At 45.7% G+C, this 72,089-nt stretch overlaps 1 protein-coding gene and 1 pseudogene across 1 annotated transcript; one reads left to right on the top strand and one right to left on the bottom strand.

Moving 5' to 3' along the window:
• Positions 1-19,817: 19,817 nt before the first annotated feature.
• LOC141041132 (uncharacterized) lies at positions 19,818-25,557 on the bottom strand. The gene is made up of 8 exons (XM_073507243.1): positions 24,789-25,557; positions 23,261-23,498; positions 23,073-23,171; positions 22,836-22,981; positions 21,968-22,343; positions 20,770-20,995; positions 20,201-20,323; positions 19,818-19,928 (listed from the first exon to the last, which is right to left on the bottom strand). The coding sequence occupies exons 1-8, from the start codon at positions 25,555-25,557 to the stop codon at positions 19,818-19,820; spliced, it is 2,088 nt and encodes a 695-aa protein (XP_073363344.1).
• Positions 25,558-40,185: 14,628 nt separating this feature from the next.
• LOC109749371 (26S proteasome non-ATPase regulatory subunit 2 homolog A-like) lies at positions 40,186-48,044 on the top strand (annotated as a pseudogene).
• Positions 48,045-72,089: the final 24,045 nt, after the last annotated feature.

The raw sequence follows: 72,089 nt of genomic DNA, 5'->3' as shown, positions 1-72,089 counted from the left end.
CAATAGAGCGAACAACTAGCAAGCAAAGATAGAAGTGATTTCGAGGGTATGGTCATCTTGCCTGAGATCCCGCAAGGAAGAAGAACGAGTCCATGAAGAAGACAAACGGACGAAGTCGAACAAATCCTCACAAACGCGACGTTATCGGAACTAACCCGAAGAAGCAACACCGGAAAGAAGCAAACAACATGGTAAACAACCATCACAGAAACATGGCATGATGCACAATCAAGTATGATGCATGTCTGGTTTAAAGAGGCATGGCATGGCAAAGTGCACAAACAATACTACAAATTAAGTGGAGCTCAATATGCAACGAGTTGCATATTGACGAAACACCACATGACTCATTTAGTTCTCTCTCGGTTATGTACCCAACAATATTAAATGTTGTTAAACATGGCAAGAGGTGAAACATAACAAAACTACCTATCTAGGCAATTTAAATGAGGCCGGAAACAACAAACAACAATTCCGGAAAATCCCCATAAGCATATTTTTGATTTGGTACTGTTCTGCCCTAAACACAATTTTATTGTTGTTAAACAGCAAAATAAAGTGTACCAAGTTATTCTATGCATTTTTCTACCCCATTTACATATAAAGTTTATTAAATTCCGAGTTACGGTTAATTAGTTATGAAATAAATCATTTAGCATGGCATTTGAGAAAAATTAAACAAACAGCAAGGTTAAACATTTTAAACATGGATGAAAGTGGCATTTTATGAAACTAGACGAAATTCTAAGCACTTTATATGTTTACATCATTTTAATATGATGCATGGTTCATGAGTTATTAAATGCATGATGTTGAGGGTTTTTCTGCAAAACTGCCAACTCTGGATAATTAGCTAAATTCGCAGACGCTGAAAAAAACATAAGCGGGCCGAAACTGGCTGGTCCAATGGTGTACAGGAGAGTGGCTGGAGGGGCGGCTCACCCATGGGCTAGGCCCAGTTGAGGAAGAGGAGGCCGGGCAGGCCAGCGGTGCGGGAGGTTGGGCCAGGAGGCGCGGACGAGGCCGCATCCCACGATGCAGAGGGGTGCGGTCAACGAAAGCGGGCGCTCGGGTCTTGGCGATTGGCGCGGTCAACGCGGCAGCGGCGGCGCGCTCGTCCTCCTGCTCGAAGCAGAGGATGCAGGGGGCGACGGCCGCGGCCGGACTTGGCGACGGCGGTGGACTTGGCGCGCTCTCCGGCGAGGACGGACGAAGGGGCCGGATCTAGGCGGCGAAGGAGGAACGGCGATGGCTCCACGGCTTGGCGACATCCTCGCGGCGAACAGAGGGGGCTTGAGCGAGTCGCGGAGGCCATGGCTCGGCTGGTAAACGAGTATACAAGAGAGAGAAGGTCAGAGGAGAAAGGGAGTCAGGGAAAAAGAAGGGAAGAAGGGGCGCGAGACAGGGACCTGCTGGTCCGGCGGCTCTGCTCGGAGAGGTGGCCGACGACGTGCTGGACGCGGGGGAGGCCGAGAACGGGCAGCGGAGCATGCTCCCGTTCAGGTCCAGCCGGAACCGAGGCGGGGCTGGAGGCACCGACGGTGGTGGACTCGAGCTTTGGCGGTGGCGCTGGTTCACTGCGAAGAGGAGCGAGAGAGGGATGAGATGAGGAAGAGGTCAGAGAAGGGGAGAAACGAGAAGAAGAGGAGGACAGGGAGAAGGAGCGGGCGGCCTGGCCTGGTGGATGCTCGTCGGCGGAGGGAGCTCCGGTGGTGCTACGGCTTGCCGCGCTCGAAGGACGGGCGAGGACGGAGGGGAACGAGGCAGGAGCTCGAGCTCCTGGCTAACGAGGGGAGCGAGGAGGTGGCGCACGAGGTCGGGCTCCAGGCGGTGCTCGGGCGCCGCAGGAGGCGAGAAAGGGAGTGGAGCGATGTGTTCCTGGAGCTGCTGATGCGGCTTGGTGCGGTGGTGGATTGGGCAGGCGTGCCGATCGAGGAAGGTGGGTGGCGGCGCTGGGTTGGCTCAGGAAGGAATGAGGGGATCCCAAGGCAGGGGCGGCGGCAGAGGGATCGGACTGATGGGACAAGCCTCCTGAAGATTAGGGTTCGTCTAGTTTATATAGTGAGTGAGTTAGGCTAGAGGCTATCGGATCCCTCCGATCGAAATCGGGTGGTTGAGAATAAAATGCTTAGGGGAGTCCAATAAAGGACCGAAGATATTTTAGGGATGATCCGAATCCAGCGGTGATGACTGAGCGGGTCGGGTACGGGGGAGCTTTCGGACGTGCACGAGGGGTCGATGCACTGTGCAAAGGGGGTTAGGCGAACGAGGTCAAGTGTGTGGTTGGATTGAGAATGGTCAAGGAAGACAAACGGTCTGACGACATGCCATGGAGACAAGGAGAAGCGGCAACTACGAACGACTACGAGTTTTATGAAAACATGCGGATGCAATGCGGATGATGCGATGATCAATGCAACAAACAAATAAATAACAGAGCTGACACGTAAAACATGGAACGCATCTGGAGCGTCGGTCTTGGGGCGTCACAACACTCCACCACTACAAGAGGATCTCGTCCCAAGATCTAGGAATGGCACCGGAGAAAAACGGAAGGGGAAGAGATAAAACAAAGTTGCTTCTTTGACAAAAGAGTGAAACCAACGAACCTTGAGAGGTTAAACAATTTTAAGAAAAGAATACAACAGAGATGAACGAGATTACAAACACTCCGTTAGAAAAGGGGAACTAGGAACATTATGAGAACCTTGTGGGTTGAAAGACATGAAACAAGGGGTTAACGAACCAAAAGAATATGAAACCACACTGGTATAACGAGATAGCCAAGGAACAAGAATGACATAATTTTGACAGCACTCCGGTTGAAAAAAGAGAAGGAAAACTTGATAAGATGACACAACGCTCCGGTTAAATGGATAAGCAAGGAAAGAAGATGATCTTGACAAAACAAGAAGATGGGTCGAAGAGAGCAATATCACAATGCCTCCGGTAGAAATGAAAGAATGCAATGAAAAGAACGGAGAAGAAAACAACATGTTCTACCTTAAGTGAATTTGAGAGAGCATCCTTAAAAGAAGGATAAAACGGAGTTGTTGAAAAATCAACAAAGAAAGGATATGATCTTTGTGGGCTTATGGAGACATCCCAAAACTTGAGGTGAAATTCTTCCACTAACGAAAACAATAGATTGGATGGATATGAACAAGGAGACGAGAAATTTATTTCACCAAGAGGATAAATGAAGAACTTGGGTCATTTATAAGCACCATAATTAGCAACAAACCTTCGAGAAGGCTTTAAGTGAAATCTAAACCAAGATAACATCAATGAATAAATTGTTGGGTTGACAAGATATCATGAACAAAGAAAATATGATGGATTTAAATATCTCATTCTTGATAACTTGTGAATCATGAAACATGAAAAGAAATTGTCAAGAATGACATATCACCATCTCAAAATAAGGTAGAAAGAATTGCACTTCGGAATGCAAGATGAAGAATGCTTGAACTCCTCCAAACAAAACATGTATTAAGCACCCTGTTTAATTTTGAGTATAGCTTGGCGGGTCATAACTTCGAGAGAAATCTTAAAATAATAATTGAAGAATGAAAGGAATCCTTGACGAACCACCATGTAGAGCCTCCATGAAGAACTCCGGTAAACAAAAGGATGATAGAAAGAAAGAGAAGTTGACAACACAAGGTGAAGCCTTGCGATGATTTAGATGGAGCTTCGCGACGAGATAATGCAGAAAGCTTGGAACTCCGGAAAAGAAAAAGATGAAGCCTCTCGAACCGATAAATGTGACATGATGAACAACTCTGGAAAAAAGAAACTAGATCACTTGGATGAAACCATAATAAGAATTACGTTATGCATATCCTTCACCAATTTAAATTGATGACAAGCAACGGATTTGGCATACTACTTATTCTTGTAGAAAGGATTAAGAGAGATATAGCGCAAACTTGGGAAGGTCTTCATCGAACCACCGGTAGGATTGAAACGACGAATAAATCTATATGATAACGAAGGAAGAGAACTCTTGAACGAACCATCGTAAGAATTGGAAATGAACGAAGAAAAGATAAAGAAACACCGGGAAGAATTAGAAAAGGAACGAAGATACTTGAAAGAATTTAGATACAAGTGAAATGAAGATATCATGAACTGATTAGAGGATATTTGAACGATGCACCGGAAGAATAAGGAGATGAACGAAGAGACATCAATTTAGAATAATTGGAGAATGAGGCTGAAAACTTAGAATGAAGAAATCTTCTGAAATGATGGCCTTTGGATGATTAAGAAATGAAAACAACTCTGAAATGCTCCGGATGGGTATGAGAAGAATTCTCACAATCGAAAACAATTATGAGAGGATGGCATAAGCTAGAACTATGAATCTTCAAGAGAATGGACAAGATTTAGGAGAAATCCTTCTTCGGTCTTCAAATGTTGAGAATGATGATGAGAAACACCACCATGAATTGTTGAGGCAATCTGGAATGACAATTAGAAAGATTGAACGAACAATGAAAAGAATTTGAAAGATCTTGGAGAAATACATTTGACTGATGATAATTCATTCTTACGTCAAACTTTGCAACGAATTTGAGAATAACTCCGAAAAATTAGAAGAGTCGGGTAAGATCCTGGAAAAAGACTTGTGGGTTAGGGCCCACTCAAAAGAAAACACAGTTGAACGATTGCTTGAAAAGGAGATTTCACCGGTTGAATTAAATGGCTTGAATGAAATAACAACCTCAAAATAACATGAACGGATTGAGAATGGAAACACGAATCTTCCAAGATATCTTCAACACTCCGGATATGAACTGGGCAAGGTGAATAAATAAGAGAGTCTTGGATAAGAAATTCACATGGGAAGATATGTGAAACAAAAGGAAGAGATATAATCAACATCGAAGCTTGAAATTAATCCACCAGAGAAAAAAAAAAGAACGAAGAATGATGAACTTGAAGCTTCGTTAGTATCTTCCTGAGAATCACCGGATAAGAACATTGACGGAAAAGAATGGAGAGACTTCCCATCAATAAAAATGATACTTGATTAAGAAATCTGAGTCCTTGAAGAAAAAGGTGGGAGGGTGGGAAAACAAATGCAACTTGGGTCGGATGAAACGAACACCGTTGAGAAAAACTTATAATTGATCTTCCGGATGGGGAGAATGATGGGATCATCTCAAAGAGAAACGCACCGGTTGGAAATAGAATTAAGATGGCAATCTCGATGGTCAAGAAGGATTAGTATCCCCATAGAAATATGAGAACACCACCTAGAATAAGGTAGGGAATCAACACTTGACACCGAAGCAACTCGAATACCACAAATTAAAACAAAACAAAGGATTTGTCTTGCAGAATAAGCCGGAACAAACATATGATAGAGATTTCGTCCGAAGTTTTCGTGGTGGGGCCCACACGGGCTCGATCGTACAGCACCATCATGTACAAGGCAGTGCACATGACATACGAAGCGTCCCCGAGTCGGCATAGCCAAGGACTCTTTAAGACACTACGAGACCACTATAAAACCAACCGTGGAAAGGCGGACCACTAGACGTCGAACCCCAATCTCATATCATGCATCTGTCGGAAAGATATCCTAGGAGCTACTTGAATTCCCACTTATAAACTCCCGAAACTTTCTGGTTATGCAATCAGGTGTTGGGGATACAGGGGACACAATATATCTCACCCAAACTAACAATACCTAGATCCAGCTGTATCCATCCTTCAACACATAACCAAGAAACCTTCGGAAATCATTTACCTCAACCTTCGAAAAGCATCCGTTATACGAGTTATGGCAATACTCCCGAACTCCCGCCCCAGTACTGGGTGGCGTCGAGGTGATCTCACCAACAACTGCATAAAAGAGATTTTCGATGTCGGCGAAACTCAGGTATTCCAGAACTGCAACGATAAAATTGTGACGACAACACCTCGGAGCTCAACTCCCGGGACACTGCCACAACTCCTAAATGTCAGGAGGCACCAAGAACAATGTTCTCGTCACAAAACCATCGGAACGATTCCAAGATACCCGCGTGATCCTAAAAAATTTTCTAGTGAAATTTGAGGAGAGAAGAGTCAAAACTTCTACGTCAGGAGGCCTCACCAGAGCGACGAAGGGACTGAGGAGTAAAAAGAATCCTACTCTCCGATATATATAATCCTAAGACTCAAAACAATTTTTTGTTCTAGACTCAACAACGCCAGCGATTCGATCAAGCAGGGGGCTCCTAAGTCGGGGATGGCTCTGATTACCAACTTGTAACGCCCAGTTGAGGAAGAGGAGGCCGGGCAGGCCAGCGGTGCGGGAGGTTGGGCCAGGAGGCGGGGACGAGGCCGCGTCCCACGATGCAGAGGGGTGCGGCCAACGAAAGCGGGCGCTCGGGTCTTGGCGATTGGCGCGGTCAACGCGGCAGCGACGGCGCGCTCGTCCTCCTGCTCGAAGCAGAGGATGCAGGGGGCGACGGCCGCGGCCGGACTTGTCGACGGCGGTGGACTTGGCGCGCTCTCCGCCGAGGACGGACGAAGGGGCCGGATCCAGGCGGCGAAGGAGGAACGACGATGGCTCCACGGCTTGGCGGCGTCCAAGCGGCGAACAAAGGGGGCTTGAGCGAGTCGCAGAGGCCATGGCTCGGCTGGTAAACGAGTATACAAGAGAGAGAAGGTCAGAGGAGAAAGGGAGTCAGGGAAAAAGAAGGGAAGAAGGGGCGCGAGACGGGGACCTGCTGGTCCGGCGGCTCTGCTCGGAGAGGTGGCCGAGGACATGCTGGACGCGGGAGAGGCCGGGAACAGGCAGCGGAGCATGCTCCCGTTCAGGTCCAGCCGGAACCGAGGCGAGGCTGGAGGCAATGACGGTGGTGGACTCGAGCTTCGGCGGTGGCGCTGGTTCACTGCGAAGAGGAGCGAGAGAGGGATGAGATGAGGAAGAGGTCAGAGAAGGGGATAAACAAGAAGAAGAGGAGGACAGGGAGAAGGAGCGGGCGGCCTGGCCTGGTGGATCCTCGTCGGTGGAGGGAGCTCCGGTGGTGCTGCGGCTTGCCGCGCGTGAAGGACGGGCGAGGACGGAGGGGAATGAGGCAGGAGCTCGAGCTCCTGGCTGACGAGGGGAGCGAGGAGGTGGCGCACGAGGTCGGGCTCCAGGCGGTGCTCGGGCGCTGCGGGAGGCGAGAAAGGGACTGGAGCGATGGGTGCCTGGAGCTGCTGATGCGGCTTGGTGCGGTGGTGGATCGGGCAGGTGTGCCGATCGAGGAAGGTGGGTGGCGGCGCTGGGTTGGCTCGGGAAGGAATGAGGGGATCCCAAGGCAGGGGCGGCGGCAGAGGGATCGGACTGATGGGACAAGCCTCCTGAAGATTAGGGTTCGTCTAGTTTATATTGTGAGTGAGTTAGGCTAGAGGCTATCGGATCCCTCCGATCGAAGTCGGGTGGTTGAGAATAAAATGCTTAGGGGAGTCCAATAAAGAACCGAAGATATTTTAGGGATGATCCGAATCCAGCGGTGATGACTGAGCGGGTCGGGTACAGGGGAGCTTTCGGACGCGCACGAGGGGTCGATGCACTGTGCAAAGGGGGTTAGGCGAACGAGGTCAAGTGTGTGGTTGGATTGAGAATGGTCAAGGAAGACAAACGGTCTGACGACATGCCACGGAGACAAGGAGAAGCGGCAACTACGAACGACTACGAGTTTTATGAAAACATGCGGATGCAATGTGGATAATGCGATGATGAATGCAACAAACAAATAAATAACAGAGCTGACACGTAAAACATGGAACGCATCTGGAGCGTCAGTCTTGGGGCGTCACAAACTCGCAGGCAAATCATTACATTGGGTGATTTCAGTAGAACTGCACAAAAGGATCAGATGGGCAGGTACTTATGCTGCTGCTAGGTACTCCAAAGTTCACTCTGACAAGCATCGATGTTGACAAGAAGAAGCGCCTATATTCATTCGAGAATCAACCGGCGTCAAACAGTTGTCAAACTCCAAGTATTAGGAGAGTGAACGCCAAAAATATTGCTTGGCGCATAGCCCAGAAAAACGCAGTCCAGCCTTTGGTCCCAACTTGTGTCGTTCGGTTATCGGCACATATGGTACCGAACTGTATGGCATGGAGTCTAAAGATTCCAGACAAGTTGGTTGACGCGTATATTCATCTGGCACTTAATCAGTCTGCATGCCAGGGATGCTCCATTTTAGTTGAACTGCACAAAAAATTTGGGTGGTTCATTTTCTGAACCGCCTCCTTTCTTGTCTGCAATGTAGAATTTTGGCGAGCTACAGGACCAAGATGAGCGAGTAAACTAGTTGGATGAAAGTAGTGGCGAGTTGTTCAAACCCCCCTCGGCACGAGACCACTATTTGAGGATAAACCTACAAGCAAAGTTCAGATTGTCTGTGCTGCCTCTTATTACTCGAAAGTTTACTCATACAAGCATTAATTTTAGCAACAAGTGCCTCCGACTGAACACCATTTACCAGTCTGTACCCTAGGTAATTAAAGTTCGTCCATTGATGATATTGGCTGTGATCTCAATCACTTGGTTGCATAAACATACTGAACATGTGTATATCTGAATCTTTTTGTGAATTATCTATGAATATTGTTGTGTGATCTATCAATCATTTGGATGCATAGACATGCTGAACTTGTGTATATATATGAATCTTTTGAGTTGTTGATTGTGAATGTTGGCTATGAATATGAACGTGTCCTTTGAACCTGAGTTTGATACAAATGTTTACCTGTTCTGTTGTACTTGCGTGTGAACTTGTTAGTATGTCTACTGTGGGATTTGTGACATGTGGGTGTCGACGGCACACCTTCTTCCCGACAAGAATTGCACCTGCTTTGTTAGGGTAGCAATGGCGCATCAGCTCTTTTTAATATTTTTGCTCTGTCTTCCCCCCTCCCCCGATCAACCCCTGCCGTAATGTTTTCGGCCTCAAAACAAGCATAGTACTGCGTTGTTTTTGGGGCTTGATGAAAAATCGAGTGCTGGTTTCTATAGGTTGGCCCGCCCAGCAAATGGGCTGCTGGCCTACCACGGACTGGGAGGCTAAAAATACAAGTTGTATGGTGCAGAGGCAAGTAAAAAACGCCATCGAGAGCCATCCACTGAAGAAAAAAAACCGCGTGTGATGTGCTTCTTTAGTCGCGCCGCCGGCCCCCTCTTTAATCCAGTTCGCTCGGGGATCTAGCTGATACTCCTTTCCGGTTTATAAGGCTCAATTCAAAAATCTCACCAACCAAGGTAGATGGCGAGTGGTGGGATACTTTTTGTAGTTTGCAAAAGCACCCAATTAATGCTCTTGTTTTCCTCAAAAAAGTATGTTTACCAATGCAATAATTGCAATGCATGCATGCATAAATTATATGCATTGGTCAATTTTCTCTTAATACTTGCATGCAATGATTTAATGCACCTTGAAATCTGAACATGTGATGGGGAACAACCAAATTGAGCCTTACAAAATGGGAAAACTAAAATTTTGAGATAAGCCCTATAAACCGGAAAGGAGGGAGTATCATTTTTTTCCAGAGCGCGAACAAGTATCAGCTAGGCCTAGGTATACGTAGCCCACGACATACGGAGACAGTGGTTTCATCTTATTTTTTGAGGTCCATACCGGCCTATGGGCCTCTCAACGTAGGTTTTACTTTTTTTTAAGATCGGCAGCCCATGTATTTTCTTAATAAAATGTAGATCTCTATTCTATTTATCTATATATAAGAATAATAATGTTGTGTCCAATTTATGTTTGCCCTTCTAACCACATTATATATATTTATATTATTACTATTATCATATATTTTATAGAGACATATATACATTATAAAAACATCCCACGTGTTATTAACTTATAAAAGTAAATGTTTAACAGAAGTTGGCAAGGAAAATCCTGGTTGTTTTTGACTCACAGGTAGGAAAATCCTGATGATTGCGTACAAAAGCTTGTGAAGATTTTAATGACCAATGTAATAATAACGCGCTCATTTTTATTTAGAGCAATAACTCGCTAATTTGTTAATCTTATATATAAAAATGTGTCGCAACGGTTTATTTTTTTATATTAATTGCTCCTTCTAACCTAACATTATATATAGAACGAGCCCAGCTAATTAGTGTATTTCAAGAAAGTGCAAATGGGCTGGTATTTTTTAGAAAATATTAAATGGCCCGCATTGACGCGAAATTATTTGTTCATCCAGCCCAGCAAATGGACTGTACATTCTAGAAAACATGGGTTAAATATATGCCACATTTTTGCAGGCTGGCATGTGGGCCAATAGGTCGAAGCCTACGCAGGACGTTGTCAACTTGGTCAACAAATGATTATGACATCCATAGCCATTGGATTTATATCCAACGACCGGCATGCACCTTCAATCTCTCGTCTTCTTCCTCCAGCGTCGCCGGGACCTCTTGGTCTGGCCTCCGGCGGCTAGCCGCTCTGCTTAGCACGCATCACTGCGAAGCGCTACCCCACCGCTGACCAGGCTATCCCTCCACCCCTCCACACCTCCTGTTATTCTCCATCGACTGCAGCTCCATGCCGCACCAGAACCAGTTATAACCCTTGTACTCCTCTCAGTCTCCGACTCCACTGCCGCGTCTTCCCATCTCCGGGTCGTTCTCGTTCGGGGCCTCGCCGTCGTCCACCGCCTCGCTGCACTCGGCGCGACATGGTCAACAAACGAGAGTCATCGGAAGAGGACTATACGTGGAGAGCCTGACGGCTGGGACCCACAAGGTCCATGGTCGCACGCAAGGAAAGTTCCTCCTTATTAAGCTGAAAAAAATGTTTCCTCCCCCTGACAGCTGGGACCCACCAGATGTATCTTCGCACGGAAGGAAGTGTCTCCTTGTTATGCGAAAAAACTATACCTCCCGTTGACAGCTGGGACTCGTCAGATTTGGTGGCTGACTTGTGGGCCTACTAAGCGGACGTGTATGCAGGGCTTTGTCAACTTAATCAACAAATGATTCTAGCAGCTAGACCGTTGGATGTTAATCCAACAGCCGTGCTCCTTCTTCAACCTCTGTTCTTGCTCCTATCTCCCGTGGGCGGGAGTGCTGCCGCGCACCCGAACCAGTCAAGTTTCCCACTCCTCTCCATCTGCGACTCCACTACCGCGTCTTCCCCATCTCCGGGTCGTTCCAGTCTGGGGCCTCGCCGTCGTCCACCGGCCTTGGTGTGCTCGACACGGTGTGGTCAACATGGTCAACAAACGAGAGTCATCGGAAGATGACTGTACGTGAGAGGCTGACAGTGGGGACGCACCACGCCCATGGACGCATGCATGCAACTGCATCCTTTTTACCCTGAAAAATAATGTTTTCTCCCCCTGACTACTGGGACCCACCACCTACATCTTCGCACGCGAGGAAGTGCATCCATATTACGGGCAAAAAAATTGATTCACCCCCCCGACTGCTGGGACCCACTAGCTACATCTTTGCACGCAAGGAAGTGCCTGACAGTCGGGACCCACCTGGTCGAAGCATACGTAGCGTTGTCATTCTGGTCGCAAACGTGTACGTACATACGATCGGTCTGTCTGCAGGCTACAGCGATGAACCGTGGCCATGTTAGGAAGGGCACGTGTCGTAGTAGAGGCGCGCACATAGCATGTACGCGTACGTACAGCGGCCAGGGTGCAAGAAAGAAAATACGGCCACGTACGTACATACGAGAGGGGTCTTGAACGCCTACTCGCGCATACGTACGGCAAGGGCTCGTGTACATGGCTGTGTCGGAACGGAGAAACTGCATCGTTGTCGTGTTCATGGGGAGGCAACGAAATGCGTCGTGTTCATCGGGAGGCAATGAAACGCGTGCTGTTCATCGGGAGCCAACCGGCTTGGACGGAACAACCGATGGAAACAAGGCCTGGCGTACCGCAGAACGTAGGAAACGGCCTTGTGTTCGACTGGCCACGGTGGAAACGGGATCCTGTTCATCGGGAGGGGTCTGGCGTACCGCAAAATGAAGGAAACGGACCTCCTACGATGGAAACGGGGTCCTGTTGATCGGGAGGGGTGTGGTGTACCGCAAAACGGAGGAAACTGACTTGTGTTGGAGCGCTACGGTCGAAACGGGGGTCCTGTTCATCGGGAGGGGTGTGGCGTACCGCAAAATGGGACTCCACGGGATACTGTTCATCCACCGTCGACCTCCTCCAGCCTCCACGGGCTATTGTTCATCCACCGTCGACCTCCTTCAGCCTCCACCTGCGACTGTTCATCCATGGACTCCTGTTCATCCAGCCTCCACCGCGCGCTCCTCCACCGGCTACTGTTCAACCAGCCCTCTCCACGTGGTCCTGTTCAACCACCCCTCCACGGGCTACTGTTCATCCTGCCCTCCACCGGCTACTGTTCAACCAGCCCTCCAAGGGGTCCTATTCATCCAGCCCTCCACGGGGTCTTGTTCATCCAGACCTCCACGGGATCCTGTTCATCCAGCCCTCCACGGGGTCCTGTTCATCCACCGGCTCAATCGATCGGGGTACTGTTCATCCAACGGCAACGGCCTCTACTACCACGGGGTCCTATTCATCCAACCCCCCACCGGAAACTGCTCATCCAAACCCCCCAACAACGCTCACTGTTCATCAAGAGGCAGCATCGATCAGCTTCAGTTAGTAGCAGTAGCGAAGGAACCACTCGGGTTCAGTTAACAACAAGGTATCGACCGGTCGCTCGGGTTCAGTAACGCGTAGCCTGCAGTGCAATCGCTCGGTTTCAGTTAGACGAACGCCTCGCTCGGGTTCAGCTAGAGCCCAACGCCTCGCACCCACGCGCGTACGTGTATGAGAGAAACGCGCATCGCTCGGCCCCCGACCACCCACCGTACCGGGAACTCCCCGATATTTTCCGCGCCCTCGCTTCTACCACGGTTTTTTCCATCATGGACAGCCCAAAGAATGTCATGCAGCTGCGTCTCCGGCCCGCCCAGGACGAAAAGCCCATTTTCTGTCATGATTTTTTGTCATAGAAGTAGGAGCCCACCACATCTATGAAGATACCGGTTTTTGTCACAATTATCGTCATAGAAGTGTCATAAGCATGACATAATTTTTTTTCGTTCGGCCCAAAATGTCACGGATGTGTCTTTTTTTTGTAGTGGTGAAGATGTCTCTTGTCATGTCCGTGGCCTTCATCCCTGCAGGTACCCAGGATCATGGAGATCGAGCACCGGTGAGGCTAGGAGTAAGGAGACCGTGAAGTGTTATACCAAACACCGGTGATAGTAAGGTTTAGCAGGGTAACATGGATCATATCCTTGGGGAGAAATGAGGTGTAGTCATTAAACGCATGAACCTCTTGTCCGATTTGATTGTCTTAACTATCAAGGTAACCCCGCGCGATGGATAGGGCATGCGGTAGGACAACTAATTCTTGATGTAGGACTCGTGCCGGTCAAGATGTTATTTGGACACATCCCCCACTTCGATCCATAACAAGCACATCTCGACAGGTGACTTCTAACGCAGAAACTAATATCTTATTTGATCCCATTGCAAATACAAGGTTGTAAGCATAAGACCTCATACACGTACCTCTTTTTATTATAAGTGTTTGAATACTATTTCTTGTTGATCAGGTCAAAAGCAAGATTTAACACTTTGACGAAAGCTTGCTAGAGACCATCGCTTCAAGGGAATCTCCCTCTCGTGGGTTCGATAACTCAGGGTCGCGTCTGGAAAAATAGGTGTGGGATACTCTTTTCTGTTCCAATACCAGTTCAATAAAAAGGAGGTATCAAGCCCTTTCTATGGCGTCGTTGCCAAGGAGGAGTTTAGTATTCCTCATCTTTGTGTTTAGAGTTTTTATTAAAGTTAATTTTCAGTTTTTGTCATTACTTTTCAGTTTTTAGCTTAAGTTTCAATTTTTAGTTGCAAGTCTTGTCAGTCGAAAAACCAAACTATGGCTCGTCATCTTGGGAGTTTTGCTACTCCCAGCAACAACTTCATGCGTGAACCTATAACACAACCTAAGGTAGCAGTCATTGGGTATGAGATTAAACCAAACTTAGTTTCCATGGTTCAACATGACCAATTTGGAGGCTCTGCTTCTGAGGATGCAGGTATGCACCTACACAATTTCACTGAATTATGCAACATGACACGCATAAAGGATTATGCTCCTGACACACTGAAATTGCATCTATTTCCTCTTCCTTAAGAGGAAAAGCTAAGGAATGGCTTCTTGCACTACCCAAGGGCAGTATTACTTCTTGGGCTGATTGTTGTAGTAAATTTTTATCTAAGTATTGTCCACCTACAAAGATTATGCAATTACATTATCGGATTACAGGTTTCAAGTAAGAGGAACGTGAGCCACTAGTGCTTGCGTGTGATAGAATGAAGGAAGCTATTAGAAACTGTCCCAACCATGAAATGGAGGAATGGTTAATCCTCCCTATGTTTTATAATGGTTTGAATCATATGTCAAAAACTATGCTTGATACAGCTGCAGGAGGAACGATCATGGGAAAGCCCATGGAAGATGTCAAGAAATTATTGGATAATATGCAAGAACTATGCCCAATGGCATGTTGAAAGAACCACTACTAAAAGGGTGAATGCCATGGAAGAAAGTAGCACAGAGTTAACAACCAAGGTTGATGAACTTATCTCCGCGATAAAAGGTAAAGAAGAGGTAAACGTGATCTATCACTAGTGGAGAAACTAGTGATGTGAATTTTATCGCTCATAATAGCTACAATCCTAATTGGAAAAATAATGGATATGCTCCTAGACTTCCTTGTCCTAGTAATGGAGGGGCATCGAATGATGCTAGAAACAGAGATACTCTTGAATAAACTCTTAATTTTTTTTTTTGCTAGTCAGACTGAGCAGAATGAAAACTTCAAGTATATTTTGAAGAACCATGATAGCTTACTTTGTGAATTAACCAGTAAGGTTGTATGACTAACGAATGATGTGCAGATACTTGAAGGAAGATCCAAGAATATGGAAGCACAAGTGGCTAAAATAGCAGAGAGCCAAACACTAATTTTGGCTAAGTTTGCAGGTAAACCGGAGCCTAATCCAATTGAAGAAGTTAAAATGGTAAGAAGGAACGAACAGAAAGTTGAAGTACTTGACACAAGTCATGTGTCAGAGTACAATTATACCGTTGTAGATTTTGTGAAGATGATATCCATGAACTATCCACTACCGGAGGTAACTAACAATGAAGCATATCATGTTTTTGTTGAACAAGTTGCAGCCAGGTACGTGAACTTGATGATGAAAGGAAGAAGCTCTACGGAAATTTACCAGCTAAGTAGGAGGATGCTTTTGAACCTACCATAGAAATTGAGGTATGATTGAATAAATTCAGTGCTTTATGTGATCTTGGGGCAAGTGTTTCCACAATCCCCAAATCAGTTTAAGATAGTATTAATTTTGGTCCTTATGTTAATACCGAGATCCTTTTGAATATGGCTACTTCTACTTTTACGCAAGCAGTAGGCATTAAGCATGGTGTTATAGCTCAAATTAATGATTGCCCTGTCATGGTTGATATCGTTATAGTAGATATGCGTTAAGATCCAATTGCTCCTATAATTCTCGGTAGACCATTTCTAAGGAGTATCAAAGCTATGATAAATGTGTTTGAGGGAAATGTCAGATTTGATTTACCCCCTAAAGGTCCTTTTGTGAGACATTTTCCCTAGGAAAAGGAAAACAAATACCTACTCAGGAGAAGGCATCACCGTGGATGCCAAAAGCTACGGTCTCGGTGTGTTTGCACCCCCTTGATCACCACTACAGTCGAGCTAACCAATCAAAAAAAGTGCTTCATGGAAGGCAACCCACGTGAATAAAGTAGACAAGTAAGTTTTTATTTTTGTTTCAATAAGAAGAGTGATTGAAGTTCCAAGTGAAGAAGTAAGTTTGGAAGAGTAGTTCTAACGAAGGCTTTGCGATGTGCAAGTTGAATTATGTGTTGAATCGATGTTTGGATGCCTGAAAAAATAACTATGTATTGTTTTGGAACTAACCTCACAGGAGAGCAAAGGAAAAGAAAAGTTTCACAAGAAACAGATGAAAAGACGGTGCTTTAAATGCCCACGAGCGGTCGCATGAGCGGTCGCATGATCTGCTGGAGGCTCCAATGCAGAACAGCTAGAGACAACAGAAGAGAAAACGACGTTTTAAACGGGCACGAGCGTCCGTTTGAGCGGTCGTTTTGCTCTTTTGCAGAAAACGAAGAAATTCCAGGATGTTCGACGGCGTTGGTGGCTGCCGCGTTGTCCTGGCAGACTGGTGGGTCTTCTTTTCCCGCACCTTGTTCTTGTCGTCATTGCTATTGGAGCCTGTCGCCACGGCGGGCGAAGTAGAGCATGACTCGCCGCTATTGGTGCCTGACACCGCTCGGTTGGAGCGATTTGCCCGACTTCAGATTGATTTCCGTGAGCACCTACCTTGATACTACTCCCTCCGTTTCTAAATATAAACCTTTTTAGATATTTCAATACGGACTACATACCGGAACGGAGGGAGTAGTTGATACATTCGAATTGATTTCTGTGAGCATGAATCTTCATACTACTTGATATTTCTGAATTGGACGACAAGAGCAGCAATCTTGACCTGGCGGGTGAGAGAAGAAATATATTTCTTCGATTCCTCACTTTCTTCCACTCTGCTTGATACTCCCTCCATCCTAAAATAACGTCTTAACTTTATACTAACTTTAATATAAAGTTAATATACTAAAATTAAGACACTTATTTTGGACTAAAAGAGTACTAATAATTATTAGTTGATGCCCCGTTGTTGATGCTCAGTACCATTACTAGTCGATACAAATTTAATAATTGCTAACGGTGTTCATCTCCTATGCTAGCACATGCAAATAATAATTCTTCGTGACATGTATTGTATCTTATTTCTCTGACCAAACGCTAAGCCTGGTCATAGTGAAAGTAACATAGCAAGTAACATAACATATTCCGAGACAAGTTTGCTTATGTGGCAACTAGTTAATGATGAGAGAGGTGTTTGGAGTAACATATTATGTTACCATCATATAGCGTTTCCCAAAAAAAGTTAAGTCTACAAGCTAATAAATGCAACCATATATGTTACTACTTCTACGACACTTTGCATTATAAGGGTAGTAACATAGACTAGTGTCATATGCATGACACTAGTCTAAGTTACTCCCCACTATGACTAGCCTAAGGCGGAACATTCCATCTCATCTCATTAGCTCTACCGAACACTAAGACAAAATCATTATGTCCAGTGGAATGTTACCATGACATTTCATTTCATTTGGTTCTACAACCAAACACACCCTAAAGTCAAGTAGGCCGTCAACATTGTTATGTTGTAAGCATAGGAAACATATCATCATAGAGACGTAGATACGAAATAGGCTTTCGCCCCGCTATATAGATATAGCAACCAGCCGATACAATAAAGAGTCCAATGCTGGGGCAAACAACACAAGCACGCCCAAAAGAAACAAAAAAGAAAGAAGAGAGAAAAAAATGTTGACAGCGTCGGATCGACGAAAATGATGATGACCCGCAACCGCTGCGCCCACCGGAGATTTACCACCTCGCACCTAGCATCTCGAACCTCCGCATACCAAGCAACACCTTCAGGAAGGAACGCGACGACGACGACGCTGCTGCCCGGACAAGTCCTAGGGTTTCCCTCGGTACACGGAGGGGCGTGGGGAAGGGGAATACCCGACGCCCTTCAGGAAGGAACGGTGGCACATACAGGTGTCACCGCGTCGGTGCTGACAAGCCGGCAGGGATTTCTCCCCTCCACCAATCACCCACATCCCCGAATGGTCCGATGCGCTCCACCACTCATGCCACCCACCAACATGCGCCACCACGGTCTTGCCATCATCACCGCCGCCTCACCATGGTCAATGAAGCGAGACCGACGAGGTCGAAAGGGAGCAGCCGGGAACGAGGAGCGGCAGCAACAGCAACCATGCGGGAGGAGACAACCTCCACCGCCATCTGCGGTCACCGACCGGACGCGGCAAGAGGAGCATACCGGGCCCTCGAGGCCCGGCCGAGCCCAAAAGGGGCTCGTGAAGAGCCCGTCGCCGCGCTACAGTAGGCGCACCGCCGTCTCCACAACCCCTCGCACAAGCCGCATCTCCTCTGCCCTCGCCGGAGCCGCCGCAGACGAGATCGAGCCAAGCCCGCCCAGACCCAGATGGGGCCCAAAAAGGGGGCCAGATCTGGGTAGGGAGGGCGTCGCCACCATCCACCGCGCCAGCCCGCCGCCAAGAGGCCGCGTCGCCGTCCCCTGGCCACCCGGAGCGACGCCGCCAGAGCAGCCGCCGCCGCCGCTGCCGGAACCTCTGGAGACCGAGGAGCACCGCCGCGGGTCACCCCACCCTGAGCGAGGGCACCGCGCGCGGGGAAGGACGAGGTCGTTGCCGCTGCTAATACCACGCGGGCAGGGCCCGGTGGCGCAGGCCGGCGGCGGCGGGAGGAGCGCTAGGGGAGGGAGGACACTGGGGGCGGCGAGAGGAGCCCCCCAGTCGCCTCGCTCGGGGAGGCGATGCGGGGGAACGAGGGGAGGGAAGAGATGAGCGGGGGAAGGAGAACCGGATCTGGTCTGCGCGCTAGCGAGGCCCGCCGGAACCGGCCGGGATCGGGCGGGGGAGGTGGCGGCGGCGGCGGCAAGGGTTACGGGGTCGAGAGGGAGCGGGGAGCAGCGTCAAGATCTATCGTCTCACCAACTTGTGCTAGAACACTGTTACCAAGAAGCAACATTTGGATCAACAAAGCGAGGGCTCCCCGTGGATCATGTATCTTCTCTACCAATATGATCCAGCTTAATCAAGTACTAGGGGTTGGGGCGCCACCTTGTGGCACCTCCTGAGAGGAAGCTTGGCGGTGCCAGGTTGGCAGCCGCCCATTCCAATTTGTTTTTTTTTGTAACACATGGACATGACATTTAAGTAAGAAGTTGCACTATACATTTCAAAAGAGCTAAATAAATGACACTCAAATACAAGGAGATTAGGGCATCTGAAACACAAAACACTAGAAAGCATGCTATAGAATCAGACAGAGGGAGAGAGGCCACACATACTCATGAAGTAATGAATTCAGTATTCAATTGTGACATGAAGTGCTACACCAAAACTATAAGAACAAAACGACTGGAAATTTAAAGGGGCTTCAAACTGAATGCTCAAATTGTAAAATCATCAAGAAATGCCACTCAGTTCCATAGTGAAAAATACTTGAGCAAGGTACAAATCTCTTAGGATATCATATTAACGAGTACCTGAAGCAATGAATACAATTCAAAATACTCTTCACAAGGCCCTCGAGAATAAGAGTAACCCCATTATTCTGTAAAAAATATAATCAAAGAATTGATGAACTAAAACATTCAAATGGAGATTGAATTGATCTGGGAGCAGTTGCAATGTCCCACAGCAACACCACCTTACACCACTCGATCTGCTCTGCATTGCAGCTGCCGACACCCACTGCATTTATCAGAAACCTGAGTGACAAATACTTGGAAATAAACAATAACACATAACTGAATCAAATGGAGATTTATCAGAGGTGACAGTCATATGAGGAAGCAGTACAAAGTTTAGTAACGCACCCAAATCAATCAAAGGGACATGTTTTACAAAAAAGAATATTCATCTTATTGGTATCGACATACCTGCACATACGATTACATCATGAGAGAAAGGAACAAATTCAAAACTAACATCTTATATTAATATTAACCCATCTAATAGGAGAAGCATGGGATTCTGACAAGGTCATACTGTTTCGAGAAGCTAATCAATACTCAATACTCGTAAGATCTACAACAGGTATAGATGTTGCGGAAGTTGTACTTTCTAAAGCTTTCCCAAAGATATCATTGCCATTTCCCAGGTCAATCAACATAGCCTATTGAACACATTCAAATGTCTCGTTCAGTATTGATAAATTCAGAATTGTTTATTTTTACAACTCATGCAAAGTACTTTTTCAGTTTTCCTCGTACTGAGAAGGAACAAGAATAACAGATCATGTAATTCCAACAAAAGCTAAGAGAGGAGCATATAGTGTTACGTAAATATTTCAGTTTTTCAAGGAGATCCTTTTCGGTCAGCTATCGAAACATGTTGTTGCATTTCACAGCCGTGAAAATGTGCTACTTTGAATTCGTCTTCCCATACATCGTAATTGTTTGTGAATGGAAGATCAGGGCCAATCAGACCAACAACGAGTCCTTTCTTTGTTGATTCTGTAGCCAGAGATAGCCAGGCTGGAGGACCACAACCATCAGCTATTGGCAACAGCTGCAAAGATTCAGATAACATAATCAACTACCTGAAGAATGCTACTAGACACCAATTTACTTACACAATGACAATTAACTTTAAAACAAAATTAATTTATTCTTTAAGAAAAATAACTAAACAAAATATCAGTAGAAGGACTGAAACATCTTAATACACATTGTATTTATTTATTGTTTGTGCAAAGAGAACCAGGCTGAGAGCTTCGTTTCCTAGTAACAGGCGCACACAACAAACTGAAACTGCCATAAAGGAATGCTTCCAGAAATACATATTCTTTTTTTGTGAAACGATATGGATTGTACTAATCAAGGATGATCATTACAATCCTGTTGGCAGAGATTGCCAATTTCATCAGGTCCATTCCGAAGCCAAACAGCACTACGCGGGATCGAGTGTCCCAGGTATGCTAATGTATGGCTTACTTTATTTCTACTCCTACTCACATGCAGTAGAACATGCTCACGGCCAAGCGAAAGGAGTCTTTTTATCTCACCAATCAGCGCTGCTACTGGTGATCTATTATGGTCAGGCTCGTTGATCATATTGGCAGCAACAAGGCTATCTGTTTCCAGTATGAAGGGTGATGTACTCCAGTCCAGGGTTAAAGCAATGCCCTCCATGTACGCTGCCACCTCCGCTTCAAGCGGGCTTGCGCAGGACATGAGGAACCTGCAGGATGAATAGATAATTGCGCCATCGCAATCTCGGAGGATCATCCCGGCACCTCCTGTTCCGTCCTCGCGCCAAGCACCATCAACGTTCAGCTTGTTCCATCCCACCGGGGGCTTCGTCCATCGTTCCGGCGGCCGTGAGCAGGATGCCGGCGTGGCAGCTGCCTTAGTGTGGCTCCTACGCGGCTCCAGGGAGACCACCATTTTCCCCTTCGTGATGTCGTCATGGGGTGCTGCTCAAAGTTAAGATAGAAAGAATGTGTTTTGCCGTGTATTGCCTCTTGGCATTCCATTCAATATATGGTTAGCATTACAACTTGTACAGCAAGGTAAATCTCTATGGGATCAATCTACAGGATCCTAGAATCACTACAAAGTACAAACGCTATACGATCAGGATATGATACACATACGATCATATGCCATATATACATTAACATTCCCCCTCAATCTCAACCGGCCACAAGGTTGAGATTGCGTCGTAATTTCTCCAACATGGTCTTTGTAGCAGGTTTAGTGAAGGCATCTGCCACTTGATCACCGGAGGACACAAAACGAACATCCAAAGCTCCTTGCGCCACCTTTTCTGTGGAAATCCACCTCAATATGCTTTGTCCTCGCGTGAAATACTGGATTTGCACTCAGATAGGTGGCGCCCAAATTATCACACCATAACACTGGTGGTTGTGGTAGGAACACTCCCAGTTCCCTAAGCACAGTTTGTACCCAAGTGACTTCAGCTGTGCCATTGGCAAGCGCCTTGTACTCTGCCTCGGTACTAGATCGTGAAACGGTGGGTTGCTTTCGAGCACTCCATGAAATCAAATTAGGGCCAAGGAAAACCACAAAACCTCCAGTAGAGCGTCTGTCATCAACACATCCTGCCCAGTCAGCATCCGTAAAGACACTAAGAAGTGTGGAGCTTGACCGGCGAATGGAGAGTCCAGTGGCCAGAGTACCCTTAATATACCTCAATATGCGCTTGACTGCCTCCCAGTGCACATTAGTGGGTTTGGCCAAATATTGGCACACCTTGTTGACAGCAAATGAAATATCCGGACGAGTAAGAGTAAGATACTGCAATCCTCCAACCATACTGCGATAGCGGAAGGCATCATCATCGGTGAGGGGAGTACCAAGATTCGCTGCCAACTTATCGGTGACTGACATGGGAGTAGAGACCTCCTTGCAATTCTCCATATGAGCACGATGAAGAAGATCATTAGCGTACTTTCGCTGAGACAACACCATTCCCCCTGGATTGTAGGTGGCCTCAAGGAAGTACGAAAGACGACCAAGATCTTTGATGGGAAAAGACCCAGCCAAAGTGCGAAGCAAACGATCCACTGCACGGGGGCAAGAGCCAGCAATAACAATATCGTCAACATAGACCAACATGTAAATGACCACAGCTCCTTGCCGAAAAATAAAGAGGGAGGTGTCAGCCTTGGATGAATGAAAACCAAGTTGGTGCAGCCGAGTACTGAGACGGGAGTACCAAGCCCGGGGGGACTGTTTGAGTCCATAAATAGACTTCCGAAGCTTGCAAACATGATGGGGATACCGAGAATCCTCAAACCCCGGGGGTTGCTGCATGTACATATCCTCGTCAAGCAGACCATGAAGGAATGCATTACTGACATCAATCTGACGCAAACACCAGCCCTGTGAAACAGCAAGGGATAGCACAAGCCGAACAGTGGCCGGTTTAACAACCGGACTAAAAGTGGCAACATAATCAACACCATATTGCTGAGTAAACCCACGAGCAACCAGTCGAGCTTTGTACTTATCAAGAGAGCCATCCGACCGTTCCTTGAGTTTAAAAATCCACTTACAGCTGACGACATTGGTGCCGGGGGGTCGAGGCACAAGCGTCCACGTCTCGGTGCGCTGAAGAGCAGAAAACTCCTCGCGCATGGCAGCTGTCCAAGCAGGATCAACGAGGGCTTGCCGATGCGTAGTCGGAACGGAGACAATAGCACTGAAACCGCGTCGATATGGATTGTAGCGGACAGTACCGTCCGTGAGAATCTTGGGACGTCGGATGTTGTTCTGGGAGCGTGTGCGAGTACGCTCCGGCGGTGATGCAGGCGAAGTGGCAGGCGACGACGAAGGAACAGCGGGTGTAGGCGATGACGAAGGAACTGCCGCCGATCCCCCTTCGGTCGTATCTGCATGCACATGCATGCGAGCAGATGCGTCAAGTGAGGGCGCGTCGGATGTGGACGCTTCAGGCGCGTCTGGAGCAGGCGTGACTCGCCCAGCTGCCGCGGGCGCGTCGGCGGTGTCGCGCATCGGTTGGGTTGGCTGGACCACATCCGGCCCATGCAGTGAGGAAGCACCAGCGGACTCAGAAGGCCCAGCAACCGATGGTGACGGAGCGCAGGCTGGGCCATCTGTCTGCCGCGTGGCGCAGGCCGGCTGGGCGCATGGCGGTGTAGCATGCACGTCGTTCACACCGGTCATGCTGGTCGTGGAGGAGGACCGCGCTGCTGCACCTGCAGGATAAGATTCAGGAAACAAAAAACACAGGTTGTAGTTCCTCACATTAGCATCCTGAACTACTGGCTCATCGGAAGGAAAAGTCGTCACAGGAGGATTTAAGAGAGACAAATCAGGACACACGCTAGTCGCAAAAGGAAAAACTTTTTCATCGAAAACAACATCTCGCGAGATATAGATGCGACAAGTGGACTTGTCAAGACACTTATACCCTTTATGAAACGGACTATATCCGAGAAAAACACACATCTTGGAGCGGAACTCAAGTTTCCGGGAATTATATTTGCGAAGACTAGGCCAACATGCACACCCGAAGACACAAAGAAAAGAGTAATCGGGAGTGATGTTAAGGAGGCGTGTGAGTGGTGGCATATTGCGAAGGGTCCGGCTAGGCATGCGATTGATCAAATAACATGCGGTGAGAAAAGCTTCATCCCAATAACGCAAAGGAAGATTGGAGTGAGCTAGGAGAGCAAGCCCGGTTTCAACTAGGTGACGGTGTTTTCGTTCAGCAATACCGTTTTGTTGGGATGTGTGTGGACATGATATGCGATGAGAGATACCAACACGCTGGAAAAATTTATGCAAGCGATGGTATTCGCCTCCCCAATCGGATTGAACCGCACGAATTTTTGTGTTGAGGAGTCATTCGGCATGGGCCTGAAAATTGTAGAAAACTTGTTCGACATCAGATTTATGTTTGAGAAGATAAATCCAGGTAAAACGGCTAAAGTCATCAACGAAGCTAACATAAAATTTAAAACCTCCGGAGGAGGCAAGGGCAGGCCCCCACACGTCGGTATGAATAAGCTCAAGCGGCTTCGAAGAAACACGTGAAGAATTATTGTAAGGTAATTGATGACTTTTGGCGCGTTGACAAGCATCACAAACGAAAGTATCATGACTCGACGAACAAGGGAGTTTATTTGACCGAACGACGGACTCAACTACATTATTTGAAGGGTGACCCAAACGATGATGCCACTGACTCGATGAAGACCGAACTCCAGAAAACGCTTCATGTGGGGATGAGGATGATGGCCTGCCATACGGGATGGGGTAGAGACCATGCCGACTTCTACCGTGAAGAAGGACCCTCCTTGTGATTTTGTCCTTCACACAGAAGAAAAATTTGTGAAATTCCACAAACACTCGGTTATCCGAAACTAGACCATAAACAAAAAGGAGATGTTTGTGAATTTCAGGAACATGCAACACATTATTAAGATGGATGGGATCACGTGAGCCAGCTAGTTTAGTATGACCAATGTGAGAAATTTCCAAACCTCCACCGTTTGCGACTTGAACTTGATCCTTCCCACCGTAGCGCTCGTGCATTGTCAAGCGGTCGAGGACGTTAGTGAGATGGTCGGTGGCACCGGTATCGAGGTACCAGTTGTTGTCGCGGTGACCGTACGTCACCATGTTGCCGCTGCGATGCTCGTCCGACTGGTAGGCGTGATTGTAGCGCTCGCGACAGTCGATGGCATAGTGCCCCTCCATGCGGCATATCTGGCACCGGGGTGGGCGACGGTTCCGGCCGCCATTGTGGCCACCATTGCCGCTGGTGCCACAGCGGCCTCCATTGCCACCATTGTGGCCGCCGTTCCTATTTGCATGATTGTCGTTGCTGTTGCGGCTGCCATCACGGGACCCATTGCCATGGCGCATGGCGTTGTTGGCGGACGGAGAGTAGTTGCCGCTGTTGGCAGCGTGCTGTTCCTGGCGGGCTTCAAAACTGAGAACGTATGAGTAAAACTCAGAGAGGCTCACTTGGCCGGTGAAGACAGAAAGAGCTGTCATGAGTGGGTCGTACTCCTGACCCAGCCCACCGATGATGTGCCCGATGATCTCGTCATCGGACAGTACATCGCCGACGGTGGCCAGCGCATCCGCATAGCCCGTCATCTTGTGGAAGAACTCTGCCGCTGACATGTCGTTCTTCTTTGTGTGCGACAACTGCGTGCGAAGTTGACGCACACTGGCCCGGTTCTGAGCGGCGAACATGGCGCCGAGGGAGGACCAAACGGCCGCCGAGGAGGTCGCTCGCGTCATCTAGGCGAGCACTTCCTCCGTCGTGGAGGACAGGAGCGCGCCGAGCACGGCCTGGTCAGTGCGCCGCCATGGCTCGTACTCGGGGTTGGGCACCGAGTGTGCGGCGTCGCCGGTGCCCTGGACGATCGTCTTCGGTGGCGCAGGGACGGACCCGTCGAGGTAGCTGAAGAGGCCGGCGCCGGTGAGGTTGGGTATAACCTGCGCTTTCCATAGCAGGAAATTGGCGCGGGTGAGCCGGACGGTGATGAGTCCGACGAGCGACGGCATGGTGGTGGTGGGGCCGGAGACGATCGCGCCGGCGGTGGTGGTGACGAGCGCGCCGGCCGTGGTGCCGGTCATGGCGAGAAGATGAGATCGGGCTCTGGTTATCAAGTTAAGATAGAAAGAATGTGTTTTGCCGTGTATTGCCTCTTGGCATTCCATTCAATATATGGTTAGCATTACAACTTGTACAGCAAGGTAAATCTCTATGGGATCAATCTACAGGATCCTAGAATCACTACAAACGCTATACGATCAGGATATGATACACATACGATCATATGCCATATATACATTAACACTCAATGCATCGGAGGCTGTCGATATAGTTGCATAAAATGTCATGAGCACCGGCAGCTGCTGCTCTTCTGGGCAATCATTCAAAAGTAACAACGCCCATTCAGTACCTGAATTGGTGATGTTGTCAAGGCATGGCATGCTGAAGGTGGCCGCCATTTCTTCCCACAACATACGCGCGAGCGGGCACCTACACATTGCGTGGTATGTATCCTCGGATTCCATCCCACATAAAACACATATATTAGTGACTTCAAGTTTTCTCTTAGCCTTATTTTCCATAGTAGTGAGGGAGTTTGTAATTAAACGCCACGCAAAGACGCGTACGGGGGGGGGGGGGGGGGGGGGGGGGCAGGGCACCCCCACACTGCCTTCCAGAAGGCACGAGTGCCGTCCGGTGCCCTGCTAGCGGCGCACATATGAGTGCTGGATATGTCGATGGCGAGACGGTACACGCTTCTGACGGAGAAAATACCTCTAGGATCGGGTGCCCAGGTCAGGACGTCCTCCTGGCGTTGTGGGGATGCTTTAATCCGGAGTATACATGCAGCATCACTTGCATGAAAATGTTGGTGCACGAGCTCTGGGATCCACCGCCTGTGGTCATCCAGCAGCTCGCTGGCTCGGTGAAGACGGCATGTGCCACGCGCCGTAATGGGCTTGTACGATGGCAGTCTAGGCAGCCATGGGTCACGCCAAATACGCACCGTCTCCCTGTTGCCAATGCGCCAGAGGAGTCCTTTCTTGAGCAACTCCAAACCATGCTGGATAGCATGCCACGTAGGTGATGCGTTGCCTGCAAAAATAGTATCCACCAGGGAGCCGTTAGGATAATATCTCGCTTTCAACACCATAGCGCATAGTGAGTCTGCGTTTCGTGAGTAATCTCCATGCTTGACAGGCGAGTAAGGCTTGATTGAAGGTGCGAAAATCACGGAACCCAAGACCTCCTCTTACTTTTGGCTCGATCATTTTCTCCCACGCTTTCCAGTGGGTTTTCCTTTTCCCATTTTTGAGCCCCACCAAAAGTTCTGCACCAACCTTGTTAGATCATCACATACTGAAGCAGGTAACTTAAACACCCCTGTGATATAGGTTGGGATGGCTTGTGCCACAGCCTTGATCATCGCTTCAATGCCTGCTTGGGAAAGACTATCCCCCCGTGCCACGATCCTCTTCGTAAGACTAGCTTGCAACATTTGGAATTTCCCTTTGTGCATCCTACCATCCGGGGTTGGTAGCCCAAGGTACTTCCCCTCAAAATCAGAGTTAACGACCTGAAGCTCCTGTTTGATAGCTTGTTGCACCTCCACATGGCATGCATCCCCAAACTGAACGGAGCATTTTTGTGGATTAATAAGTTGACCTGTGGCCCTCTCATAACTGTTAATTACACCTTTGATGTACTGGGCCTGCTCTAGATTGGCTTTGAAAAATAGTAAAGTGTCATCCGCAAATAAAAGGTGTGAAATACCAGGAGCTCTTGGGCATACCTTTAAAGCTTGGGTACTTTGGTTCTCTATTCCTTGCCTCAATAAGGCAGACAATCCATCTGCAACAAAGAGGAACAAAAACGGCGAGAGGGGATCACCTTGCCGTAGCCCGCGCGATGGTGCAAACCAATCCAAGATGGCTCCATTAAATTTCACAGAGTATCTCACTGAGGTCACACATGTCATGATCCATTGAACCCATTGGTGAGAGAAGCCTAACTTTTGCATCGTTTGCTCCAAGAAGACCCAATCCACACGATCATAAGCTTTTGATAAATCCAACTTATAAGCGCAAAAGCTATTTTCCTTTTTTTTCTCATGTTGCATGAAGTGAAGGCACTCAAAAGCCAAAAGGGCATTATGTGTAATCATCCGTCCTGGTACAAAGGCACTTTGCTGCGGAGATATGATCTCATCCAGGATGGGTCGCAATCTATTAACCAAGCACTTTGCAATAATTTTGTATATGACGTTACATAGACTTATTGGCCTAAACTCAGACACACGGACTGGATCGTTTACTTTTGGTATAAGAACGATTACCGTGTCATTTTTTTCCAGAAATACATATTCAGATCACACTATATAGCTAGTAACTTCATTATTCTAGTAAAATACTTTCAATTCTTGTGCATGCACCCGACGCGGCTTTTTTGCTCCTAGGTGCATATGCACCCATTGTCGAAAACACACATTTTGAAAAGTTGAAAAATTCGGAACAAAAATCCCGCGTGTATATCCGGACATTTTATGTCCGTTCACAAGGTTTCGGTGAAAAACGACGTTTTTTGTGGCTTGTGTAAAAAAGATAAAGAAATGCCTCGTGAATAGTTAGAATGAAGCATCAGAAATTGTCTTTTTACACAAGCCACAAAAAACGTCGTTTTTCACTGAAACCTTGTGAACGGACATAAAATGTCCGGATATACACGCGGGATTTTTGTTCCGAATTTTTCAACTTTTCGAAATGTGTATTTTGACAATGGGTACATATGCACGTAGGAGCAAAAGGGAATATCCCTGCATGCACCTACTTTCAATATACGAAAGGAGTATTCTCAAAATGCCTGTCTAGAAGAAAAGAACAGATCTACCAACGTGGTATTTTCAAAATACATATAGATAATAAATACTACCAGCCGGCAAAGGCACACGTCCAGAAATACATATCTGGGTCACACTATAACTATATAGCCAGTTACTTCATTATTCTAGTAAAATATTGTCCACGCTTGTGCATAACTATTTTCAACTTGCCATACAGAATCTTAAAAGCATCAAACATATCCAAGCCCTGAGGTACTCAATAAGAGGAGGTCAAGGAACAAAACACTTCCAGGAGGGGGGGGGGGGGGGGGGGGGGGTTGGAAATGGAGAAGTAAAGGCTAATTAAACGGGAGGAATTTGTTACCAGCCATTTGACTCGTGCATTGGTGTGTGAAGTGGTCATCAACATGTAAAAGAGTTCGGGAGAGCATATGAGGTGAAGCCTGCTCTAGCAGTCACTGTGGTGTGACCTTGAGCGATTCTCGTAGTACTCCGAACTCCTACAAAGTCATATACATTATTTTTTTTGCTTCAACATATATATGGTCAGTCTAGTTTGATAAGTGTTCACGATTGTTGTGCAAACTCATGCAAGCCTTCCTATAATCCACTGAACTATTAGGAAGTTTCGAGGATCACCACATAGAAATCTTCTCTGTTATTCTCTAGGCTCAACCAAACATTAACTGAAATATCAGTTGACACAGAGACAAAAACAAATTATAATGAGCTCATATTTCAAAAAAAAAAAACTGTCTCAAGTATCTTACCATGATCCAAAATGTCTGAAAAATATATTTCATCGCCATAGACACAAAGTGCTCCAACTGGAATTGGTATGGTACAATCAGTTTCAGCATGCAAAAAAAACACTCATAACATTAGCAACACAGCTATACGGTGATATTCACTTATAGGCATGACATGCAAAAGGGTAACCCACACCTTGATAATGTATTGAAAAAACTACACAGTCCTAACTACCATAGAAAGGGTAAAAGGAAATATATAAAATCCTAGTCAGCTAATTCACATTGTTGGCATGCTATGAATGGAGGTGCATGTACAATAACTTCCAGTACAGACGATCACGGTACTAACTACCATAGAAAGGGTAAAAGGAAATATATAAATCCTAATCAGCTAATTCACATTGTTAGCATACTATGAATGGAGGTGCATGTACAATAACTTCCAGTACAAATGGTCACACATGAAAATATAAGGAAATTCAGAGACATATATGAATCAATCGAACAGAGAACCTTGAATTCCAGCCAATCAACACAAAATTCAGACATATATGAATCAATCGAACAGAGAACCTTGAATTCCAGCCAAATAACACAAAATTCAGATCCAATAAAATGCATTATAGTTGCGAAGGGAGACAGAGCACCGTTAGATACACATAAATAGCTCACATCAAAGACCATCAGTACCTTACACAGCGTCATGCCGCATCCTACACCATGCTGTCGTGGAAGGAGAAACCATAGAGTAAGGTCCGTTTCGGAAGCCACTCAATTGGCCACCCCAATCCATTATATTTATCCAGTGAGTGGCCTCCCATAAGGCTCACAATTATGGTCACCGTCTATAAAAACATAAGCCATCAGTAGAAATAGTTAATAGTCAACTATAAGCATTAATCATAAAACTATTCTTGGCCAGTACAACTAAACACATGTTTTATCAGTGAAAAAACAGAAACACATTTGCGTATATATACACACCATAATCATGAGCTAGTACGTAGTAGTGATGGCTTGTTCCAACGGAGGAGACTCACTGAAACCACACGACAATGGGCAGAGCATAAAGCATAGATAATCAATACCATAGATTTCATGTATGAATAAGAAGCCTCTACCAATTCAGTGCATTTCGTTCTTTTGATGGACTACATGACATGTACACTTACCAAGAAAAATGTCGAACCATCGGATGTTTATTGCCTAAGCTGCTCACAAAGATATGCAAGTGAAGAAACAATAGTTACAAATAAGGAATTACTAAGAGTGAAGTAAAGAACATGAGGGTATCAAATCGAATTAATGCCGTGATGTTCGAAGATGGTGAAAAAGACAGTGGTATTGATAGAGAGATAGCCGATGCATGGTTTCCACAGTGCACCCTTTGGCAAGATGAAAACAAAAACCAAAGCAAGACCACTAAATAAATTTTGAAACATATAATGAGAAGGCGGACAATGGCCAACATATAGATCCCAAATGACCCAAGCAAAAGCTCCGAGAGGACTTTCATTCATGATTAGACAAAATATAAGAACATTTTTAACAAAAAAAAACACTTTCCAGCAGATAAATTTACTTGACACTCTCATTTTAAACAACCTGCGAGGGATATGTACCGCACTAATGCATCATGTGATTTAAATAATAAATGTGGCAGCAAATATTGGCAGCAGCATCTTAAAAAGAGAATGATGACCAGTGAACTAAATAGCAAAGATAATCATAACAAAGGGTCTGCTCTGACCAAAATAGATAGCACATTTTGCAATCTGTTTTAGTGACAACTCTTGGCGGTCCCATGGAGGATCGAAGTTCGTCTTTGAAGAAGCATTTGGCAAAAGCCAACATGTTAACAAGACAACCAGGACGACAATATCTTGTTAACCACAGGAACTAGAAGAACGTCCGTGCGTTGCAACGGGACCACATTAATTTTAAGACACTATTAGGAAAAAGCCTAGCAGCAGCGCGGGTTTTAGGCCTATCAGTAGCGCGAGACGATGCGCTACTGATAAGGCGCTACAATTAATGTGTAGCAGTAGCGCCTGTCGTCCCACGGTACTGCTATACATGGACAACAGTATCGTTCTTTGGTGAAGAGCGCTGCTGATATTATCTGCAGCGCTTCTACAGGGAAGCGCTACTGGTAAGGCGGCGCTACTGCTAACTTTGTTCCCCTCGCTACTACTAGTTTTATTAGTTTTTTTTCTGCATATTTGTTTTGTATTTGAATAGGCTTTATACAATAATCTTTAGCATATCATACACATACAAATGTAATCATAGCATATACATACAACTAGTCTCATCAAATCATGTCATCATCATAATCATCATCCAACACAAAGTGGTCTCTCGTCATCATCTCGAAAATAGCGATACAAGTCACGATTACTTGCAACTACATCGTCATCCATCTAAACAATGATATACGCGAGAAGAGCTATCACTTTGAGTGAGAGCGGAACTATGCAGTACATGAGTTCGTATCCCTCTCTCGCATTAGCGTGAACCTAAACTAACTACTGCCTGTCGCTCGGAAACCGGAAACCGGTACACCTGGGCCTGACACTCCGGCCACTTGTCGTATATATACTCCTAGCGTAGCACTTCTTCGCCATCAATGATCTATGCACCTGCATCGTCACATGAGTCGATGATATGCAACATATATAGTTGAGCAACAGAAAGAGACAGACTTGGCAAAAATAGAAGCAACATATCATAAGCATAAATAACAAAGTTGATCATACCCAAAATGCCCTAACTAGAGTGATCGTCACTAGTCGAGGAGGACGGTTTAATTATATCACAAATAAAGTTTCGTCGTGCATAACTCAAAGTTTCGTCATACAGAAAGTATGGACTAAACGGACACATTGTCATATATCGACAATCACTCCAACATGTCGTGCCATCCATCCATGTCAGGGAGATAGTCCCCGAGCCTAGTGAAAGGCAACAGGTCGAGACGCTGAGAGGCTACCCGTGTTCGGACGTCTTCCCGCGATATTTGTCCTTCTTCGTAGAACATCCCTGTTTTTCTGACGACCTCCTTCGTGATGATTTGGGCAAGTTCGCGCTGGATGTGATAGAACTCAGCTCGAAGTCGATGATCCTCGATATCTCCTACGTTCTTTGCCCATTGCAGAATATGGGCATCGCCGGATGTAGCTGACATGCGAAGGTTCTGGTGATCCCGTCTGTACTCCAGCATGTGTGGTGTAGGACATAGAATCCATCATTAAGAGAATCACTCGGTTGCTGGATGCAGCAGAAGTCGGTCTTATGGCCGAAGGCGAGCCTGCCGCCCCTTCTCTTCTTGTCCATGACCTCTCCACCCCGTGCTTCGTAGTAAAACATAGCACTGTCAAGAACATCCTTGATGTGGGTGTAATCCTTTTTGTGAATGTTCTTCGACGAGTCCAAGTAAAGAGCGTGGGAGTATTGGGGGTAGAGGATGATGAGGACGGCGCGCTCGCCGCTGCGCAAAATAAGTACACCTCAAATTAATTAGCCTCCACCGTGCAAATGAATGATTGAAATCAAAGGAAGGATATCCGCGCGGATGACTTACAGGGGATGATAAGGCACGAGAATCGCCTCCTTGTCCTTATTGGCGAGCATGAAACTGACGATGTATTCCCTCGCGTATTCACGGTGCTTTGCGCAGACTCCCAAGAAGCCCTCGTGCATGAAGTACGGGTCAGCGACACAGATATGAGGTATCTGCTCAACCCCGATGATGTAGTTCAAGTGCAAGGCATAAAGGCGGACAAACGTAAAATCCAGCTTCTTCACGTGAAACATGTCGAATATGTAATCGAATCGAAGGAAGAACTTATCCGCAGGGAAGAAGTCGACGTACGACAATTGCCGCGGAACGTTAACCACGTAGAGTAGGTATCCTGGATCTTTCGAGGCGATGAGGCCTTTCTCTATCCGCAGCACATCGTCATGAAGTCTCCTTAGATCGCCGAATCTGGCCCCTAGCGCTCTTGCAGGTAGGATTGGTTGACCGGGGATATGCCATTTATCCGCACCGGGGATATCTATACGGTCTTGAACCCGAGGCTGCTGAGGCGGCTGGATCATAGAATCAGCTTTTTTGCCTTTCCTCGCTCTCTTCCTATACTTCTTTACTACCGGAAGGTCGTCCATAATGCGTTCAGCCTCCGGAGACGGCAATTCAGGCATCGACTCATGACGCTCAAACCCTGAGTAGGCGCCAGTATAGACATACTATTGAGTGACATCGTCATCCTCATCCTCATCCATGGCGACGTCATCAGCGACTAATGGAGCCTCTTCCTTACCCCGTCCGCTATCACCCAACCCGACACCCGACGCTAATTGGGTAGGTGGGGTGTTGATGTTCATACCTTGCTGAGGCTGCGTGCTCGTGGGTGTGCTCCCGGCCGCCTCCAGACGAAGCAGACTCTTTGGCCACAATAGGACCCACCCATTGCAACAATCACCAAGCCGTCGCGGGGTCTCGTCGTCACCCCCTAGTAGCAGAGGAGGCAAAATCTCGTGGCCCGGTTTGACACTGGCCACGGAAACCTTGAAGACGTTCAGGGGGATCGGCCGGCTGTGGAACAATGGTTCCTTCGGCTTCATTATCGTCGCCTTCCCCACGTCCACCTTTTGGTCACCGATGGTGTACAATATGGTGCACGGGGTTTCGTCGGCCTGCAAAGAAAAGTCTGCGACGTGAGACATCCGAAAGGCAACGAAAACGGGAGATTATACATTTATTGAAGGGGGCCGGTGTGACAGATACCGTGAGGGCGTCGAGCTCAGCCAAAGACGAAGCACCGCCGAGCATGTCCGGTGCGGGAGCCGGTGCGGGAGCAGGTGCTGGTGCAACGATAGTCGAGCTGCTCCCCAAGAAGTCAGCAAGGGGAAAGTCTGCTGCATTTTTTTCTTGATTTTGCCTGGTCCAATTGAAAATGGCCGGAACCAAGGAAGTAGACATATCTACAACCATCTGTTTTGCGGCAGCTACCGCTGTTGCGACTGTCTGAGATGATTTCTTCTCAACCGCAATCTCAACCTTCTTGTCGATGTTTTCTTCGGTTAACCTCCGTCTTTCCTTTCTCTCCTCCGTGGTCTCACTGTAGTACTTCTTCCACGTGGCGCCGTCTCCGATACCGTGCACGCGTCCATACGACGGTCGAGTATCCACCGGGAGACGTTTCAATATGTTCAACGCCCGGTTGAATAGAGTGTCCCACTTGGACCTCGCCAACGCCTCAGACGGCGAGTCGCTTTCGGCCGCAATCCTGTGCTGCTCTCTCTGCAAAAGGCACAAGGATCGTTTACAAATATGCATGACTAACGTGTAGTAGAATTGATCAGAAACTAAAATTACCAGCAGTCTCATGAACTCCATCGTGAGCGCGTTCGTCTCGAAAATCTTCTTCACTTGGTCCCAACGGTGCCGGGCCCTGAGGACGTCACGCTCCTACGGGACGGTGAACTCTGCCAAGGGGTCTGGGATGCCCAGACTCGCGGCTTCCGCGTCCTCCTTGGCCCATATGGACCTCTTCCTGCCGTAACCACGGCTTCTGAGGTGGTGGCACCCAATGTTCCTCTGTTGAAGCCCCTTCATGTACTTCGAATTTTTTTTGGCATCTTCGACCTCGCAAGCTGCCTTGAATATTTCAAATTGCTCTGCCGTGATTGTCGGATTATCCTTTACAATCTCGGAGTAGGGTTCCTTTTTGTCGATCTTTGCTTTCACCCTTGTTTTCCAAGCGGCCAACGCGTCGCTAAACTTGGACATGACGTGTTTGTTTATCTTCTTCATTGCCGGGTCCTTATCTGGATCTTTATAATCCTTTTCATTCCGGCCCGAGAACAAGAATATCTGGTGCAGCTTCTTTAGGAGGGAGGGCCTCATATTATCTATCTTCTGTAGTTTCTCATCGTTGATGGTGGCGGTTGTCCGTACGATGTAGCCTATTTGATTGCCGTAGCACGCACGCGCTTCCTCGGGCGCGGTTGGCTCAAAATTGCCGTCTTCCACCGACGTGACCACCAGTCTAGTAGTCCTGAGTTTGTTAGGAAGCCGTTGGCTCTTTGCTTTTGGTTCTACACCGGCTCCGCTCCCCGAGGCAGCGCCGGCCTCAGTCTCAGCGCCGGTCTCGATGTCGGTCTGAGTCTCAGCGCCGGTCTCAGTCTCAGCACTGGTCTGCGTGTCGGTCTCAGTCCCCGATGCGACCGGTGGGCCCAGCAACAACATCGGTTGATCGTCGGCAAGGCTCAAAAATTCGTCTGCCGCCAGGTAGACGTCGTCGCAATTACCAGAACCCTATGCTTCATTGTTGCTAGCCATGTTTCCTACGATTAAATCTAGTCAATTAATTCTAGACCTAATAAAATGAATAATGACATAAAAAAGGCCTATGTTTTGCAGGAACGTTGACTCCTTCCTGGTGCGGCAAATCCCGGGCACTCAATATGTCCTAGTTTGTAGCACAAGTCATGCCGAAATTCACGGAAAATTTCGGCATGACCTTTGCTAAAAAGTGGACAAATCGAGAACCTGAAATTTGCCGGAACGGAAATGGATCAACATTCCGGCAAACATAGGCCACTCAGCTTCATTCCCTGGAAACAACAAAAGGCTACTTGGGCACAATCGAAACATGGGCAAACACAATTGAGGAATTTGCATATATCCTGACCACTTCAAATTTGCATGTCCTAGCGTTTGACACTTCAAGAAAATCTACACAAATCTCATTTTCTCTCAAACTCAATTCAAAAACCAAATATAGATTATATTTAGTTAACTACTGAACTAAACTTTACTCTAAACTACTGCCCTAATTAACATCTAATTAAACAAAGTCAATTCAAAAACTAAACCCTACTGAACTAATTAACATCTACATTATCTACTACTTAACATCTATTATTACCCTAACTAAAAAACATCAACATTATCTACTACTTAACATTAACATCTATTAACTAAAAGGATGGGTGGGGGGCTTACAGAGAGGGGAGAGACGGTGGCGGGGAGGTGCTCGGCGACGGAGGTAGGGGCGGCAAGGGCGGGCTCAGGATCGGACGCGGCGGTCCTGGCGGGATCGGGGGCGGTGAGGTCGAGGGAGGCGACGGTGAGGTCGAGGGCGGCCCTAGAGGCGGCGGCGGTGAGGCTGGGCGGCCTCGGGCGGCGGCCATGAGGATGAGCGCGGCGTCGACGCCGGCAGAAGACGGCGGCGAAGTGGGGGCGACGGCGAAGTGGGGGAGACGGCGGCGAAGTGGGGCGAGGGATCGATTTGGAGGAGAAGTGGTGGCCGGGGGGAAACCGTTTTTTTGTTAAGTCAAAAGTAACGGTAGCGCGTTACAGAAAACGCGCTATAGCTAAGTTAGATATAGCGCGTTTCCGAGAACGCGCCACTGCTACGTCTTCATCATTTTTTCCTTTTTCATTTTTTTCTTTACATTTTATAATTTTCCTTTCTTCTTTTTCTATTTCTTTCATTTTCATTTACTTTTTTATTCATTTTTCATTTCATTTTCTTTTCGTTAGCAGTAGCGCTTTACGCATAAACGCGCTGCTATAAGTATATTAGCGGTAGCGCGGTTTTCAGAAGATCGCTACTACTATGTGTAGCCCATTGGCTAAGTGATTGGAATTTTACTAGTAGCGAGTTTTAGGTGAGACGCGCTACTAATATATGTGCATATGCAGCGCGCTTATTTTGCACGCGCTACTGCTGTCTAGCAGTAGCGTGCGTTTTTAACAAGCGCTACTGCTAAAGTTCTGTGTATAACGTTTTCTCTAGTAGCTCTGTTGGAAAAGGCAGTGCCTAGGAGGCGCTTAGGCACGCCTAGGCGCTAGGCTATGGCCAAACGCCTCGCCTAGGGCATAAATGGAAGTGTAGGCAGGGCAAGCAAGGAATTGTCTACCCAAATGAAAAATCATGCCATATTGCACTAGTATACCAAACAGACCATATTCCAATGGGAGTGGCTGGAAATTAACTTATTTATTTGCCCTAAATTAATATCTACACACATATAATACTCGCAAATACATCATGATAGTAAAACTATATTACTGCCTAGGCCGCGCCTAGTGGCTTAAGCACCGCCTAGGCACTAGGCGAAGGCCAACCGCCTCGCTTACGCCTACCGCCTTTTCCAACCTTGCCTAGTAGTGAGAGTTCAATATTAATATTCTCATACATATCAAGTGACATTGGCGACCTTTTTTACCATCAAATCCTTACACATACTCTCCCCCCCCCCCCCCCCCCCCCCCGCTTCCAAGTGCGTCTGCGCGCCGGCCACCCACGCCGGGTCCTTCAAGTGCCGCTTCCACCGCACCAACTCTCAGGGCCACGGCCACAGCCAGGGCCAGGGAAGCCGCCCTTCTTCGCCCCTTCACCGGCCGCGGCCAACGCGGTGCCGCGGCACGCGGCCTCACCGTCCTCGTCCTCCGGCACCGTCGCGACCCTGTGACGCAGCCCAAGCATCGGCCTCGAGAATTAAAAACGCTCGACAACAGAGAGGGAAGGGAAGATCATATACATGTCATAAGAAAGGGAGTTTATTTACTGCTCCCTCGATATATTTGTTTCCTTTGTTTGGAGATTGGTTACCGTCCGTGAGTTAAGGTAAGGTTAATGTGATTGAGCGATTTTTCTGAAAATCAAATATTTGTTTTCTAATTAATGTGATTGAGTGATTTAAGGTAAGATTAATTAATTTAGATTTGATCTTTAGAGATTGTTCGTGATTAATTCTACATTACTAAATAACTTGCGCCAGTATGGAAAGTTCTGATCTGTTCAGATTTCTTTCGTTGTGTGAGAGGGTGAAGCGAAAATAAACCGATGAAGTGGGGGGGGGGGGGAGGGGACGAAAAAAATCTATGAAAAAAACCAGCAAATGTGGGAGGAGGTACCAAAAAAACCATGGAAGATGGGACGAAAAAAACCCTGAAAGCGAGACTACCAACTGCTCCATTAGGAGTAGAGATAAAACTCTCAATAGCTACGGGCATTGGAGAAAAAGGACAATCGTGTAATAGATATAGTATATACAACTAGAAAGGAAAAACAAACCTAGCTATAAATCAATTGAAGTAGGCTTAGGGTGGTTGAGTTCATCACCAAAAGAAGACATAAATCTCAGGTCCAGGTGGATCTTCACTCGCATCAACACAATAGAGGAATAGAACAGAAGAAAGAACACTGTATGGTAGATAAGGAAAATTTGTGTATTTGTAGCATAGCAAAAGAGGGCTTAGTTCTGTCTTTGATCTTCAAGCCCAACACTCACGTCTCTTGCTTCATAACATACCCATCACAATGTAAACGAACTACACTGGTTATCACTCACCAGAATGACCATCCAAGGTGCAGAACATCGAACATTACTGATGAACTAAACATGCTACAAGAGAGGTAAGGACGTGATCTAATTTAATACCCATAGGCCACAACAGTCTTGATTGCTTAAGACATGCTTATTTCAGCCAGAGTCATCGTCATCACCCCTCATTTTTTTACCGAAAAGGAGGTTGTACCCCCGGCCTTTGCCCACCAAGCAACATGACCCTGATATCCATACATACATACATACACACACATACATACATACATACATACATACATACATACATACATACATACATACATACATACGTGCGTGTGTGCACACATCCATCCATCCATCAGCCTCAAGAGTTATTCATACCTGGCCTTGACGGACCAAACCTCCCGGTGCGTATGACACATCAGACAACACCGTTCGGTTCCCAGCCCACGCTACGACTGAATCCAAGGCACGTCATGGGGCTTGTCCAGCACGACCATGAGCTGGGACTGGAGACGCATCGCAGCCTGGTACTCGTCGTCGCGGGCGATGGCAGGGAGCTGGGAGAGGTCACGCCCACGCGGTCCCCAGAGACCTTGCCGCCGCATCCGACACCGCAACGGCTGCCCGAGCACGGGCCTCCATGCCGGCGGCGGCGCTGTGCGGACGGGAGCCTTGGCCCCGCGAGACGGAGGGATCCAAGGGCCAAGTCTCCTCATCATCCATGTCCCGGCAACTGGCACCTCGCCTCCCGTGCGCTCCAGGGATTCAAATTGAGAAGATCGGCGAAGATGATGCTGGATGATAGGTGGAGCTCGGGACGGGAGATGAAGCACGAGCGCCGGTGAGGGTGGCGGCGGCGGAGGGAACCCTAGCTGGGAGGAGAAAACGAAAGAATGGCTGTGAGCGAGAGGTGCGAGGGGTGCGAGCGTTTTGTTTCTGTCCTCCATCGACACAGTAAAGCGTGACAGTAAAACCTGCGGACGTGGCTCGCGCGAGTTACCGCCCTTGATGGGTAGCTTATTGTTTTGGATGATCTAACATTTTCTCAGAAATGGTCATTTGGTTACTCAAGTAGAATCTTGCCGATTGCACTGCTTTTCCAAAAAAAAAGTGTTTGGCTCACAAATTTCCTCTTGTCTTTATTTTTTTCTCCATTGCAGTGTTTTTCCTTTTCTTTGTTACCGTATAAGCACATAGGCACAAAATTCTCGAAAAAAAAAGGTCGGGACCAAAATCGAGCACGCGTAACAACCCGGCAAGAGGCGGTTCGCTCGTGTGAACACACGTAACCACCCAAGAGGCCGTCCGGCGATTCGGCCATTCCAGTTCAGGCGAACCTTTGCTGCTGCTACGTATATAACATTTCCTCGTTTACTTCGATTGACTCCAAGTCTCCAAGCGCCCAAACCTCTTCCCTCCCATTCTAATTCCCCACCCCCCCAAACCCCTCCTCGTAAACCCTACCTCGCGGCCCGGGATCGCCATGCCGGCGCGCCAGGACGCCAGCGGCGGAGCGTCCGCCGCTGCTTCCCCGACGAAGCCCGCCCCGTCGCAGCGGGCGAAAGGCAAGGGGAAGGCGAGGGGCGACGACCTGGTGAGCAACGTCGACCCCGCCGCTCCTCCTCCCCCCCAATTGTCGGGAGCCGCTTGTCTCTCTTTGACGCATGTGTGGTCGCGTGGCTCGCGTCTCGTGCGCGCGTCGTCGCAGCCGGAGGAGGACCTCGAGCTCAGGAAGCTTCTCGAGGGGTGGGTGTTGCAGGCGCAGGACGCGGACCCCATCGTCCAGGCACGGGCCATCGTCAACCTGAGGTAATGTAATGCCGTTTCCGAACTTTCCCGGCATTCAGCCGCATCTCTGTCGATTTTGGATGACCGGTTTAGGAGCGAAATCCACTGGGTATATGGCTATGGTGCAGCTGCTCTGCGAAAAAACCATCGTATGGCCTGGGTTGGGTACCCGATTAGCCGGTATGCGCTGCAGGGGAAGGTTGTTCTGCGAAAATCCACTGACGTGAAAATTTGGGGAACACGCCAATTCTATTTCTGTTTATTGGATATGCTCTGCGATAGTTCAAAAAAAATTGGGGGAGGATGCAAGTTTTGGGATGTGGTTTCATATTTTGCAAGTGTATCGAGTTACATTACATGCGTCCTTTTGCTCTTAGAACGTGTACTGTTTGCAGTTTTTGGCCTGTTATCGGAGTTTGGTCCTTGCCCGTAATGAATTACTCCAGTATCAGTTACCGTATAAACAATTTCCAGCCCAGCCCAAAGAGGATTCCGGGCAGGAACCACGGGAAAAGTTTTGCGCCTATACAGCGATTGATTTTACCCTGAACTGATCCGACCCCCCTTTGTGGATCTCCTCGCCGAGTAGCGCCGGCACCCCAGCCTCCGGTCCATACATGCTCGGGCAGCGACGCCCCAGCCTTGGGCCCGTAGGTGCTCTGCTCACGAGTAGCGGCGCCCGCGGAGATGCCAATTCCCTTTGCCGTTTAGTGCACCTTCACGCTTTGTGTTCCTGATTTGTGCAGTTTGATTTTTTTTGATTTGGTTCGCTCATTCAGAATATTGCATCTACTCCTGCTATCGACATCAGCAGTTTGCATTTTCAGCCAGTTGCTCCATTTCTTACTTCTGTGACTGATGCTTGGCAGGCGACTGATTCGTAGAGCGACAAGTTCACTGACGGACATCCTGAAACCTCTCAAATACCTCGGTCCCCACTATGCAACGCTTAAGGCATTGTTTGAGACAATGCCGGAGTCTGCTCTCAAGGTGCAATGAATTGCTAACATCAGCTGAGCAGACTTAAATACTGCTTGATGCTCATGGGGTTTCTTTTCTTATTCTGCAGTCAGCTGTGGCAGGTCTTCTGTCAGTATTGGCTCTGACAATGTTTTCTCAACAAAAAAGGGTATATGGAAATACCGAAACAATGCAAACATGTGTCCATTTTCTTGTCTTTACTATCTCCGTTTTTTAATTAACTATCATGTAAAATTCTGAGCAAGATATACTCACAATAGCTTACTCTATTTCTGATTTAAAATGGCAAGAGTTTGCTCTCAGTACTCCTAAGTAAGTATCTTGAAAGCAGACTAAATCATAACCAATGAATAAATAACTAAACTAACTAATTTTCCTTATAATTTCCTTTTTTTAAAGCAGAGTACTGAAATGAGCATCTAGCTTAATCCCCAATTGTTGTACAGGACTGGCTTTGCTAAACTTTCTTTCCTTTTCTTGTTTTATTAGGAGAGCTTAAAGTACTGTATGATGGGTTCTTTAAGTGATATAAGTTCATGGGGTCATCTATACGTGAGGTAATGTCCAGCCTCCCCTACTTAAATTCTAACTTTACTTTTCTTGATGTTACTTATAACGAGCTCCATATACCAGTATTTACTGTTTTATCTTCCTATACCTTTTCTTTCACCCTTGTAACTACAAATACAATGTGATGTGAATTTATTTTTGATATGCTGCCTCATATTAATCTGTATAATCATTCTTAGTAACTTTCTTTTGTTCCAATATAAATATATTTCACTTCCGTTCCATCCATGTTTTTTATTTCTGCCATGTCAATTGTTAGCTTTTTTGGGGGTGAAATTATGAGTTTTAGCTTTTCACTTAAATCTTTCTGGTTGTTGAGACTCTTGTTATCTCAAATAGTGGAGTCTAATTGATGTTAATCTCTCGTCTGCCAGAAATTTAGCCTGTGAAATTACAGAAGAAGTCAAGAAGGTTAGATCTTCATTTACTTTATCATATGTATTGCACGATTTATGTTCTTTGTAGTACCGTATTCTGTAGTATGGTATCCAATTTCTGTCTAGATTCTTTTGATTGTAATCAAAAGTGTTTTAATCTTTTTCCTTGAACCTTTGACTTTTATCATTGAATATCTGTCTATCCTAAAACTTGATGTAACATAACTTTTCTGGCTCTCCACTTAGCAAGACTTGTGAAGTTTGATTGCTGGTTTGCTATCTCTTAATGCATTTTATTTTGTTATTAAAAAAAATTCTGTCAAATCAATGCTATGAATTAAAGTATTAGTTGTTTCATGTGGTTTGGCTGAGATAATGCAAGATTTATGCATGGGTCTCCTAGTTATAATGCTAATATTTTCTTGTTTTGCAGGATGATGGTACGCCAACTCCCATTGAATCAATACTCGGACCAGTTTTGGAAATTGTCAAATTTCACATGAAGGTTGATTCTCATTATATTTTTACATGTGGCATTTGTTTCATTTTTGTTACTTCATCGTAGTAAAATATTACGCCTTTATATGATATGTTAAACATTAAATAGTACTCCCTCCGCCCCCCAATGTAAAACGTTTTTGCAAGCTGGTTAGCTTGCAAAAACATCTTACATTGTGGGATGGAGTAGATGTTTCAGAGAAACCCAATAGTGATTAACTGATTGAGATTGAGAGTTCGCTTTGTTCTATTATTGCAGCATAATACTGAGCCTGAAGCTCTTGATCTTATGATGGAGGTATGATGGAACGTTTCTGTTTGTATTATTGTTCCAATTTATACTTACTTTGATGCAGCTGAACCATGATATTTATTTGCTACATAGGTAGGATACCTTGAGATGTTGTCTGGTGAAGAAAGTACACATTATTTTACCATGCTTCTTGAGCTTGTTGGGTTAACCAACTTCAAAAAGTCATGCCTGTATCTCATGAGTTGTTCTGGGTATGTGAGTAAATATCGTTTTTTTCAGAAGATGGTATTCTCTAATTTAAAAATTTAAACATGTGAAATCTTCGTATGTTGGGATGGAAACTGGCAGATACCTTGCTCCTGAAGATATGGTTGCACTTTCGGTTGTTTATTTCATTTACATGAAGTTTGGGGAGCTTGCGGAGGCTTTGCGTATCAGGCTTCTGCTTGGTGAATGAACTATGCTTGTGATTTCTGAGGTTCGAAATACAATGGCCCTAACATCAGCTTCATTGTTTTCTAGGATGACGGTTATGTGAAGGGTGTTTTTGCCAAGGCTGATGATTTTTCCCTAAAGAAGCAATTTGCATATATGATAGCACGCTATGTGAGTCTCCCATCCATGCATGTAGGCATGCAACAGAAGCAAAGTTACCAATTTGTGCCATATTCTACTTATCTATACTTTGAAAATGGAGATAGTTTGTATCTGTAATTTCCACACTATATATATATATATATATAGATATAGATATATATATGTATAGCATAAAGCGCTGAGCTGACTCTTTGATTTTTGTTTTACTTTTATCAATGGGCTATTCTTTATTGAAGGGTTTAAGCATGTTGAATGGTGATGAGTTCTCTGCTGATGAAACTGAAAAGAATGAAATACAGAAAATAGTTTATAACACCAAACTGAATGAGGGATATCTTACCCTTGCACGGGATATCGAGGTTATGGAGCCAAAATCTCCAGAGGACATATATAAGGTGTTCTATTATTCACCTATTCAGTTTTGTTCAGCAGTGTTTTTTTTGTTTAGGCACCCCAGCTAGTACTCCTTTTTAAAACCTGCTCATCTGTTAGGTTCATTTGGTTGGCCAAGAGGCTAAAAGATCTATTATGGATTCCGGAAGACATAATCTGGGCACAATTTTTGTCAACGCATTTGTGAATGCTGGATTTTGCCTGGTTTGTTCTTATAAACTTCCTCAGGATCTTAAGGGAAAGTAGTGATATTAAAACCATGTTCTTTTCCAGGATATACTCATGACTGCCTCATCAAATTTTTCTGAAAACTTGCTATTCAAGAACAACGGATTTGGGAAAACCAGCGCAGCAGCTAGTCTGGTACTGATACAGTTTGGTTTATTTCTATTAAACACACCTTTAGATTGCTAGATAATAATTGATAAGATACTAACACATGATTTTCAGGGGGTGATATACCTGTGGAATCCTGATTTAGGACTTGTGCAACTTGAGAAGTACCTGAGCAATGATGATATTTATGTTGGTGCTGGAGCTTTGTTGGGTATTGGAATAGCCAATTCTGCTATGAAGAGTGATTGTGATACTGTATGTGTGACCCGACCCTACTCTATCCATCCTCTCTCTCTTCTAACCATGCAAGTTTTCTGCTGTAATAATCTCTTATGTTTTCCAGGCACTTGGCCTTTTTTCTGAGTATATCAGCACAGGTGCATCAATTGTGCGTACTGGGGCAATCTTAGGTCTTGGTATTGCATATGCTGGATCATAACAAGAAAAGGTCTAATTAGTATTCCCCCATCGCTTGCTAGAAGTACAATTATTATTATTATTATATATTGATATACTTTCTGAATTTCAGCTTAAAGTTCTTTTCTTACATCTATTGAGTGACTCGAAAACACTTCTGGCGGACTTAGTATTCTCTGCCATCTCTCTGGGGTTAATGTTTGTTGGTACTTGCAACGAAGAGATTGCACAGTCAATCATATCTGTCTTGAGAAGCTGTAGAGAAGCAGACATTTCAAAGCCCATTGCACGTATGCTACCACTTGCTCTTGGGCTTCTGTATCTTGGAAAACAGGCAAGTCCTCGGCTCCATATTTTCCGTAATCTATACTGCAACATAATATAAAATAAGTTAAACCATGAGCATGTTTCTTCCATTCTCATAATTCTGTATTTTATAAAAGCGACAAAGCAGTACTAACTTTCATACGTTAGCATTATTTCTACTAACTTTCATATGGCAAATCCTTTTTGTATATTCGTGGATACTATAGTCTCGGATATTTTAATTGAGCTATCAGGAATGGAGTACTACCTCCATTCCTAAATATAAGATGTTGGGGCAGTCTAAATTAAACTGCCCAACGTCTTATATTTAGGAATGGAGGTAGTACATTATTGAGGCTCAGTAGCAAACCAAAAATGCATGGAAGCACATCCATAAAAGTAGCATTAACACCCAACTGCACTGCTAGGTCCCAAGCTCGGGTTATGGCTGATATGGCAGTGACAAGGAGAAAATAATAAGCTCGGGTGTTTACAGCAAAATACTTATGACAGAACTATGCTATTTTCTGTCAATCTATACACTTCTACGATTATTTGCTGATGTTTATGTGCTTTTTAACATTGTATCAGGAGATGGCTACAAGTATTATTGAGGAGTCTTTAACACTTCACAAAGAAATTAAGCACTACTGTGCCATGTCGGTTATGTCTTTGGCATTTGCTGGGACAGGGAACGTGAACATGGTAATGTACATTGCGGAGGTTGTATGACACTAACACAGCTGTTTCTTATGAAACAACACCCTTTGATTTTCAGGTTCACCGACTCTTTCGTATTTCCTCACATAATAATGGGACTTACAGAGGACCAACAGTTATTGGAATTGCTCTTATTGCCATGGGTGAAGAAATAGGGGCTGAAATGGCCGTAAGGTTCCTTGAGCAACTTTTACAATATGGCGATTATACTGTTAGAAGAGCTGTTCCCCTTGCTCTTGCCTTGCTATCCATTTCAAACCCAAAGGTACATATTTATGTTTTATCCGATTCTTTGCATCTGTGCCTGTTTTCAGTAACACGAACTGGTAGTAAATCAAAAAGTTGCCATATAAGTTGCCCTTTCAAATGCACAAGAGGGAGTGAGGGACTGTAACATTTTTGCTTCAACTACGACCAATATGGCTCATCATTCTTCATAAAAATGTCTGTTGAGAAATCTTCGGACAAAAATTAGTTTGTTCTTTTCTTGCTGTCATATGAAACTGCCAGCCGAACTGAAACAATAGCAGATTTGGATGTCCATTTTAATACTTTCTGTCTATCTATAGGTATACATTATGGACACACTAAGCAGACTGAGCCATGATTCAGACATTTTCGTGTCAATGGTTAGTAGCTTTGCCATAATACAACATATTGACGCAAGTTGAAGCATTGATTATACATGTTTTTTCAAATTGGTACGTGCAGGCTTCAATTATCTCAATGGGCTTGATCGGTGCTGGTACAAACAATTCTCGCATAGCTCAGATTCTCCGTGACCTATCGAATCACCCAGATGACAATCATTTGTTTTGTGTAAGTAAACGTCTATAACAAAATAATTGTATCCTTGTTTTCTACCGTTAGTAAGATTTTGAGTGGCTACTTAAGTTTCAGATTAATGCATTTCATTTGACTTCAGGTGAGAATTGCGCAAGGTCTTGTTCACCTTGGAAAGGGATTGCTGACGCTTGACCCCTGGCATTCTGATCGGTTTCTTTCATCCCCGTGAGTAGCTTCTACCTTTTTTTATTTGGAACGAACTGCTGCTAAGCATAAACAAACCAAGCAAGCTACAACCTTTCCCGTTTCCTTTGGTTTTACTGTATGCATGTTTTCAAAAGCGCTCTCTGTTGTACTTTTCAGCGTTGCATTAGCTGGTATTGTAACGGTTCTACACACATGCCTTAACATGCAATCCACCATTCTTGAAGAGTATCCATACATGCTGTATACACTTGTGCTTGCCATGCAGGTTTGTATCTCTTCGTTGGGCAGCTCTAGAGTTAAAGAAAAATCGCACAAACTCTTGATTACAAATGTATGTTTTTCTGTTGAAACAGCCTAGGATGTTGCTGACAGTGGATGAGGATCTTAAGCCCCTCCCTGTACCAGTTCGTGTCGGCCAGGCAGTCGACGTGGTTGGTCAGCCAGGACAACCAAGAACCATCAGTGGCTTTAGAACGCACAAGACACCCATAGTGCTTGCTGCAGGGGAGCGAGCTGAGCTTGCTACTGAGAAGTAAATTATTTCATACTTTTTTGACTATAAGAAATGATTTCATGATTTGTCAGCTTATTCTTGCCTGAGCCTTATTGCTGTTTCGACGTGTAGATATATTCCACTGGCACCAGTTCTAGAGGGCTTTGTGATTTTGAGGAAGAACCCAGATTATTGTGAAGACTGACAACGGTGAGGGGCAAGCGATGGTGGGAGGGATGGAGTGTCCAGTAAGAGGCTTTGGTGAATATATGACTGTCACACGAGCGATTGACAATGGCCACGGTAAAGACGCGGTGGATTTTCCTAGATGAGTTTGAGTTGTTATAGAGTGCAGGCCCTGCAGGTGTCGATATAGTTTTTCTAGACCGATGTTTAGTTGTAACAGGGTATAGGTTGAGTTGTAACATCGTACAGCGGTCAATGTTTCTTCGAGAGGAGATGCAATTTTGTCGGAACTGGGAGCAGAAACACTGGGTGTGACTGATGGATTAACATGTGCATACATAGCATTTTGAGATGCATAATATGGATTTACTGGGTTTACAACCTGTCTGATTTTTTTTCTTTTTTCTTTTCACAATGAATGTACAATTCTAAGCACTCAAGAACTGCTTTACCTTTTGCACCCTGTAAGAAAAGGTAGTGCGCGGCCGAGACTTGAACACGAACATTATTCTCCAGATCAAAACTATCAACTCCAGTTATTCACCACTTCATGACATGAACGACAATCTGATGAAACCATACACAGCAGAAGAGGTAAAGAAGGCTTTGTAGAAATGAAAGCTCCGGGGTCTGATGGGTTACATGCAGTTTTTTTTAAGAAGTGCTGGCACTTTATTGGGGATTCTCTAACGGCAGAGGTTCTTGCAGCAATAAATAACAAAACAATTCCTGAAGGATGGAATGATACGATCATCATTTTGATACCGAAGGTAGAATCCCCTGAGCTCATTACTGAATATAGACCCATAAATCTGTGATGTTTTGTACAAGGTAATATCCAAGATGATAGCGTTCCGCTTGAGATCTATTCTTGATGATGTAATCTCTCCAATTCAAAGTGCGTTTGTGCCCGGTAGAATTATTACTGATAATAGTGGGGCTATTGCGCTGTAAAATTGGATATGCACAAAGCGTATGATAGGGTCGAATGGAATTTCCTGCGCAACATGCTGATACGTTTGGGGTTCCATGAGGAGTTTGTACTTCTTCTGATGGCTTGTGTACAGTCAGTCTCTTACAAGGTCAGGTTTAATAACCAAGAGACAAACTCTTTTATACCCGGCAGGGGGCTCCGACAGGGAGACTCGCTATCACCCTACCTGTTCCTAATTTGTGCAGAAGGGCTATCTAGTTTACTGTCTCATAAAGAGGAGGTTCGTGGCATTGAAGGTGTCAGGGTTTGCAGAAATGCACCATCAGTCTCGCATTTACTTTTCGCTGATGATTCCCTTATCCTTATGAAGGCTAATATGACTAATGCAACCTCATTGAGACAGGTCCTAGATCAATATTGCGCAAGTTCAGGACAAATGGTCAGTGAAGCTAAATGCAGTATATACTTCAGTCCGAATGTAGGTGTTGAAACAAAGGCTGAGATCTGTACTCAATGTCCGAAGCACTATCAAACAAATATCTTGGCCTGCCAGCGATGGTTGGGGTGGACAAGAGCGACAACTTTGTTCATCTTCTCGAGAGAATTATAAATAGATTGAAAAGTTGGAGAGAGAAGTTCCTATCTAGGGGGGGGGGGGGGTGGGGAGGAAATACTATTGAAGGCTGTGATACAATCTATCCCTGTTTTTGTGATGACGGTTTTTAATATTCCAAAGAAACTCTGCAAGGAGATGACAGATGCAATGACTGAATTTTGGTGGGCAGACACGGATGACCAGAAACGTATGCACTGGATGGCATGGTGGAGAATGTGTATCCCTAAAAAGGATGGGGTATGGGGTTTCGTGATTTACACTCCTTTAACCTTGCTATGTTGGCAAAGCAATCTTGGAGACTATTATCAAATCCAGACTCGGTATGTGCCCAAGTCCTAAAAGCAAAATATTATTCCAACTGTAACCTTCTGAAGGCGGGGCCAAAGAAGGGTTCATCTTTTACTTGGCAAAGTATTGTGGCCGGACTTAGTACTTTTCGAAGGGGACACATTTGGAGAGTGGGATCAGGTAACATGATAAACATATGGGAAGACCACTGGGTTCCTAGGAGCCCAAATCGTATGGTACAAACACCGAAGGGCCATGTTCTCCTTAATACAGTAAATGAGCTTATTGACCCTGCCTCTGGGAATTGGGATGTACAACTGCTCCAAGACATCTTCTATCCGGTGGATGTTGAGAGAATCTTACGTATTCCTCTGAGTGAACATCAACAAGACGACTTTGTGGCATGGCATCACACGCGATCATATGTTTTCTCTGTTCGGTCTGCATATTATATGAGTGGGATCATGCCCATCGTCACAGACTCACCCGACCAGATGGCCAAGGGGCTTCTGCTCGCAACCCTGTCTGGGATATACTATGGAAGCTTCATGTTCCTAGTAAGATCAAGATTTTTGCATGGAAGGCTCTGCATGGAATAATACCGGGATTAGCCGTATTGGCAAATAGACATATACCCACTTTGGGCCAATGTCCGGTCTGCTCAATGGGCGCAGAAGACATCAAGCACCTGATGTTCACATGTGCTCGTGCGAAGAAAGTTTGGAACTCTGTTGGTTTACTGAACATCATTGAGGAGGCTACAAGAATTGATAGGTCGGGTTCAGTGGTTTTGGAAGAACTCTTGAGACGTCCTGGCAACAAATCTCCTGTCCTTGGTCATGTCGGCTTAAAAGAGATGGTTATCACGGGAGCCTGGTATATTTGGTGGCAGCGGAGAGAATTCGTAAAAGGTGCGCATGTGGCGCCGCCCATGCGATCTGCTTTCAGTATTCAAGCTTTGGCGAGTAACTTTGGTGCTGCCAGTGTGAAATCAGTACCACATGAAGTGTCATGGACCAAGCCGCCTAAGCAAGCTTACAAACTTAACACTGATGCAGCTTACGTTGATGGCTCAGGAGGAGCGGGCGCGGTCATTCGTAATGATGTTGGAGAAGCGATTGCTGGTACTTGCGAACCGCTTCGGCACATCCATGATGCAGCAACAGCCGAAGCTTTGGCTCTCTGGATGGGGTTAAATCTTGTGGAAAGAATCGGATGCTCGCCAATCATTGTAGAAACAGACTCATTGGAACTAGTTGAGGCTTTTAATGGAGTCACTCAGATATAGAGTCCTTACTCAGCGATCCTTGCGGAGTGCTTTCAAATTGTTCACAGGATAGGAAATTTTTCATTGCAACACTGCAAACAGGAAGCAAACTATGTGGCGCACAATCTAACTAGACATGCTTTTACTATAAATTCTGTAATTTTTTGGGACGATCACCCACCTAGCTTTATTGTTTCGGATGTAATTCACGATGTAACTGTGTTGAAAAAACAATAAATGCGCCATGAAGGCTTTCCCTTAAAAAAAATCTGTAGATGGATTTATGACTTGAGAACTCACAAGAATACATAGTCCAGACATAATAAAAGATCCAGCAACCAACTCACAAGAATACATAGTCCAGACATAATAAAAGATCCAGCAACCAGAACGAGCAAACCTCTGAGTACTTACATTTTCTATTTGCATCAAACAACCCTTGAGATCTCTAGATAAATAGTATTTCCTCTGTAAAGAAATATAAGAGCATTTAGATCACTGCTTTAGTAATCTAAACGCTCTTATATTTTTTTACGGTGGGAGTAATTTTTTTTGATAGTTATTAAGCACATAAAGCAAATCAGCTAGAACCTATCAGGTGACTAGGCATGTTCCATGTACATATGCATACCTTGACTATTACATGTTAGACAAATAAAATGAGACGAAACACCTAGAACAAAAAAGAGATGGAGTGGAAGAAAGCGGCCTAATGATCTTAACATGCTAATAAAAACCTATAATTGATGGAAGAACACCTGCTGTCACATGTCTTCAAGTAATTATAAGTAACAACCGGTGGAGGTGCATGTTGGAGACTGGATTTCAGTTTGTCCTGAAGTCAAAGCAAATTGACATGGATGGCGGTACTTACCCATGCCCCCTCTCGCCAATGTGATATGATAGGTGGGATGTAAAAACAAGCAGTTTCATGAGAAACACCTTTATAGATAGAGGTAATATCACTGGAAGTCATAAAACTTATGCTTGATGTTCAGTTTAATGCTAGAACTTTAAAAATATAGAATTGTAGCCACTTGACTCAAGCGTGCAAAAACGGTCACAAACGCGTATGCGGGCGTATCCATATGTATGGCCCCACCTGTCAGTTAGTGATGGGCTTAGCGCGACATATTTGTGCACAAAACCCTTTCGAGTTTTTTATTGCGAAAAAAGGCAACAGCCGTGGCGGATTTTTGCACAAAACCCCTTCATGATTTTTTATTTGTGGGGAAAACCAACCACTATACTGCTCGTAGATGCTAAATCTTTCTCTTTCCGATTTGTGTTGGTGGGTGAGTTCATTTCTCACCCCACTCACATCTCTCCCCATCTACTTTGTTGACACGTGGTTGCATTTTCACATTAAAAAGAAAATAAGTTAGAGATGAGACGCTTTGGCGTTTTCTTGTCTTCTTCCTCCCGAAAATGCCTCCCGAAAGCCAACCTAGACAGAAGATTAACAGGGGCAAATACTTGGCCTTCTTTAGTAAGGGAACAAGCAATGTCAGCAAACAGCAGGTGTTGCAAGCGCTTGGCATACCTTCAGAATCAAAGAATGAGCGGTACCTGGGCCTGCCGGCCGGTTCATATAGGGGCAGCTAGAAGCAAGGAATTTGAGTACATTAAGGAGATCATCTGGAGGAGAATCCAGGGCTGAACAGAGAAACTTTTGTCTAAGGTGGGAAAGGAGGTACTCATTAAAGCGGTAGCCCAAGCAATACCCACCTATGCGATGTCCTGTTTTGACCTTACAGAAAGCTTATACGAAGAGATTACTCCTATGATTTGCCGCTACTGGTGGAACCAGCAGGATGGACAACACAAATGTCACTGGATTGGCTAGGACAGATTGATGAAAGCTAAAAAAGTTGGCGGTCTTGGCTTCCGAGACCTTCATATCTTTAATATGGCGATGCTGGAGACTAACACAAAACCCAGATTCATTGTGTGCTGTGTGTTAAACACATATGTCACGTTAGAGATGGCGCACCAGGAGATAGACTAGGTTGTTAGGAAGGATCTCTTTATCTTGTAACCTCTCTTATCTCCTTATCTCTTTCTCCCCAAGTTGTAATCTTTTCCAACAACCTGTATGCGCTATGATCAGGGAGGTGCGCCCCTGCTGCCTATAACTGTTGGGGAACGCAGTAATTTCAAAAAAAATTCTACGCACACGCAAGATCCATCTAGGTGATGCATAGCAACGAGAGGGGAGAGTGTTGTCCACGTACCCTCGTAGACCGTAAGAGGAAGCGTTATGACAACGCGGTTGATGTAGTCGTACGTCTTCACGATCCGACCGATCCTAGCACCGAAGGTACGGCACCTCCGCGATCTGCACACATTCAGCTCGGTGACGTCCCATGAACTCTAGATCCAGCTGAGGTCGAGGGAAAGTTTCGTCAGCACGACGGCGTGGTGACGGTGATGATGAAGCTACCGACGCAGGGCTTCGCCTAAGCAATGCAACGATATGACCGAGGTGGAAATCTGTGGAGGGGGGCACCACACACGGCTAAACAATCAACTTGTGTCTCTATGGGATGCCCCCCTCCCCCGTATATAAAGGAGTGGAGGAGGGGAGGGCCGACCCTCTCATGGTGCGCCCAAGGGGGGAGTCCTACTCCCGGTGGGAGTAGGATTCCCCCTTCCCTAGTTGGAGTAGGAGAAGAAGGAAGGGGGAGAAGGAGAGAAGGAAAGGAGGGCCGGCCCCCCTCCCAATTCGGACTGGGCTTTGGGGGGGGGGGGAGGGCGTGCCCCCACCTTGGCCGCCTCCTCCTCTCTCCCACTAAGGCCCATTAAGGCCCAATGACTCCCCGGGGGGTTCTGGTAACCCCCCGGTACTCCGGTAAATGCCCGAACTCACCCGGAACCATTCCGATGTCCAAACATAGCCTTCCAATATATCGAGACTCCTCTTCATGTCCGTGATCACATCCGGGACTCCGAACAACCTTCGGTACATCAAAACACATAAACTCATAATACCGATCGTCATCGAACGTTAAGCGTGCGGACCCTACGGGTTCGAGAACTATGTAGACATGATCGAGACTCATCTCCGGTCAATAACCAATAGCGGAACCTGGATGCCTATATTGGTTCCTACATATTCTACGAAGATCTTTATCGGTCAAACCGCATAACAACATACGTTGTTTCCTTTGTCATCAGTATGTTACTTGCCCGAGATTCGATCGTCGGTATCATCATACCTAGTTCAATCTCGCTACCGGCAAGTCTCGTTACTCGTTCCATAATGCATCATCTCGCAACTAACTCATTAGTTACATTGCTTGCAAGGCTTATAGTGATGTGCATTACCGAGAGGGCCCAGAGATACCTCTCCGACAATCGGAGTGACAAATCCTAATCTCGATCTACGCCAACTCAACAAACACCATCGGAGACACCTGCAGAGCATCTTTATAATCACCCAGTTACGTTGTGACGTTTGATAGCACACTAAGTGTTCCTCCGGTATTCGGGAGTTGCATAATCTCATAGTCATAGGAACATGTATAAGTCATGAAGAAAGCAATAGCAACAAACTAAACAATCATAGTGCTAAGCTAACGGATGGGTCTTGTCAATCATATCATTCTCTAATGATGTGATCCCGTTCATCAAATGACAACTCATGTCTATGGCTAGGAAACTTAACCATCTTTGTTTAACGGGCTACTCAAGTAGAGGCATACTAGTGACACTTTGTTTGTCTATGTATTCACACATGTACTAAGTTTCCGGTTAATACAATTCTAGCATGAATAATAAACATTTATCATGATATAAGGAAATATAAATAACAACTTTATTATTGCCTCTAGGGCATATTTCCTTCAGTCTCCCACTTGCACTACAGTCAATAATCTAGTTCACATCGCCATGTGATCTAACACCAATAGTTCACATCTTTATGTGATTAGTTCACATCTCCATGTGACTAATACCCAAAGGATTTACTAGAGTCAATAATCTAGTTCACATCGCTATGTGATTAACACCCAAAGTGTGATCATGTTTTGCTTGTGAGAGAAGTTTAGTCAACGGGTCTGCCACATTCAGAGTTGTATGTATTTTGCAAATTTTCTATGTCTACAATGCTGTGCACAGATCTACTCTAGCTAATCGCTCCCACTTTCAATATGTACTGTTCAGTGATCCACTCCTGGATCACTATTGTACCCTCTTGCCAAACTCATGGTGAGGTACACAATAGGTCTAGTACACAACATAGCGTACTTTATAGAACCTATGACTGAGGCATAGGGAATGAATTTTCATTCTCTTTCTATTTTCTACCGTGGTCGGGTTTTGAGTCTTTACTCAACTTCACACCTTGCAACACAGGCAAGAACTCCTTCTTTGACTGTTCCATTTTGAACTACTTCAAAAACTTGTCAAGGTATGTACTCATTGAAATTTTTTATCAAGCGTCTTGATCTATGTTATAGATCTTGATGCTCAATATGTAAGCAGCTTCACCAAGGTCTTTCGTTGAAAAACTCCTTTCAAACACTCCTTTATGCTTTCCAGAAAATTCTACATTATTTCTGATCAACAATATGTCATTCACATATACTTATCAGAAATGTTGTAGTGCTCCCACTCACTTTCTTGTAAATACAGGCTTCACCGCAAGTCTGTATAAAACTATATGCTTTGATCAACTCATCAAAGCGTATATTCCAACTCCGAGATGTTTGCACCAGTCCATAGATGGATCGCTGGAGCTTGCACACTTTGTTAGCACCTTTAGGATTGACAAAACCTTCTTGTTGTATCATATACAACTCTTCTTTAAGAAATCCATTAAGGAATGCAGTTTTGACATCCATTTGCCAGATTTCATAAAATGTGGCAATTGCTAACATGATTCAGACAGACTTAAGCATTGCTACGAGTGAGAAAATCTTATCGTAGTCAACACCTTGAACTTGTCGAAAACCTTTTTTGCGACAATTCAAGCTTTGTAGATAGTAACACTACTATCAACGTCCGTCTTCCACTTGAAGATCCATTTATTCTCTATGGCTTGCCGATCATCGGGCAAGTCAACCAAAGTCCATACTTTGTTCTCATACATGGATCCCATCTCAGATTTCATGGACTCAAGCCATTTTGCAGAATCTGGGCTCATCATCGCTTCCTCATAGTTCGTAGGTTCGTCATTGTCAAGTAACATGACCTCCAGAACAGGATTACCGTACCACTCTGGTGCGGATCTTACTCTGGTTGATGATACGTCCATTTTGCATCATGCTTTTATATCGATATTTATTGCATTATGGGCAGTTATTACACGTTATGTCACAATACTTATGCCTATTCTCTCTTATTTTACAAGGTTTACATGAAGAGGGAGAATGCCGACAGCTGGAATTCTGGGCTGGATAAGGAGCAAATATTAGAGACCTATTCTGCACAACTCCAAAAGTCCTGAAACTTCACGGAGGCACGTTTTGGAATTAATAAAAAAATATTGAGCGAAGAAAGTACCAGAGGGGGGCCACCCACCATCCACGAGGGTGGGGGCACGCCCTACCCCCTGGGCGTGCCCCCTGCCTCGTGGGCCCCCTGGCAGGCCTCCGGTGACCATCTTCTGCTATATGAAGTCTTTTACCCTGGAAAAAATCATAAGCAAGCTTTTGGGAAGAAACACCACTGCCACGAGGCGGAACCAATCTATGGCTCCGGCGAAGCTGTTCTGCCGGGGAAGCTTCCCTCTGGGAGGGGGAAATCATCGCCATCGTCATCACCAACGATCCTCTCATCGGGAGGGGGTCAATCTCCATCAACATCTTCACCAGCACCATCTCCTCTCAAACCCTAGTTCATCTCTTGTATCCAATCTTTGTCCCAAAGCCTCAGATTGGTACCTGTGGGTTGCTAGTAGTGTTGATTACTCCTTGTAGTTGATGCTAGTTGGTTTATTTGGTGGAAGATCATATGTTTAGATCCTTTATGCATATTAATACCCCTCTGATTATGAACATGAATATGATTTGTGAGTAGTTACGTTTGTTCCTGAGGACATGGGAGAAGTCTTGCTATAAGTAGTCATGTGAATTTGGTATTCGTTCGATATTTTGATGAGATGTATGTTGTCTCTCCTCTAGTGGTGTTATGTGAACGTTGACTACATGACACTTCACCATTATTTGGGCCTAGAGGAAGGCATTGGGAAGTAATAAGTAGATGATGGGTTGCTAGAGTGACAGAAGCTTAAACCCTAGTTTATGAGTTGCTTCGTGAGGGGCTGATTTGGATCAATATGTTTCATGCTATGGTTAGGTTTACCTTAATACTTCTCTTGTAGTTGCGGATGATTGAAATAGGGGTTAATCATAAGTGGGATGCTTGTCCAAGAAAGGGAAGTACCCAAGCACCGGTCCACCCACATACCAAATTATCAAAGTAACGAACGCGAATCATATGAGCGTGATGAAAACTAGCTTGACGATAATTCCCATGTGTCCTCGGGAGTGTTTTCCTTCATATAAGAGTTTGTCTAGGCTTGTCCTTTGCTAGAAAAAGGATTGGGCCATCTTGCTGCACCTTATTTACTTTCATTACTTGTTTCCCGTTACAAATTACCTTATCACAAAACTATCTGCTACCGATAATTTCAGTGCTTGCAGAGAATACCTTACTGAAAACCGCTTGTCATTTCCTTCTGCTCCTCGTTGGGTTCGACACTCTTACTTATCGAAAGGACTACGATAGATCCCCTATACTTGTGGGTCATCAAGACTCTTTTCTGGCGCCGTTGCCGGGGAGTGAAGCGCCTTTGGTAGGTGGAATTTGGTAAGGAAAATTTATATAGTGTGCTGAAATTTACTGTCACTTGTTACTATGGAAAGTAATCCTCTTAGGGGCTTGTTCGGGGTATCTTCACCCCGACCAGTAGAGCAAAGAGTTGCTCCTCAACCTACTGAACCTACTGAAAATGTTTACTTTGAAATTCCTTCGGGTATGATAGAGAAACTGCTAGCTAATCGTTTTACAGGAGATGGAACATTACATCCCGATTTGCACCTAATCTATGTGGATGAAGTTTGTGGATTATTTAAGCTTGCAGGTATGCCCGAGGATGTTATCAAGAAGAAGGTCTTCCCTTTATCTTTGAAGGGAGAGGCATTGACATGGTTTAGGCTATGTGATGATATGGGATCATGGAACTCTACAACCGATTGAAATTGGAATTTCATCAGAAGTTTTATCCTATGCATCTTGTTCATCGTGATCGTAATTATATATATAATTTTTGGCCTCGCGAATGAGAAAGCATCGCTCAAGCTTGGGGGAGGCTTAAGTCAATGTTATATTCATGCCCCAATCATGAGCTCTCAAGAGAAATGATTATTCAAAATTTTTATGCTCGGCTTTCTCTCAATAATCGCTCCATGCTCGATACTTCTTATACTGGCTCTTTTATGATGAAGACTATTGAATTCAAATGGGATTTATTGGAAAGAATTAAACGCAACTCTGAAGATTTGGATCTCGATGAAGGTAAGGAGTCAGGTATAAAACCTAAGTTTGATTGTGTTAAATCTTTTATGGATATCGATGTTTTCCGTGAATTTAGCACTAAATATGGACTTGACTCTGTGATAGTAGCTTCTTTTTGTGAATCCTTTGCTACTCATGTTGATCTCCCAAAGGAGAAGTTGTTTAAATATAATCCTCCCACTGAAGTAAAAGTAGTTGCACCTATTAAAGTTGAAGAAAAGACTATCACTTATAATGATACTGTCGTTCCTACTGCTTATATTGAGAAACCACCTTTCCCTGTTAGAATAAAGGATCATGCTAAAGCTTCAACTGTGGTCAACAAAAGTAACATTAAGACACCCGAACCCCCTGAGCAAATTAAAGTTGAACCTAGTGTTGCTATGGTTAAAGATCTCTTGGCTGATAATATTGATGAGCATGTTATTTACTTCTGCAATGAAGCTGCTAGAATTGCTAGACCTGATGCTAAAAATAAACAAAGACCTGTTGTAGGCATGCCTGTTATTTCTGTTAAGATAGGAGATCATTGTTATCATGGCTTATGTGATATGGTGCTAGTGCAAGTGCAATACCTCACTCTTTATACAAAGAAATTATGCATGATATTGCACCTACTGAGATAGAAGAAATTGATGTTACAATTAAGCTTGCCAATAGAGACACTATTTCACCAGTCGGGATTGTTAGAGATGTTGAAGTCTTGTGTGGGAAAGTTAAATATCCTGTTGATTTTATTGTTCTTGGTTCCCCACAAGATAACTTTTGTCCCATTATATTTGGTAGACCCTTGTTGAATACTGTTAATGCTAGGATAGACTGCGAAAAGGATGTTGTTACTATTGGTTTGGGGGATATGTCTCATGAGTTTAACTTTGCTAAATTTCGTAGACAACCCCGTGATGAGGAATTGCCTAGTAAAGATGAAATTGTTGGTCTTGCTTCTATTGCCGTGCCTCCTACTGATCCTTTAGAACAATATTTGCTAGACCATGAAAATGATATGTTTATGAATGAAAGAAGGGAAATAGATGAAGTATTTTTTAAACAGGGACCTATTTTGAAACACAACTTGCCTGTTGAAATCCTAAGGGATCCTCCTCCACCCAAGGGTGATCTCGTGTTTGAGCTTAAACCATTACCCGATACTCTTAAATATGCTTATCTTGATGAGAAGAAGATATATCCTATGATTATTAGTGCTAACCTTTCAGAGCATGAAGAAAAGAAATTATTGAAAACTCTGAAGAGGCACTGTGCTGCTGTTGGATATACTCTCGATGATCTTAAGGGCATTAGTCCCACTTTATGCCAACACAAAATAAAATGGGAGAAAGACGCTAAACCAGTTGTTGATCACCAACGACGGTTAAATCCTAAGATGAAAGAAGTGGTAAGGAAAGAAATACTAAAGCTTCTGGAGGCAGGTATAATTTATCCCATTGCTGATAGTCAGTGGGTAAGCCCTGTCCATTGTGTCCCTAAGAAGGGAGGTATTACTGTTGTTCCTAATGATAAAGATGAATTGATCCCACAAAGAATTATTACAGGTTATAGAATGGTAATTGATTTCCGCAAATTAAATAAAGCTACTAAAAAGGATCATTACCCTTTACCTTTTTTTGATCAAATGCTAGAAAGATTATCCAAACATACACATTTTTGCTTTTTAGATGGTTATTTTGGTTTCTCTCAAATACCTATGTCAAAAGAGGATCACGAAAATACCACTTTTACTTGCCCTTTCGGTACCTTTGCTTATAGACGTAAGCCTTTTGGTTTATGTAATGCACCTGCTACATTTCAAAGATGCATGATGGCTATATTCTCTGATTTTTGTGAAAGGATTGTTGAGGTTTTCATGGATGATTTCTTCGTATATGGAACTTCTTTTGATGACTGCTTGAGCAACCTTGATCGAGTTTTGCAGAGATGTGAAGAAACTAATCTTGTCTTGAATAGGGAAAAGTGCCACTTTATGGTTAATGAAGGTATTGTCTTGGGGCATAAAATTTCTGAAAGAGGTATTGAAGTTGACAAAGCTAAAGTTGATGCTATTGAAAAGATGCTGTGTCCCAAGGACATTAAAGGTATAAGAAGTTTCCTTGGTCATGCTGGTTTTTATAGGAGGTTCATTAAGGACTTCTCTAAAATCTCCAGGCCTCTGACTAATCTCTTACAAAAAGACATTCCTTTTGTCTTTGATGATGATTGTGTAGAAGCATTTGAAATACTTAAGAAAGCCTTGATTTCTGCACCTATTGTTCAACCACCTGATTGGAATTTACCCTTTGAAATTATGTGTGATGGTAGTGATTATGCTGTAGGTGCTGTTCTAGGACAAAGAGTTGATAAGAAATTAAATGTTATCCAATATGCTAGTACAACTCTAGACAATGCCCAGAGAAATTTTGCTACTACTAAAAAAGAATTTTTAGCAGTTGTATTTGCTTGTGTAAGTTCATACCTTATATTGTAGACTCTAAAGTAACTATTCACACTGATCATGCTGCTATTAAATATCTTATGGAAAAGAAAGATGCTAAACCTAGACTTATTAGATGGGTTCTCCTACTACAAGAATTTGATTTGCATATTATTGATAGAAAAGGAGCTGAGAACCCCGTTGCAGACAACTTTTCTAGGTTAGAGAATATTCTTGATGACCCACTACCTATTGATGATAGCTTTCCTGATGAACAATTAGCTGTCATAAATGCTTCTCGTGCTGCTCCGTGGTATGCTGATTATGCCAATTATATTTGTGACTCCCGGATAATTAAGCTACAGTGAACCTCTGCTAATGATGCCACGTCACTTCGATGACTGTTGCTAATCTCACGTTAGTTCGAAACCGATTTAAATTCAAAGTCAAAATCAAGCAAACAATAAAAGTTTTCAAATTTTAAAACTAAAATGTTCATCATGTGGCAAATAATCCCTAACTAGTTTTGGTGGTGGAACCAACCTTTTACAAAGTGTTTAAATGCCCTAAACTAATTAAAAACAGCGGCTAAAATAATAATTTAATTGCTTTTGAAATTATAAAAATATTAAACTAAATTATTTTGGGTCCAAACTAGGTTTGGCAGTGGCCTATTTTGATGATACTAATTTAGGTGCTAACTTGGTATTTAAATGAAACTAAAATAATTAGGAACTAAAAGAAAACAAGTAAAAAAATAATAAAACATAAAATAGATAAAAGGCCAAAAGGCCCCCCTCCCACCGGGCCTCGGCCCAGCCACATGCGAGGCCGGCCCATCCCCACTCCCTTAACCCCATGGTGCTGAAACCCTAGGCACCGACACCCCCACTCCTCCCCACTCGCGCCCCACTCTCCCTCTCCCCCGATCCAATCGGGATCGGGCTTGAGTGCCACTGCCCGAAGCGCCTCCGCTGCCTCGCCGGACGCCATCGCCGGACAGCCTCCCCGCCGGCTTGCTTCCTCTCCGCCGAGTCGTCCCCGGCCTCCTCCTCGCCGGCCGTCTCCGGCTCGCCTCCCCCACCGCACCCACGCGACGCCCAGGGGGGGGGGGCTCGCCCCTCGCGTGACCTGCACTGGCGCCGGCCCCGCCCCGAGCGCCCTACGCCGTTGCCGACCACCACCCCGTCACCGGAGCACCACCACCGTCACTCCGACTCGCCGGACCCCGTCATCGCCGCCGTGCTTCCTCACCTCCTCCCTGGGTCGTCGCCGCTCCGCCCTCGGCTCCACCTCACCGGAACGCCTCCCCGTCCTCCTCCCCGCGCACGTTGCCTGTACCCTACATTCGTCGTGAGCCGCCACCTCCCTCCTCCTTCCTCTCCTCCTCTGTACGTGTGCGCGCCCGCCGTCATCGCGCTCCCCGCGGGCTCCCGCTGCCCCGTCCGCCGACCACCTCTTCCCCTGCCCGTCACCCGCCTCCAGCCGCTGTCGCCCGTGGCGCCCCCCTGTGCGCCTCCCCGGCGCCTCGGCCTCCTACCGCTGGCCATCCCACAGCCACCATACGGCCGCGCCACCCCCTCGTCTCCGCCCACCGTGGCCCCGGATGGCCGCGTCAGCTTCCCCCGCCGTCGGTGCCCCGGCGGCCTCGTCCCGCCCGGCGGGCGAGTGCTCGCTCGGGTGCGCCCGCACCCGCCTGCCCGTATGCCCGTTAAGGCCCCTGTGCCTATGACCAGTGGGCCCGGCCCTAGAACGTTAAAAAAAGAATTAGAAATAAAATTAATAAAATTAATTAATTAATTAATTAGTGAATTAATTAAGTTAATTAACCCTGTTTAATTAGTCTAATTAACTAGTTAGTTTAATTGAACCGTAATTAGTTTAGTTAAATCCTAATTAACCTAAACAGAGTATGACAGGTGGGTCCCACTGGACCCACACGTCAGTTTGACCAGTCAACACCTTTGTTGATTGCTGACGTCATGATGACGCCAGCATGCACTATTCCGGATAATGTTGAATTACATTAATATAAATAAATCCAGAAAATGGTTTAATCTTTAAAAATTCATATAAATTAAACCGTAACTCGGATGAAAATGTTTTCTACATGAAAGTTGCTCAGAAAAATCCAACGAATCCGAGTACGCGGTCCGTTCATCTGGCACATGCCCCTAGCATGCTGAACATGGAACATTCCCCCTCCGGTCATTTGTTTGATACAGGTCCGGAACCGGGAATGCATTCCCGGTTGAATTACCCCTTCACCTTTATCATGTAGTCATACGTTAGGTCACATCCGGCACATCTTATTGCCATGTTATGCTTTGTGGTGCTATGTTTGCTTTATATTTACTGTTTCTTCCCCCTCTTCTCTCCGGTAGACCCCCGAGACCGATGCTGCCCCTGTGATCGACTACGTCACCGACGACCCCTCCTTGCCAGAGCAACCAGGCAAGCCCCCCCCTTGATCACCAGATATCGCCTATTCCTTCTCTATACTGCTTGCATTAGAGTAGTGTAGCATGTTACTGCTTTTGGTTAATCCTATACTGATGCATAGCCAGTCATTGTTGCTACAATTGTTACCCTACCTGCTATCCTACTGCTTAGTATAGGATGCTAGTGTTCCATCAGTGGCCCTACACTCTTGTCCGTCTGCCATGCTATACTACTGGGCCGTGATCACTAGGGAGGTGATCACGGGTATATACTATATACTTTATATACATGACACATGTGGTGACTAAAGTCAGGTCAGCTCCTTGAGTACCCGCAAGTGATTCTGATGAGGGGGCTGAAAGGACAGGTGGCTCCATCCCGGTAGAGGTGGGCCTGGGTTCCTGACGGCCCCCAACTGTTACTTTGTGGCAGAGCGACATGGCAGGTTGAGACCACCTAGGAGAGAGGTGGGCCTGGCCCTGGTCGGCGTCCGCGAATACTTAAAAATAACATGCTTAACGAGTTCTTGGTATTTGATCTGAGTCTGGCCATTTGGCCTATACGCACTAACCAACTATGGGGGAACAGTTATGGGCACTCGACGTCGTGGTATCAGCCGAAGCCTTCGTGACGTCAGCGACTGAGCGGCGCGCGCCGGATTGGACTGGAACGCCTGCTAGGCTAGGTCTGCTTCCAGCCGCCCTCGCAACGTGCAGGTGTGCAATGGGCGATGGGCCCAGACCCCTGCGCCATAGGATTTAGACCGGCGTGCTGACCTCTCTATTGTGCCTAGGTGGGGCTGCGACGTGTTGATCTTCTGAGGCCGGGCATGACCCAGGAAAGTGTGTCCGGCCAAATGGGATCGAGCGTGTTGGGTTATGTGGTGCGCCCCTGCAGGGAAGTTTATCTATTCGAATAGCCGTGTCCCTCGGTAAAAGGACGACCCGGAGTTGTACCTTGACCTTATGACAACTAGAACCGGATACTTAATAAAACACACCCTTCCAAGTGCCAGATATAACCCGGTGATCGCTCTCACACAGGGCGACGAGGGGAGGATCGCCGGGTAGGATTATGCTATGCGATGATACTTGGTGAACTTACCATCTACTCTCTTCTACATGCTGCAAGATGGAGGCTACCAGAAGTGTAGTCTTCGACAGGACTAGCTATCCCCCTCTTATTCTGGCATTCTGCAGTTCAGTCCACCGATATTGCCCTTTACACAGATACCCATGCATATGTAGTGTAGATCCTTGCTTGCGAGTACTTTGGATGAGTACTCACGGTTGCTTTTCTCCCTCTTTTCCCCCTTTCCATTCTACCTGGTTGTTGCAACTAGATGCTGGAGCCCAGAAGCCAGACGCCACCGTCGACGATGACTCCTACTACACCGGAGGTGCCTACTACTACGTGCAGGCCGCTGACGACGGCCAGGAGTAGTTTAGGAGGATCCCAGGTAGGAGGCCTGCGCGTCTTTCGATCTGTATCCCAGTTTGTGCTAGCCTTCTTAAGGCAAACTTGTTTAACTTATCTCAGATATTGCTGCTTTCGCTGACTCATCTATGATCGAGCACTTGTATTCGAGCCCTCGAGGCCCCTGGCTTGTATTATGATGCTTGTATGGCTTATTTATGTTTTAGAGTTGTGTTGTGATATCTTCCCGTCCCTGATCTTGATCGTACACGTTTGCGTGCATGATTAGTGTACGGTCAAATCGGGGGCGTCACAAGTTGGTATCAGAGCCGACTGCCTGTAGGTATCCCCCTTCCAAACTCCTTGGCCGAAGTTGAGTCTAGACTTTACATTTTTTTACTAACATGGCTGTGCGGCTTACGGCCCCACATCGCCATTGGGTGGTATTATGATCTTTTATTCCTCGTCTATACTCTGGGACTCCGATCTCTCTTCTATTCGGGTTAAATAAATTTTTACTAAATCTAACATTAGGATGTCGTGATCACTTTCACCCGGAGAGCACCTTATTACCGATGATCGTCTGCTGCACCAGAAGATTCCGAGGATACTCTATGATGTTCTCTCGAGACTTTGTGCCATCGCTTTTGCAATTCCCATCCATCGATAAACCTCTATGGATAACCACGTACACTTGCCATTCATACAATCATTCCCCGTTGATCTTGTTATTATAAGATACTTCGATATCCTCTCTATTGTTCCGAGAATACTTTGTGCCTACTACATTGCAGTTCTTTGCCACATTAAATACCCCTACGGATAATTCCTCGCACTTACCGAGTATCCGTTCATCCCCAGTTGTTCAGGTGTTTCACAAAAGTCTTCGAAATACTACCCGATCTTCCGGTAGTCCTTCTGCAAATACTTGTCTGCTTGCAGTCTGGACAATTCCATTTGACTAACAATAACCATTAAAATCCTTGTGATTGACATTCTGATCGTGTTGATTCAACATGTGTGTGAATGCACACAATCATCAGTTATTCCCTGGAAATTTCCTTCCGGCTCGGACATCATTTTAAACGTGAGCTGGTTCTCGAGCAATCCAATTGCCGTCGATTGTACCCTAAGCCTACTCAACTTATCCATCCTTAATCAGAGTTTTTGCCTCTGAGCCCTTGATTTGGAAATTATGATTCTTTGCCTTTGAGCTTTGAGTTAGTCAGTTGTTTCTATAATCTAAGGCCCTTGCCTTGATTCTTCCTCTAATTGTGTGCCGATGCTCACATCAGCTCCGTTGTGGACCGTCAGATCCTTTGTTGAATTATCAATCCGACAGTGTCCTTTGTATACAAAAACCTCGAGAAGTTCTTTCCCTGATACATAATGTCATCGGTAAATTCTATTCTCTGATATGGCCAATGACGCTCTGCTTTCGACCTTGAGTTATTTATTTCTGAACTTTGTAGTATATGTTCCTAAGATACCCGATGGGTTGGACCAATGCCTTCCCTACTCTGTGCAAACCCGAGAGTTTTCACGAGTCATATTCTCCTGGTGATTTACCAGTTAAAATTTCAACACTACAACTCCATCGAAAATGAGAAGTGAATGATAGGTTATGCATTGGAGAAGTGGGAGTCGACCTTGAACTTTGTGTTCATGCCCATGGAAATGATGTAGATCGTATCATTAAAGCTTCTCTTCAAATAAATATTTCCTTGGTATAAGTTTATCTTATATCTAGCATTTTGCAATCGTTGTTCCGGCCATGTTCTCCTTTTAAATACCATTTCTCGGACAAGTTGAAGTACTTGTCTTCTGCAGATCATTGCACCTATCCAACCTTTACTTTGATCTACCGTCGAGTATTACACTCCGGTATCTCAAGAATACCACGGAACTACATAACTTCTTATGAGTTCTTCATCAACTATTATTCTCGCCGATTCCATTTTTCCAATGGGTTCTGAGTTGTTAGAACCCCTCAAGGACACCGACAACTGAATCGAGTCCGCACTGCGATTCAACAACTCTTAGTAATCTTCATTGCTTACGAGTTTGTACTCGATCGTGTCATTCCCAGCTGATTGACTACATCATCATCGTCAGGCTGACTGCTTGACCATTCTACCTATGTCCTTCATCCTTGGGACACAATCTCGACAGTGCTCTAAGCTTACATCGAACTTTCACCATCATATTGTTTGTCTTGAGAGACAAGTCTGAATTCTGAGATGGCATCTTATCTATAGTTATAATAGCGTTTTGCTTCACCATTCCCTTGGCTTGATGTCGTCGCCGAGCGATTGCATCTTCATGGAGACTCTCGACAAAATTTGTCGTGATCATCATCAACATTTTAACTCCTTCTAGGATATCAATCGAATTCATGATGAGAAATACCATCCTTGCCCTCGATGATTTGTGTTATCACCGACCACTTTATTGCCTTCCGTTCAAAACAAACTTGTTCATGTTTTGTGTTATACCTTGAGATCCTTGCTATCCAGCATTTGTTCGTCTTTACCTTGGAGTATTACCATCTTTTATGTCAAGAATGTCGTGAGAATTTCACCACCTCTTAAGAATTCTTGATACAAGTGATACCTTTTGCCATATCCATTCACTCCTTGGTCCCCGTGTTATTTCTAACCGGAAAACCGACAATCGAACTATGATGTGCGACCTCAAAACTTCTAGCAACCCTATTGCTTCGACGTTAATGGTCGATATTTCATTCTTAGACCATTGGTTATCGAACCACCATTCTAACATTGATCATGCTACTTAAGCCCATATTTCGGGTGCACCTTTCAACCAATGTTTAACTGTGTATGTTTTCCTTGAGCATACATCATTATATCATTGATCTGACTAATGTTATCTCCTTGTTCACATAATTGTGGAAACCCACCTTTTGGAAGTCTCGATGAATTGTCGCTGAGTTCATCAGCTACCACCTTATCCCTTCATTGGTTTAATGATGAGCTCTTATTTCGGAACTCGCTTCTGTAGTAAATTTCCCGAGAATCTTACAATGTCGTCTCGTCAATTTGTTTTGCACCTTTTCTTCTCAGGCATTCTGAATCTGAGGTATCCTAACACCGATCAGATCTGAATCTCGGTCAGATATGATGGTTGGAACATTTTTCCAAGAGTTATAACACTGGTCTTTTATGACCCGGTAAGACGATGGCATGTCCAGCACACCTGGCCGGAGGACCTATCGTTATAGTTTCCTTTTCTGTAAGGTTATCCATTCTTTCATGAGGAAATTGTAAGACTTATTCTAAAATGGATCCTTTGTTTATCCAAGTCCGACCTTTTCTTGAAGACCATATCAATGCTATCTCAAAGCATGTCTGTGGTACTCCGATCTTCAATAAAAACATTTGAAGCACAATGCTAAATTTTCGTTATCAATTATTCAAACACCGTTGTTTGGGTAATGTCATGAACTTCCTCTTCCCTAACCTAAATGGTTCTCTTCTAACCATTGTCCTTGGGAAGGATATACCCCTGAAATATGTGTTTAAACACATTTTCCTTTCCCTTGTTCTGTTTAATCTGATAATCATATTTTCCTTTCCATTGGTTGGTTTAACGTTTCTGGTGATCATTCTGATCTAAGCAGTATTAATCCCCTGCTTGTGCAAACACCTCGGTGTACAACTCTGTCAGTAAGACCCTGTTACTATTGTTGGTGACATTCCGGTAACCACCGATGGACGAGAACTTTGCCTATTGGTCCGCCTTGTTTCAACGAGCAGGAAAATGGTTCTCTTCGTCCCTCGCCCTTGGTACCGATGTTGTTGCCGACATAACCGACAGACTATCCTCTGACATGCCTTGCTTACATGATCGTGCAAGATGTCACCGACCTTCCTACTTTTAACCCACATGGTGGGCCCATAACCCACAGTTCCACAGGATCGAAACCTGACTCTCCTGTACAACCCTGTTTCTCATGGTTATTCCTCATGCTTGGCTTCATATTTAATTCACGGGCCACCTTCCTAGTGCTCTATTATGGTATCAGATGCAATACTTACTCTCGCTGCTCTGAACCCCTTTCTCACTCTGGTTCAGACTTCTAGCAACTATCTATCCGCTTGGAACCTCTTATTGTACCTTCGTACCTTACTCTCGATGTATTCCATATGTCCAACTCGAGAGATAATCTTATGCTCATTCATGGGTTAACCGCAGATTGTTTTCCTCATAAGCATTCTGTCGTAGCCGAGTTGCCCCTTACCTATTCGTAAGTACGTTGGAGTTCCCGAAGAAAAGGACGAGTTCACCATGATGACCTGGAGCAGAGAAATGAAGACATCAATGTAATGGATCGACTTCTTCGAGAAGAGCAACCAAGACCGAGAAGACTCGATAGAATTTCGTAGCCAGAACTTTCCCCCTTACTTCAACTCTTAAATCTCGGGACGAGATATCTTGTAGTGGAGGAGAATTGTGACGCCCGGATAATTAAGCTACAGTGAACCTCTGCTAATGATGCCACGTCACATTGATTACTGTTGCTAATCTCACGTTAGTTCGAAACCGATTTAAATTCAAAGTAAAAATCAAGCAAACAATAAAAGTTTTCAAATTTTAAATCTAAAATGTTCATCATGTGGCAAATAATCCCTAACTAGTTTTGGTGGTGGAACCAACCTTTTACAAAGTGTTTAAATGCCCTAAACTAATTAAAAACAGCGGCTAAAATAATACTTTAATTGCTTTTGAAAATATAAAAATATTAAACTAATTTATTTTGGGTCCAAACTAGGTTTGGCAGTGGCCTATTTTGATGATACATAATTTAGGTGCTAACTTGGTATTTAAATGAAACTAAAATAATTAGGAACTAAAAGAAAACATAAATAGATAAAAGGCCAAAAGGCCCCCCTCCCACCGGGCCTCGGCCCAGCCACAGGCCAAGCCGGCCCATCCCCACTCCCTTAACCCCCCTGGTGCTGAAACCCTAGGCACCGACACCCCCACTCCTCCCCACTCGCGCCCCACTCTCCCTCTCCCCCGATCCAATCAGGATCGGGCTTGAACGCCACCGCTCGAAGCGCCTCCGCTGCCTCGCCGGACGCCATCGCCGGACAGCCTCCCCGCCGGCTTGCTTCCTCTCCGCCGAGTCGTCCCCGGCCTCCTCCTCGCCGGCCGTCTCTGGCTCGCCTCCCCCACTGCACCCACGCGACGCCCTCGGGGGGGCTCGCCCCTCACGTGACCTGCACGGGCGCCGACCCGACCCCGAGCGCCCCACGCCGTTGCCGACCACCACCCCGTCACCGGAGCACCACCACCGTCACTCCGACTCGCCGGACCCCGTTATCACCGCCGTGCTTCCTCACCTCCTCCTCGGGTCGTCGCCGCTCCGCCCCCGGCTCCACCTCGCCGGAACGCCTCCCCGTCCTCCTCCCCGCGCACGTTGCATGTACCCTACATTTGTCGTGAGCCGCCACCTCCCTCCTCCTCCCTCTCCTCCTCTGTACGTGTGCGCGCCCTCCGTCATGGCGCTCCCCGCGGGCTCCCGCTGCCCCGTCCGCCGACCACCTCTTCCCCTGCCCGTCACCCGCCTCCAGCCGCTGTCGCCCGTGGCGCCCCCCCTGTGTGCCTCCCCGGCGCCTCGGCCTCCTACCGCTGGCCATCCCACATCCACCATACGGTCGCGCCACCCCCTCGTCTCCGCCCGCCGTGGCCCCGGCTGGCCGCGCCGGCTTCCCCCGCCGTCGGTGCCCCGGCGGCCTCGTCCCGCCCTGCGGCGAGTGCTCGCTCGGGTGCGCCCGCACCCGCCTGCCCGTATGCCCGTTAAGGCCCCCTGTGCCTATGACCAGTGGGCCCGGCCCTAGAACGTTAAAAAAAAGAATTAGAAATAATATTAATAAAATTAATAATTAATTAATTAATTAGCGAATTAATTAAGTTAATTAACCCTGTTTAATTAGTCTAATTAACTAGTTAGTTTAATTGAACCGTAATTAGTTTAGTTAAATCCTAATAAACCTAAACAGAGTATGACAGGTGGGTCCCACTGGACCCACATGTCAGTTTGACCAGTCAACACCTCTGTTGACTGCTGATGTCATGCTGACGTCAGCATGCACTATTTCGGATAATGTTGAATTAAATTAATATAAATAAATCCAGAAAATGGTTTAATCTTTAAAAATTCGTATAAATTAAACCGTAACTCGGATGAAAATGTTTTCTACATGAAAGTTGCTCAGAAAAATCCAACGAGTCCGAGTTCGCGGTCCGTTCATCTGTCACATGCCCCTAGCATACTGAACATGGAACATTCCCCCTCCGATCATCTGTTTGATACAGGTCCGGAACCGGGAATGCATTCCCGGTTGAATTACCCCTTCACCTTTATCATGTAGTCATACGTTAGGTCAGATCCGGCACATCTTATTGCCATGTTATGCTTTGTGGTGCTATGTTTGCTTTATATTTACTGTTTCTTCCCCCTCTTCTCTCCGGTAGACCCCCGAGACCGATACTGCCCCTGTGATCGACTACGTCACCGACGACCCCTCCTTGCCAGAGCAACCAGGCAAGCCCCCCCTTGATCACCAGATATCGCCTATTCCTTCTCTATACTGCTTGCATTAGAGTAGTGTAGCATGGCACTGCTTTCGGTTAATCCTATACTGATGCATAGCTTGTCATTGTTTCTACAATTGTTACCCTACCTGCTATCCTACTGCTTAGTATAGGATGCTAGTGTTCCATCAGTGGCCCTACACTCTTGTCTGTCTGCCATGCTATACTACTGGGCCGTGATCACTAGGGAGGTGATCACGGGTATATACTATATACTTTATATATATGACACATGTGGTGATAAAGTCGGGTCAGCTCGTTGAGTACCCGCAAGTGATTCTGATGAGGGGGCTGAAAGGACAGGTGGCTCCATCCCGGTAGAGGTGGGCCTGGGTTCCTGACGGCCCCCGACTATTACTTTGTGGTGGTGCGACAGGGAAGGTTGAGACCACCTAGGAGAGAGGTGGGCCTGGCCCTGGTCGGCGTCCGCGGATACTTAAAAATAACATGCTTAATGAGTTCTTGGTATTTGATCCGAGTCTGGCCAGTTGGCCTATACGCACTAACCAACTACGCGGGAACAGTTATGGGCACTCGACGTCGTGGTATCAGCCGAAGGCTTCGTGACGTCAGCGACTGAGCGGCGCGTGCCGGATTGGACTGGAACGCCTGCTAGGCTAGATCTGCTTCCGGCCGCCCTCGCAACGTGCAGGTGTGCAATGGGCGATGGGCCCAGACCCCTGCGCCATAGGATTTAGACCGGCATGCTGACCTCTCTGTTGTGCCTAGGTGGGGCTGCGATGTGTTGATCTTCCGAGGCCGGGCATGACCCAGGAAAGTGTGTCCGGCCAAATGGGATCGAGCGTGTTGGGTTATGTGGTGCACCCTTGCAGGGAAGTTTATCTATTCGAATAGCCGTGTCCGTCGGTAAAAGGACGACCCGGAGTTGTACCTTG

This window comes from Aegilops tauschii, chromosome 2 (assembly GCF_002575655.3).
Source record: "Aegilops tauschii subsp. strangulata cultivar AL8/78 chromosome 2, Aet v6.0, whole genome shotgun sequence".
In the NCBI taxonomy this organism is placed as follows: domain Eukaryota; kingdom Viridiplantae; phylum Streptophyta; class Magnoliopsida; order Poales; family Poaceae; genus Aegilops; species Aegilops tauschii.
The sequence above is the reverse complement of the archived record's forward strand: the minus strand, read 5'-3'. Positions and strand labels throughout refer to the sequence as shown.

Excerpts from the sequence above, each read along its gene's own strand:
- LOC141041132 (XM_073507243.1), bottom strand. The coding sequence starts at position 25,557 with ATGACGCGAGCGACCTCCTCGGCGGCCGTTTGGTCCTCCCTCGGCGCC. Across the intron at positions 20,996-21,967 it reads GCAGTCAAGCGCATATTGAG|GTTCCTCATGTCCTGCGCAA; the intron begins GTATATTAAGGG and ends TTCATCCTGCAG. Across the intron at positions 19,929-20,200 it reads CATTCACAAACAATTACGAT|GCTATGTTGATTGACCTGGG; the intron begins GTATGGGAAGAC and ends TGTGTTCAATAG.